Source organism: Dipteris shenzhenensis, chromosome 22, assembly GCF_047967505.1.
Source record: "Dipteris shenzhenensis isolate YYH24624 ecotype China chromosome 22, Dip_SZ_1.0, whole genome shotgun sequence".
Classification (NCBI taxonomy): Eukaryota; Viridiplantae; Streptophyta; class Polypodiopsida; order Gleicheniales; family Dipteridaceae; genus Dipteris; species Dipteris shenzhenensis.
Window position 1 is genome coordinate 47,716,647 of NC_141617.1, and position 72,089 is coordinate 47,788,735.

At 42.2% G+C, this 72,089-nt stretch overlaps 2 protein-coding genes across 3 annotated transcripts; both read right to left on the reverse strand.

Moving 5' to 3' along the window:
- Positions 1–4,241: 4,241 nt before the first annotated feature.
- On the reverse strand, positions 4,242–6,750 carry LOC147888205 (glycerol-3-phosphate acyltransferase RAM2-like). The gene is made up of 2 exons (XM_087393350.1): positions 5,614–6,750; positions 4,242–5,367 (listed from the first exon to the last, which is right to left on the reverse strand). The coding sequence occupies exons 1-2, from the start codon at positions 6,265–6,267 to the stop codon at positions 4,504–4,506; spliced, it is 1,518 nt and encodes a 505-aa protein (XP_087249476.1). The 5' UTR covers positions 6,268–6,750; the 3' UTR covers positions 4,242–4,503.
- Positions 6,751–35,031: 28,281 nt separating this feature from the next.
- Positions 35,032–60,033, reverse strand: LOC147888206 (uncharacterized). Of its 2 annotated transcripts, none has more exons than XM_087393879.1 (2): positions 59,947–60,033; positions 35,032–35,938 (listed from the first exon to the last, which is right to left on the reverse strand). In XM_087393879.1, the coding sequence occupies exon 2, from the start codon at positions 35,889–35,891 to the stop codon at positions 35,376–35,378; it is 516 nt and encodes a 171-aa protein (XP_087250005.1). In that variant the 5' UTR covers positions 35,892–35,938; positions 59,947–60,033; the 3' UTR covers positions 35,032–35,375. The 2 variants fall into 2 exon arrangements, with proteins under 2 accessions (XP_087250005.1, XP_087250004.1); XM_087393878.1 differs by lacking the exon at positions 59,947–60,033 and adding an exon at positions 36,091–36,884.
- Between the last annotated feature and the right edge of the window lie 12,056 nt (positions 60,034–72,089).

Consider the following 72,089-nt stretch of genomic DNA (forward strand, 5'->3'; position numbering starts at 1 on the left):
TGAAGACAAACACCATGAGCCGGGAAAGCTATGCAATCCTCCAAGCTGCTGAGAAGGGCATGAAGATTTCTTGGGCAAATCTGCTCCACTCTAGACTCATGACTAAGGTGTCCAAGAAGAACCTGAGCACCACCAACAAACATTCCAAGGTAGCTCCTTTTATTAATGCCCTGTTTGATTTTGCAAACAAGTCTACAATACGATTTCAGGAGATTAACATGCAATACTAAGAAGAGAGAACCAAGGCCAGTCAAGACCCACAGGACGATCCCAAAGGTAAAGTAAAAGCAGTACAAGAACTAATAGAGGCAAGGTACAACACAAAGGAGGCAAATCTATTGATATAATATGGGAATCCCCTAGCAGATACTTTGTGGGACACTCGTATTGGAGGAGCATAATTATTAGCTAGACCATTCGATGCTAAGAAGGCCAAACTGACAACATGAAACATACATGTCACCAAGCTCTCACATCAAAACAAAGACAGTGAAGATAACATTGAGATAACCATGCTCACACCACCAAAACATGGAGCAGAAAATCCAATAACATCGACCAAAGTGAAGCAAAGTACCACAACTGGTATATTGGGCAAAGTATCCATTTCAGAGATCGAGTATGCAATGAACATTCTGAAGTCATTCCATGATCAACAAGACAATGTACATCTCCACTTGATGAAACAAATTCAGGATCTACAAAAGGAAAGGGATATAGTCAAGCAAAAGCTCAACATGCAGAAGCAATTAGAGGAAAGCCAAGAGGAATTGGCCCTACTCAAAGAGGAATATGCAAAATACAAGGAATCTCAAGAACAACAAGTGTCCAAACTATTGGCTCAAGTGAAGATATAGACGGAATGTTTGCCAAGAATTACAAAATGGCTTGATGAAATGAAAGAAGAGTTCTTTTTTCAACTGCAAAGACTTGCAGCAAAAAATCAAAGAGAGGATCAGAGCCCTAGAAGGAGCAGAACAATCACTCAAAGAGATGGCTGAAGAGGTTGATGGCATATTCATGTCTTTTGTTAAAATTGTTGACCTAAAGATGCAACTGATAGAGACATCTCAAGCCCTATGGTCTAATGTGAAGAATAGGTTACTTGTGATTCCTAGAAGGCCATATGAGGCGTTTGCTTCAGCAACATATGCTTATGAAGTTATGGCCCAAGAAATGGAGAACATGCAAGACAAATTGAAGAAGACACCATAGCAGGATACCCCAATGCATGAACTTGAAATTGTACACACCCCACAAACAGAGTTCCTCAACTCTAAGGTCAACATTTTAGTCTATGCTACAGTAGAGGTAGAACTTGCAGAAGCACCCATGATTGGGGAAGAATGCACACAGCCAATTTTCAAAGGTAGGGAGAAACACAGTAGTGGAAAGGACCCAACTGCCACCACTAATACATGTGAATTCAATATGGCAGGGGCTCATTCCAAGTGGGTATCACTTCCTGATTTGTAGGTTTGCTTCCAATAGGCTGCTTTGGCATAATTGGATGATCATAAACGTGGTAATCTACTATGGAAATAGGCGGGGGTGTCAAGTTGCCTTTTTCCACGTCCCGCTCTCTCTCAAGTAAGCATCTATATGCACTATGATCATTCACAACATCATGATCTGTATACGACTGTCAACATTTCACACACTCTAGTATCATAGCTAGTGATACTTACATCTATGTTGCAATTCTTTGGCAACACGGTGATTATCTTCCCAACCATAAAATAAAAAAAATATTTTAGAGATTTGAAAGTATTTGGGCATATTATACATAGTCTGAAATAGCTATAAAATGGCTTTTGGTTCAGCATAATCAAGTCCTAACATATTGCAGGCCTTTTTACATATTGCAAAATAAGGCATGTAATATGAAATCAAAATTCCCATGCTCCAAATCGTTGTCGCATTACATTGGCATAGTTGTACTTAGATGCATCATGCATATTCCACTATCACTCATCTACAATTTTAGGCTCTTCACATGATATACTACTTTCTACCATGGGATGCACATCTACATGGGTAACACCTCATAGGACGGCAGTAACAAAATTGACGCCTAGTCCCTCACACCTTTGTATTTGTTTTTTCTCGTCACCCATCAGAATTTTCTCCTTAAGGCAGATCTTGTGAACACTCGGTTGCAAATGTTGCATCTGGATTTCTGACGATCTAACACTATAACAAAATCCTATGGCTTCGAAGGTTTTTCCCTCATCCTTGAGCCTCAATCTATGATTGTTGTTGATCTACCGTATTCTCTGCAAGGGCAAGAGATCCTTCGTGCATGGAGTTTTCCTCTCTCAGGCATGATTGTTGTCCATGTAAAAGAGAAACAATCTCATGTCATTAAAATGTGTTAGCAATTGCACTAGCTAGTATTCAAATGATAAATTGTAAACTAAGGGCTTTGCATTTATGCAATTTACATCTTAATGTCGGTAGACATCGGCTAGCTTAAGTGAGAGCATCATCGACACTATCTACACTTTTTAAAAGGATAAATGAAACTTACAAATTTGTATGGAAGCTTTTTTTATCCTTTTGGTTATCCCTTTTTGTTCTTATCAAGGCTCCAAGAAGTCCTAGAATTTCAAGAATACAAACTACACGATGAGGATGTAAAGTTAGTTATATCACGTGGTGAATTAATAATACCGTACGATATTTTGATTAATCTTGTATGATAATTAGAAATACCATATGATAATTAAAAATACCACACGATATTTTTCAAATTACCATGCAATATATGGATTTATCTTGCAATAACTCCATGCAATTGGTCCCTATTACAAATCGCTATAAGACAGATTTAAAATGGTTCTAGGTCGGGGAAAAAAATATTTTAAGCATTTAAACCATCGATTTAAAATGCTCGTTTTAAATCCTTTCCAATTCTCTGATTAGTGGTAGTTCGGTCATTGTAATGAGTCTTAGGTTTAAGTTTTTATGTCTTTGTAAGAGTTTTGGGTGGATTAAGTTTTTGGCCTTAACAAGAGGGGGTAGTAAATTATTGTCTTTTCACTTGTATGACATCAATTGTGATATTATTTAAATGAGGGTCTCTTTCTTTCATCTCTTCTCTCTCCTTAGTTTTCACTCATCTACCTTTCCGTATATTTATTCACCTTCACTTGCTTTTTGACCTTCTCTATAGTTAGGCTATCGTAACATTTTGCTTCCTTTAGGAAAAGGAAAATTAAGAATTATTTTATTTTTGATTAAATTCCTATGATTAGAATAAGTTGCACTTGCTACTTCTATTCCCTTGATATCCTCCATCTACCTATTTGTATCCCTTGAAATCCTCCATCTTTTTCTCCCCTCCTCTCTCTCTCTCTCTCTCTCTCTCTCTCTCTACGTGCCCACCATCTCAAGAAAGTCACATGAATAAGATTCATCTTGTTTCTCTTACACTTTGCATCTTTTGTTTCTCTTTTACATGTTATACGAAAATGTAATTATAATATTTGTTCGAGCTACTTTACAGTTTCTTTAAATGGGGACTTAGTGATTATGCGAGGAAGGCCTTGGTGGTGACTTTATCATAAATACATCTCAAAAAATATTGTTATAATATATGTTTGAGCTACTTTAGAGTTTCTTTAAATGGGGACTTAGTGATTGTGCCAGCAAGGCCGTACTGGTGGCTTTAACATAAAAATGTCTCAAAAAACACTACAATCAACAAATGTGCAAACCATGACGAAGTACTTTAGATTCAACTCACGATTCAAAGAACCAACAACTTTTGACTCTCATGTAGACCTAGTTCATGTATGGAGCAACCTTGCAAAGCTTTGCATTGTGGACAGACCATTACATTGCATACACACATAAGACACCTACAATAAAGTTCCAAAAGGGAGGGCCTTAGTGGGCTTCCCACCTTGTTTACACAACTCAAGAGAAAGGCATATGAATATTTTGCCGTGTACGAAGATTCTTTGCATGCAAAAGAACCTATTTCACGTAGTACCTAGGGGGAGCTTGAAGGAGCAACGTCTACTTACAGCAGCTAAATTAGCATCGCTGAAGTGGGACCTTAGGAAGAATGACAATTCGATTAAAGTTTCAACGTTAAAACCTTTTAAGGCTGCAATAAATGGAACGCTTGCTAAAAGCTGAAGGTGAACCGACAGAGCCTCAGCATGCAGAGTGCCACCCACCATGGCACGAAGAGCAAGTGGATAATTACGGTGCACCAATATGAATTTGAAGAACATAGAAGAATCGAGGAAGTACATTTAATCGGTAGCTTGAAGAACATAACCACGTGCAGCACTTCAGCTTGAAAATTGTAATTGTTCAGAGCTCGAAGAACGTAACTACTTCTTCGCAGTATGTCCCGTCCTGCTACAGAAATTTCTATATGCACGAATTCAAGAGACGGTGATTTCGGCTTCCCGCTCACGAACTACTTATTTGCTACAGATATAGGGTTCTGTCCTTGAGTAAAAGATGAATTTTGAGCTCCAGAGTTCACTACCGATCGTTTGGAGGCACCACCGATCCATCCCCTCCTGCCAGCATACGATATTTATCTTTGCGAGTGAAGCCGGTGCACTCGAATCCTAGCGTGGCTGCCAGCATCTTCTGAATGCAGTTCGCAACCTCTATGGGCGCCTTGCCCCCTGCGTGTGTCAGCTCTCGCGGGAGCTGGTCCAGAATGGTCACCTCGTACTGGGGGTGTGGATTCATCATGAAGAAGAAGGGATCCAGGGCCTTCAATCCTCTCACCGTGTTACCGTAGAACATGCCCATCTTTGGCAAGACTGCCACCGGCACGATCTTATCGGTTAGCTCTGCGAACAAGGCGCTGAACCGCAGGAGAACCGGCTCCCTGCAAGTGGTTCCCTCGGGGCAGATGGCCAGGCTGCCTTGCTCTAGCAATCGCTTGATGTTGGCAGCATCCATCTCGCGATTCCGAGTAAGACGAACTGTTCGGATAGGGGACAATATCTCCGTTAAGCGGCTCACGCTGTAGGTTACTGCCGTGAGGTTCCTGCCCAACGCAATCGAAAGGATGACAGGATCCAAACAGGTTCTATGACAGCACACGAACAGGAGTCCACCGCGTGCTTCATCCGGGGGTGGAATATTTCCTTTCACAGTGAGACCGATTCCCAGAAGCTTGTACACTATCGGGACATATTGCACAGGAGTGTTTACAGAAATTAAGACTCGGATGACAGACAAGATGAATCCAATTGGAATCCAAAGAAGTGTCAAAAGTGCAACTAAGGGCGTGGGGCGCTGCACGAGGCGCCCATCGTGGAAGACGACGGGTTTGAAGAGCTTGCGCATAGGAGCAGCCTCTACACTTCTATTTGATACTATGTAAGCTTCCTGCAATCACAAGCAAGAAGAGATCAGCAATCTTTCACAGTGCATTTTGCAGCATAGCTCAACTTCTTCATTAGGACGACAAGCGGTCCAACGCAATAAATTTGCTGCCTTGCGATCAATCAAGTCAAGATAAATGACGAATGGCCTATTAACTTCTGCAAACAATCGAAACAGGCCTATACTTAGATCAAATCAGCTCAACAGTCATGCAGCATTGCAGCCATTGAGCAGGAGCTTCTTGACTACCTCGCAAAGGCGTAAGAAGGGATAATCCGTCACTCGGTCCCCGAGACCGACTTCTGGTAGCTCATTACCAAACTCAGCTTTCACTGCATTCCTCTTGTGCCAACCCACCAACACTCCTGGGGACTTTAGCAGCCCCGTTGCCCTACCTTCCTTTGTCACATGTAATTCCGTGCCGAGTACCTTGTCCGCACCAAGATGGTTCGTGGCGAAGAATTCCACCATAATGCGAGGATTTGCGGTGACAACGCAGCGATTCCCGCACGAAGAGAACACCCTCCAGGATTCGGGATGAATATCCTCAGCGTAGAACTTAGGAAGAACTGCACGGGCCGTAGCTTCAATATCTCGGACTCTCAGACCAGCAAACGAGAGAAAGATTAGGATCTGGATGCCCGCAGCCTCCGACACAAAGTGATAGAGAATCCAGGCAAGGGGAGCAAAGAGCATGAGCACGACTGCCCGCAAGAGACTGCCTGCCTCCAGAGCTACAAGCATGAAGTAAGGAAACGAGCTTCTACCTCTAGTAAGAGTTCCATCTAAGTCGGCCACGATCGACTGCTTCTCGCGGCCACTAGAGGAACATTTCTCAACATACTCAAAGGGTGGCAGCTGGAAGCTGGCATCTGCACGAGCTTTTGCTTTTGCAGAGCCCATGTGGAAGAATGCAATGCTCGGACGAATTCGGGACCTTTGCAAGACGTTATCTGTATATCAACGTCTCAAAGGTTCTTAGTACTGGAGACAGCTATCAGATGATCAGGAAGAAGTAGAGAGAAGCTAGCTGAGTCAGAGAGAGTGTCCAACGAGAGGCGATTAACGGGAGGCGGTTATAGAGAGCAAGGGTAAGAATCATTCAAGCTTAACAGTCGCGATTCCGTTCTGAGATGCATGCAAGCATGCAGTCTAAGTCTAAACAAAGCAAAACCGAAAAAGAGGAAGGCAGCTGAGCAGCTGAGCACCAAATAGATGACTCAATGGAAGCAGGAAATGGCTGGGGAAGGGTTGAAGCGTTGGGACGAAGAGGTAATAAGTAAATGCAGTAGGATGGAGGAGAGGAAGGGGGTGGCGGAGGGAGACAGGGCAAAAAAACAAAGGGTGTAAGTAGGGTAGAGGGAGTTGCCAACTAGAAGACGGGCACATTTAATGGCGTGGAGGGCGGAGGCAGGGGACACGGTTTATATAAGCGGAGTATGGTGTGGACGTGTCCAATGTTGGTTGAGGCGTAGGTAAGGGCAGTTGAGGCGTAGCAGGCCTACTCCTTGAAAGATGGCCTTCCTAGCCCCCACCTCACCATTTCAACTCCGCTTAAATACTACTACATCTTCCCTGCTTCCCTTCAAGGAATAGGAGAAAACATTTTCCTTAAAAATATAACTAAAATGTCTTGAAATCTTCTAATTTTAAATTTAAAGGTTAATTTCCAAAGTTTGCCATTGAATTGACATTCTTAAAAATAAAAAATAAAAAGGCCGAGTTTATTGATAATAGAAAAAGTAGAGTACAAAAATGGGCCAGCTTATAGGGCAACACGCCCGCGGCCTACGCTGAGCTTCTCACTAAGTGCCTCTAGCTATCTCTACCAGCCACTCACCCACAAGGGGATCATGATTCAGGGACAAGGTGCTAACATCAATTAGTGATGTTCTAGTGATGTTTACTACCATGGAGTCTTTAATTCTCGTTGTGCCACGATCAAAGGCGAAGTAGTTCCTTACAGTGCTCCACGTAAGTACGACCAGCACACCTTCAGTGTGGACGTGAACCCATAAGAGTCCCCCGCCAGGGTTGCTTTCTAGTTACTCCCCATCTTAAACTTATGCATGAAGCAGCTTTTCCTGATTCCCGCCGCCACTTGCAACCAAGTTGATCTCGCCACTAGACAGCCCCAAAATAGTTGGATCACTGTTTCTGCTCCGCTTCCACAAAGCGGGCATGGGTGGCTAATATCCATGAGCCTGGCCAGCCCAGATCGGACTAGGACCAGGAAGCTTAGCTTCGATGTCCTGCATCCTTTCCAGATGTCTCACAGACGTGCCCTCCACCAGGCCGTCGAGCGACGCAGTCCGCAATTTTTGTTCAAGGCCGCTGAGTAGATCCCTCCTTCTATCAAACTGTTGTGGATTTTTCTTACAGAGAGCTTTCTTAGCTTCGTCCTTCTAAGGTGCCGCTACTGTGAGTCGAGGCCATTCGCCATCGCGACACTATTGATGGGCCACGAGTCCGGAAGCTGCTCCAAGGTGACACTTACCAAGGTTTCTTTCCTGGCATTCAAGGCGAACCTTGCACTTATGTCTTCCGGCGCCATCCACTCTCCTTTTCTGCCATTCCATATCCAGCCCCATGTCTTTAAACCTTTCCGGAAGTTGTTTCTTGCAGTAATCAAGTTTAGCCTAGCAAAAGGCGTCTCTCTCGTAGTAAGGGCTTTACCCCACTAGATGGACTCGTAGACGCTTCCATCACCCCTCAATCCAGGTCTTCCGCTCCACAAGATCTGTTGGATGCATAGTTTCCAAGCTCTACAGAGGCCTACTACCAAGTCCGGCGAACCTTTAATTTTTAGAGGAAATTTTGAAAAGAGCCTCTCATACCAATTCAGTGCGCTCCATGAGCCTACTCTGACTGCGCATCCTTGCTCTATGAACCACTTGACCAGTTGAATCCAAGGAGCGTTGTCCACGAACAATCTGGGTAGCCACTTATCAACCAGCGAGGCATTTTTTAGTTTGATATCCGGGAGCCCCAGGCCACCCTGTAGCTTAGGCAATTTCATGGCATCCCAGGGAATGTAGTGCATGTCTCTTGCCCTCCTCTTCAAACCACAAGAAAGCTCAAATTAGCTTCTCTATGAGCGCCCAATGGCTATTGTAGAAGTTCCAAAGGGATGCCAAATACGTGATGGACGCAGACAGGACATGCTTCAAAATCAAGAACCTGGCATTCCACCTCAGGCTATGCCCGCTCCATGCTTTGAGCTTGGATTTAATCTTTTTTGCAAACCACTAATATCTCTACTTCACCGAGATCCCGATCCCAATTCTCCTAAATATCTCACCACCTCCCCACAACAGATCCACATTATTGCAAGATCTTGGGGCTAACTTGGAAGAGGATCCGGTTTCGATCTAACCCGAAGCTTTTGTTCCAGCTACACTCAGACCCGGAGGCCAGGCAAAACATTTGCATCACTTGCATCAAAGCCTAAACACTTTGCTCATCTTCTTGAGACAACACCATAACATCATCTGCAAAAAGTTGCACGCACAGGCGTTCCCTGAAAGGCAGCGCCACACCTTTGAACTCACCCTCCGCTTGCGAATTCTTAAGCATCTGCATTAAAGGCACAGTATAGATTGCGAACAAAAGGGGAGCAATCGAGCGCCCTTGGCGGACCGATCTATTGAGTTCAAATCTTCCCACAATTCCTCCATTTATACATAAGATTGCAGCTGCAGTGCAAAATAGTGTAGACAGCATGTTTCCAAATCCCTCCCCAAATCCCAACTGGGAAAAGGCCCTCTCAATGAAGTCCCATCTCAATCGATCATACGGGGTCACACGCACCACTTCCTCTTCTGTCGCTTGTTCCTGCCCCTGAAGGAAGATGTCCATTTGCATCTCGCTGTAGGGAAGGCCCCGCTTCTAGAGATTTTTACGCACTTCCAAAGCTTGGGGTCCCCCCCTTCGACTCACTAAAGCTTGGCTTGGCGAGGGAAGGCCCCGCTTCTAGAGATTTTTACGCACTTCCAAAGCTTGGGGTCCCCCCCTTCGACTCACTAAAGCTTGGCTTGGCGAGGGTCTGCTTTGCCTTTTTTACCGACCAACGTCCACTAGCCATCATTTCGCTAGGGCATGCTCTTCCCTGACTTGTCACTATGCTCCTGTGCCTTTTGAGCTTCCATTCTCTACAAATCTGCAACCCATGTAGCTTTGGCTGGTACTTTGTTGGGGGAGGTCGAGGTTGTCTACGCCTCTTGGTTCCCTGTTGTTGGGGGCTCCATCGTCTTCCCTTCAGCTTGTGCTATAGCTGCAAGTCTGTTGTTCGCGACTCTCTTGGGGCAGTTGCAAACAAAGTGATTCATCGCATTGGCAGAGATAGGAGGAGTTCGGGAAGTGGCCGAATCGCACCTGTTGGGCGAAGGCCACGAGCTCCGGTGTGACAAAGTCTGGGATCTCTGTGCTCCAATCCCAAAGAATCCAAGCTTTCCGGGTTTCTATCGAGGAGGACGGAACCTGTGGAACCACCATAACCCTACCCAAAGAGGCTGCCAAGCTTTTCACCAAGTTTGCCAAGAGCACCGACAGGCCCAGGAACTCCACCCAAATGGGGCACTCATGGAAAAGGAACTCATCTATGCTGAAGGATGGGCTCCAAGGGATCACCAAAATAGTTGAACCTGCGAACTGGAAGGACTTGCCAACAATGTCGTTTCTTAGCTCCTCCGAGGCAAATCTAACTAGGAAGAAGCCTTTACCTAGAAATCTCATCAAGAAGCCGTCCATCGGGATCTCGCACTCGTACTGCAAACCCTCTAGCTCTAATGTGGTCGGGATCCTCCCAGTGAAGAATAAGTACACCCTCCCTTGGCTAGACGCGTGAGCTCTGGTTAAGGTCCTAGAGGTCTAACTTGCAAGCCACTAAATGTTTTTTTCCGGTCTCGAACCAGGCTTTCCTTTCCACCTCTTTAGCACGTCTTGCACCCTCGTCGGCTAGCAAGAGCTTCCGGGCCTCCTCATCCTCTAAGCTGGAGAATCCGCTGTTAATCCTTCTACCTGCATTTTTTGTGTAAGAAATTGTCTCCGCTCTGGTCTTGCAAGGTTTCACCGGGTCCCCTTTGTCTAACTGACCTCCGTCTCTTTAGTTGTCTGGGAGATCATGCCAACACGCACTCCATGTGCATGCAACGCACCTTCCAATATCCCTCCCTCACCTACCACCCCCGTCTTCCCTCCTGACGCCTCACTCATTGACGTCTCCTTGGAGACATTGTCACCCAGCTCATCCACCCTTGGGCATTTCAGATGCCCTTCATGGCTGATATGTTTGCCAGATATACACCCAACGTCTCCATTGAATTGACATTAAACCTCTCTTCTTTTCCCTGAATAACTCCCCCCCTTTTCCACACTAGTACTAGCCTTCAAAGCTGCCCCTCACACTTTGGAGGCTTCTTCTTCTTTTAGCACCCCTCAGTCTCCATGTTGGGTAACTTACACAACACTCAAAGACCCTCTCACAATTAGATTTCTTCTCTTTTTTGCACTTTCTTACACAACAATCAACCTCTCTCATAGTTCGTAGCTTTTGGCCTGCCCTTGCAGGGTAGGTCTAATTAGAGATGTGTGTTCCCAACCAAGGAGCTAAATTGGAAATTTCAATTTTAGAAATTCACTTCTTTTTTATTGGTCCAAGTTTCACTTGCTAAGTTCTTGCTCCATCTTATGCTCTCTCTCTCTCTCTCTCTCTCTCTCTCTCTCTCTCTCTCAATATCTTAATTAACATTCGTTATCCACAACATTTTTATAGAAAAAAGGAAAAGGTCTCTCTCTCTCTCTCTCTCTCTCTCTCTCTCTCTCTCACACACACACACACACACACACACTTTTTTTTTTTTGGGTAATTCACACACACACGCACGTGCCTGCGCGTGCGCGCACACACACACACACACACTATCAATGTTTTAATTGTCACTTGCCATCATATTGTTTTCACATAAAGAAGGAAAACACCCTCCACACTCACTTACTTTGTATAGGGTCACAACTATAAAGTGGAGGCCAAGGAAGGACATTATGATCACCTTGACCATAAATATGAGAATACCTTGAAACTACCAAACAAACTAAAGCTAATCATGAATAGATTATAATATCCACTTGATGCAAAAAGAGTTTGAAACTAGATTAGTTGTAACAAATTAATATATTTAACGAATGAATATATCTAGAGTTTGAAACTCGATTAGTTGTAACAAATGAATATAATTAAACCACTTAAGTTGAGGTTAGGGTTATAGTTTCAAACTATTTTTCATTTTCAAAACTCTTTGTGGTTAGTGCATTGTCCACAAGATATTACATAACGTTAAGATTAGTCCTAACACCTTCTCCCCTCAAGATCAACATCATGATGTAGGCCTTGCCTCAAGATGATGATTCTCTAGGTTCGGAAAATGACTGGCCATTACAAGATCAACATCATGAAGTAGTCCTTCCCTCAAGATGATGATCCTCAAGGTTTGAAAAATGACTAGCCTTTATATATACCACATGGTAAATGAATAAACATACCTTGTGGTAACTGAGTATATTGCATGGTATTTCAAGGTTAGCTCATGGTATGTGGGAAATATTGTGTGCTTTTATATTTCTTTAGCCAATTGCATCATTGGCTTTCTTATTCCTTTGTTTTTTAATTATGAAAGGCATAGGTTGAGGCCAAGTGTGTGGCTCAAAAATGTTGACATGATCCCATCTTGATTGACAAGTGTAGAAAGAGAGAGCATTGTATCCATAAGGACCATGCATGTGGCTCACAATTGCCAACCCAAACACCTATCTTGGTTAAGAAGTTTTGAGAAAAAGTGTGCATGAGTGTGTGCGTGTTAGTAGGGATTGGGTATGTGGCTTGCAATAGCTTACCTTTCCTTACCACACATCCTAATTGGCAAATGGAGAGAGAGAGAGAGAGAGAGAGAGAGAGAGAGAGAGAGAGAGAGAGAGAGAGAGAGAGAGAGAGAGAGAGAGAGAGAGAGAGAGGGGGGGGGGGGGGGATCAAAGCTCTTTGTGCGGCTCACATATGCTGGTCTAATCACCCCATTTTAACCATCAGTAATCTAATAGGTTATATACATAATAACACCACATATCGATGCTAGATGTGTGGCTCGCATATGCTAGTTTAATCACACCATTTGGACCATAATTAGTATAACACGTTATATATATAAGAACATCATAATTGAATATTTGCATATATTTCTGGTTTGTAACACTCTGGTAACAACCCTCCTAGCCAAACATGTGATTAGCAAAGGATTGCCAAGATCAACTTGGTCATATAACCCTAAGCCTTTCTCAATATTGAATCAAATATCCAATAGCATGTAGTTTTGTAAGATATAAAGTGACGCTAGTGTGTTTCTACTTTAGCATTGAACTTGTGTCTCTTGTATTCACACTGTAGTGGTTGATTGTTTATTGCATTTCTTAGACAATTTCAATTTCTTACACCATAATTATAGTGTGCTTTAGATAAGTCTTCAGTTTTTTCACCATGGCACCCATGAGATTGTTCCATGTAACAAAGCTTAGAGAAAATCTTTGGAATAATATGTCTAAAGTTCCAAATATATCTAGGAGTGAAAGTGTTTGAAGTGATAAATGTAGCCTATGTAGTTTTTTCTCACTTGTTTGGGAATGTCAATCAATGGGATATGTTGAATCAATATGAAACTATTACTTTGCCAATTGATGGAGTGGCAAGAGATTAACACGTGGCTATTACATTTGGAAGGAGATGAAAGTTCCATTCTTTTGAAAAAACACAAAAGAGAAGAGACCAACAGGAGCCATGAGATCTAGTGCCTCAAAACGTTTCATTATATGTCTAGTGATGCATAAGGTGATACAAAAAGAGCTTTGAAGAAGGGAAAGTAGAGCTATAGCTTTTTTTTTTAAGAAATGAAAATGCCATTACTAAACTCTTTAGTGACTCAGACACCATGGAAAATACCTCCCCAATGTAGGTTGCAATATAAAAACACAACGATGTCCCATTGGCTAGCCGCTCTATGGGGAATTAGGCTTGTACAAATTGCTAAACAAATAGTAACTCTATTGTTTTATAATGACATATTATATGACCACCAGTGAGATGAAGGAATGGGCCTAGCTCCCATATTCTGATAAAAGCCTCCCTCTTATGCCTAGCATGACGTGACTATCCGTGGAGTCTATCCCATCTACCTTTGAGAGTATGAGTGATATATGTAGCAACTCTAGTGGTTTATAATTCCATATTATATGACCAATAGTGAAATGAAGGATGTGTTCTAGATCCCATATACTAATAAAATCCCTCCTCTTATGCTAAGCATGATCCTGCTGTCCCTGGAGTCTATCCCATCTACCTCTGAGAGTATGAATTAACTAACTTGTACAAAGGGATAAATAAATAATGCCTCCAATGGTTTATAATGCCATATTATATGACTAGCAGTGAAATGAAGGAAGGGGCCTAGCTCCATATACTAATAAAAGCCTCCCTTTTATGCTCAATGCGATCCAACTATCCCTGGAGTTTATCACATCTACCTCTAAGAGTATGAATGATATCTAGCCAAATGTTGACAAGTCTCTTCAAGGCCATTGTGATCTGTGACTCTGTGGACTGCCTACATGTACATAGTTGTCCATATGCATTAGGAAATCGAGCTCGCTAATCAACTCTCATCTATGACAATGTCTAAGTGTGCACACTATCTCTGTGAGCTCCAGAGTATGCATGAAGGTCAACTCTTGCCCTACTCCCTTGAATGTCCTCGATCCCACAAGAAAGTCCTTTGTCTACAACCCAAGACATCGCTCCCCCATTCACCACCATCTCATCCTTAATCCCAACAAAGACTATCCTCAAATATCTCTTCCAGACCTACTATGCTAGCAGGTAAGCCCAAATGCAATGCCTCTAAGACTCGTCTACATCATGAGCATATAGCTAGAAAATGGCCAACCCAAGAAAAATGTCCACTACACCCTAGGGCCGTGTGTGCCAACAACCAAGGAAGTGGGAGTCCTTCCTTGGATTGTAGCTATCCTATAGAATGTGCCAAAAAAATCCTTAGAGACCACTGAGAGAGTCCTTGTTTATGCCAATGCTCTGCTACAGCTGGTGTGCCATCAATCCTCCCCGTGTAGATCCTCTTGCCTAATCTCTTTGAATAGTTGAGAAGAGGAATATGAGGGGCATTTTTAAATGAAAGCTCCTCTCAAAGACCACTCCCCTGGGTCCCACTAAAGCCTTTGCAAGGGTCTCCTTGCCAATACCCAAAACCTCCAAGTCTCCTTGACATGCCATCGATCATCATCTAGAACCTCTTGCCTAATCTATTTGAATAACTAAAAATAGGAATATGGGAGGCATCTTGAATGGAAGGCTCTCTCAAGAACCACTCTCCTAGGTCCCACTAAAGCCTTTGCAAGGGTGTCCTCTACCACACCCACAACCTCCAAGTCTCCTCCTTTGTTGTGAAAGGATTTGGATCAATGCACCACCTCCCTTGATATTAGTTACTATCTTGAACCACTAAGGTATACATCCTCCAAAGTCCTCGATTCTAACCTCTTGTCTCTACATCTTGCCATCATCTTACATTGCAATTTGTAAATGTGAATTTGAATTGACCTGAGATGCCCACCATCAAAAGCAAGATCTCGTGTTTGTAAAATACCCAAGGCATGATTATGAGTCGATGCAACATGTGACTCTTTAGCTGCTCTCCAATCTTTAGATATTGCACTCTCAACCTCCTCTATCATAATCTAGGATACTCTAGCTCCCTAAACTCTCCGTCTCTAAGACTATGAGGGAAACTCAATGGAAGAAAACCACTCTCCCACTATGTTGGCCATTATTCGAGTAAAACTTCACTAGGTGTTATGGAATTGTATTTTCAATATTTCTTGCTATGGAAATTATTTTATTTTAGTCAAGTGTGACTATGGCGAAGTATTCCATAAGAGTGCACCGGATGCGATGGGGGTCCTCGTGGATGCTTTGTGGGGTTTAGTTGGGGATGCCTAACTACCTGTGTTTTTGTCAGGCTAGATGGTTAGTATTGTGGATGATTCCATGTTAATACTAATGTCGCTAATTGGTCGCAAGGTGTGTATTTAGATGTCTGTATATCAAGCATACAATTGTGTTGGGATTAGTTGGTGTGATGACTCATCAATTGATTGTAACAACTAACACAATTGGCCGCTTGAGAGTACAGATGATGAGTTGGATAATGAGGAACGGAGATGGTGGAGGTGATTTAGATTGATGGAAGTATCTAATGGCTTTCAAAGGCCATGGAACATATTGTAAAGTAATGAATTTTAAGTCATGGGCTAATTTATTTTAATTAATTATGGATGATGGCATATTAAGCCTTGTGATATTTTAAGCTCATGAAGCTATGTTGAGAAATCCCACTAATTATGGACAAGGGATGATTTTGGATGTACTATTATTGTCTCTTTGCTTTTTTGGAATTACAATTATAAATATTATAGAGGGGAAGCAAGAGCCACCATCTAGGGGGGCAGATTGGACCCCATGCAGTGTCGCTCTATCTTCCTCTTCTCTCCCCCAATTGTTTCCTTGTTCTTGGTTTCTATGGTTTTGGTAGATCTTGAATTTGTGACCATGTTGATTTCAATTTTTTCGTAACAGTGGTATTAGGAGCCTCGCTACGCTCTAGCCTGTTGACTACGAGAGGCAAGCAATATGATTTTCTCCAATCTGATGACACAGTCGATCTCATAATGTTCTTCTTGATCATTTCAACTACTTGATTGCTAGATTTTCAGTTGGTATGAAAAAGTTATCAAAGATTCTTCGAAAAACAATGCTACAATTGCGACTGATGAAAACGACCCACGCTAGCTTGTTCAAAGGGTATGCACGGGTTCTTTTGAGTGGTTGGATCAACATATTCTGACTTCGGGTAAGAAATTTATGGTTGTTTCTTTTCACTGCCTATTGTGAATAAATTGGTAGAAGTAGTCTTTGGATAGGAAGATGAATAGCCATGACCAGAGATGACTGAACCTTGGGGCATGAGGACAGTAAAGATTCATATTCTTATAGAACTAATGATATTTAAAGTAATAGTAGCATCATGTGATTTCAAGAATGGAAGTCATATGAAAATCACAACACGGATGTTGCTCTCCTAAGCGAAAGACCATGGTTACTTAATTTGGATGAAAGCAATAGGACTAAATCAAGAATCGAGAGCTACATATGAAACAAGTACAAATAGATGCACTATATGCATGTTATTGCTTTGACAACAATCAGTAATTTCTCTTATCAGCTTAGTAGACACAATCAAGCATACAAGCGTTGTGAGGAGATGACCAAGGCATCTTTAGATAATCTTTTATCCTTCTTCTTTCTTTTTACTTAATTGCTTTTCTTAAGTTGCATATGATGAGGTCACTATGAACGAGAGGCTCTGCGAGGAATCTCTTTTGAACCACAAAGTTATCAGATGACGATTGAACGGGAAGCAAAAGAAAGTTGATTGGGGATCAACCAAGCAAGCAAAGATTTGAATCATATTAAAATAGCATGAAAAAGAGAATAAAACATGATAGCTTATATAAGATCTAGGATAATCTAGGTAAGCTAAGAGTTTTTTATGATTAAATAAGCATGATTATGTGCATTGATAAGGATGAGAAGATGTATATCATAAGAAATACAATTACTTAAAGGGCTTGTATCCTCATAGCTTGTTTGTGTAGATGCCAATCCTAGCTTGGTTGTAGATAACAAAATTATGATTGTGTGATACATATGGTATGCTTCGATAAAGTGTTCTCTTAAAGTGAACTAAATTAGAGAAAATTAAAGAGAAAAAAAAGCATATGACATTTTTTATAAGCAAGAGGGAAGGCATGATTGTTCATTGGTGGCAAGCTTTTTGCTCTAGTAGTCTCTTTCCGAAATTGTCTTTATAGATAATGAAAGACAGTTGGTATGTCACATAATATTTTCTATGTATTTTCTAGCTTAACGGAAGAAAATACATATTTTATCATTACTAGCTACAAAGTTAAATCGGAAACTTTGACATGTGTCTAGACAATGACGTACGTATACCCTTCTGTTGATCACAAAATAGTATGTGTCACCTATGCTACTCACATCAAACGAAAAAATAATTATGCTTTGTATTTGAATATCATACTAATATGGGATGGTATAGATATTGAGGAATATGACAAATATAATGCTTGAACCTGTAACAAAATAAAGTAAGAAATGAATTAATGTGGTATAGTACTTTCTCTTGGTACAAGATAAGAATTGGAATTTAGAGTTCAGCTAGGGTTTAAGATATATTGTCTAGGGTTTTCACAATTTGCAAGCTCGTTGTGATAGTAATGTGTAATGGACCTATATGGGCTCGTGAGTCATCCGGCTTCATGTGTGTGAGATTGAAAGAAAGATGTGAAGATAGAGGACTTAGTGAGAACAAGAGACGACAACTACAAGAGGCAAAAGAGACTCGAGGGCTCAGAAAGCTGAGCGAGACTAGAGTAAGTCTCATAGCATGTGATATATAGATCTGAAAGATACAAATGCCAAGAATTGATATGGGTGAGTCAGCACTTGCCGCTACCTCCTCTCCAAACAAATGACTAACTAGATATGGAGGATGTCATAAACGGTGCCTTGTTCACCATTGGAGAGGGTGACATGAACAGCCGACTACTTGAATTGTAGTTATTTTGCTTCAGGGTGGGTGGCAATGGGTGGCAAGTCATATGGTACTATAAGCCATGGCTTGGAGCCATACTTACCATCAGGAGATATCTTGCATTTGAAATGTCTCATCTATGAAATGATCTCCACTAAGATATGTACCTCATTGCACACAATGAAATAGATCAAACTTTTGAAGCACACAATTGTTGTTAGAGCTCCCTTAGCCACCTTGTAGAGATTCCAAGAAATCACATATTAGAGTCAGCCACCATTTGCAAAGACATGGATACATTCTTGTCCTAGTCATACCAATTACCATTACACTTATCCTTTAGGCAATGCTTGGGTCACATTCATAGCACCATATATGTTGGGGAGGCCCCACTTTACTTGGGAACCTTCAGTTGGAGTTCTTGGCCAATGCAAGAAATCATCTTGATGGCTCAATGGGGCTTCCATGAACTTATTAAAAACCTTTAAAATAGTGGACTTGCCTACCCAGTTTTTTTAATAAGTTTTGAATTGGCTAAATTCATTATATCTTGGCTAATGAGAGCTTAAGATCTCTTGAAGAAATTTTTGATCATGATGATACTTGATGAATATCCAAGAGATTACTCTTCACATCTCTACTTGTTGACTTCGAAAGTCGAATACACACTTGAGGTCAGTTGTTGCAATCCAAGCAAGAGGGATGTTATGGGATTGTATTTCTGGTATTTCTTGCTATGGAAATTATTTTATTTAGCCAAGTGTGACTATGGCAAAGTATTCCACAGGAATGCATCGGACGCAGTGGGGGTCCTAGTGGATGTGTGGGGTTTAGTTGGGGACGCCTAACTACTTGTGTTTTTGCGAGTCTAGATAATTAGTATTGTGGACGATTCCATGTTAATACTAATGTCGCTAGTGTTACTGGTGTTCTTGCAATTGGTCACAAGGTGTGTATTTTGATGTCTATATATCAAGCGTACAATTGTGTTGGGATTAGTTGGTGTGATGACTCATCAATTGATTGTAACCAAGTAACACAATTCGCGGCTTGAGAGTACAGATGATGAGTTGGATAATGAGGAACAGAGATGGTGAAGGTGATTTGGATTGATTGAAGTATCTAATTGCTTTCAAAGGCCATGGAACATATTGTAAAGTAATGAATTTTAAGACGTGGGCTAATTTATTTTAATTACCAAAGAGTCTCCCAAATCTAGCCAAATCTGATGGAATCTATAAAGGAGTAGCTCCTTCTAAGGCTCACTATTGCAAATCTCACCTATGAGCTTCTATCCATGTAAGTAGCCCTCCTCTTAGGAAACATCTACCTAATTTTAGGGCTCCCAAGGGCCTCTCCTTCCACTGCTCACTCCTAGGTAGCATGGGGGTAGCATGCCAAGACAATGAGCTTCACAATCACCTCTTCGCTCTAGCATTCTGGGTCTGCAATGCCTAGCCCTCTTTTGGACTATGGCTAAGTAATGACATCCCAAGACACTTTCACTCTATCCGAGTGGCCATCCCCCCTAGCTAGATGAGGTTCTTGATGAGTTCCTTCACTTGACCGATGCAAGATCTAGAAAGGCCCATCAATAGGTTATGTACCACATAGTGGCAAGAAAAACCTCGTTAGCAACCACTACTTTACCTTCCAAGGATATCTTGGCCGAGATACAATGCAAGAGATTCCTCTAAATGCTCAAAAGCGGTGGTTCCATTTGCTTCTTTAACACAATGTCCATCCATACATGACATCTTAGGTATCACTCTACAGTCCCACTAGGCATCTTGGTAAAATCTATGTGTGGTCCCTAGCTTCTTGGTCTCCCCCCTCACCATAACCAAGCCTTAGGCTTCCGTTATTATGGCTAACGTAACATTCCCTTCCCCTTAATAATGGTTACATCCTCAAAAACAAAATTGGGAAACCTCCTCTGGAGATTGCTTACCCTTTCCCATGTTGCACTCTCTTCAGATCTATCTTTCCACTTAACCAGACATTCTTGCCATATTGTATGTCGTGTTCTTTTTTCTTGTCTATGTAAAATTATATCCGGTTCATGTGGTAAAGAAATAGGTTCAATGAGTTCAACTATGACTTTATTTCCAATAAAATTTTCATCATCTCCTAACTTTCTTTTTAGCCTACTAACATGAAAAACTAGATGTACTCTAATCCCTCGAGTAAGGCTAATTTGTAAGAAAGTTCTCCAATTCTCTTAAGTATTGTAAATGGTCCACAATACCTAGGAGATATCTTTGGACATTTACCTATCTTTTGGGATTTTGAAGATTTAGGTACCTTGAGGTAGACATTCTCATTTACTTCAAAATCCAACCTTCTACAGTGGGGGTTTTCATAACTATCCTAAGCTCTTCTTATGATATCTTTAGCTAACTTAAGCATTTGATTCATATCTTGAAGAAAGTCTTGAGAAAACATGCGTGCCTCAGGATTTATGGAGCGCTCTAAGGTGGATGGAACCTATGTGGAAACATGATGAAGAGAGTGCTCATGACATGTACCTCAAGTCAATTAGGTTCCAAGATAGATTAGCTTAGACTCATAAACAAAATCTTGAGTGAATGTGAATTTCTCTCTGTATTCAGCAATACATGATAGGCCTCTTATATAGAGAGTGCCCTTTGAATAGTCAACACTTGTGGGATCCTCTGATCCACATCTCTCCTTGTAGATATCCTCAATCCACATCTCCACTTCATGTAGTCCACATCCTAGGGTGGCTACTTTAATACATTCCTTAGCACATACCTTAGCCTTTAATCTATGTGCTCATGGCACCATATCTCTCAACACCTCCCCTTGGTGCCATGATCCTTAGGCTACTGCAAGGTGGTCAGATGTGAGTTACAAATCCATCACCTCCCCTTAGTGCATGCATTGCTACTTAAGGTGGTCAAGTGTGGTTTACATGTCAATACCTCCCCTAGGTGCTTTCATAGCTACTCTCAGGTGGTCAGGCTTGTTTTACAAACGTGCTGCAAGGTTGTTTCTTCTCAATGCTTGATGTCGATGGCCTTCGCATCTTTGCTTGACATAGCTTGATGCATGATGCTTTGTTCATTTGTTGCAAAGGTCTTACCAATTGATTTCTTTCAATATTGGTAGTGTCTAATTGCTAACAATGATTCTAATCTGATAAACGCATAGAGCTTGAAAAGACGATTTCTTTTCATTTTTGGAGCATGTGCAAATTCCTCTTGGATTGAAAGTTACGCCTTGTCGAAGTTTCTATGAAGAAGAGGGGCCTTCATGATGTGGCACAGGGATTCACATGTAGAATTCAAATTGTGCTTAACAAGAGGCTGTGTGCTTAGAAGGCAACACTGACTGTGCATGCTGATGTGGCATAACTAACCTTAACTCTAACCACAGTGGGCTAAGCTAACCAGACCCTGATTGAGCCTTATCTGCCACTTGGCAAAAAACTGACCAAGATTTTACCTTACCTTACCTCAATGGGTTTAGCTGACTAACCCTAACTGCCATGTGGTTTTTCCATGTGGCCTAAGGTGATGAAGCATTGGTATGGGGAGGCCTACAGCACAACAGTGATGGCGCGGTGCTCTTCTCTGCAATGGAACACCGATGGCTCGCAGCTTCTAGTTTTCTAGATCTACCTTCTCTCCAAGCCCGTGAGTGTCACTGGAGTGGGTCGTGAGCGTTGGCTTTGGAGCAAGTTCGTGAAGAGCCAGGAACGAAGTGCTCTGGAGCTTATGTGTTGCAGAGGATGGTTGCTGCTTTCGTTTTTTATTTCCCGAAGCTGTATAGACCTGTTGGGTCATAGCTCTTGCACCTCTCCTTCAACTGTCGCCCAACGTGAAACAAGATCCAAGACTTCTTACGTGATCAATTGGGCTTGAAAGGCTTGTAGCTTCCATGCAGGCAAGGAGGATACGGGGTTGCATAGTCGTGCAAATGAAGCCGTGGGGCTTGGAGGCTGGAAGTCACCGCAATAGTTTTGGTTCTCGCGGGTCAGATGAGGAGGCTGCTAGGTCCTCAAGTGGAGGTGTCATAGGGTTGCACTATTAGCTATGGTCATTGTCGAGTCTTGGAGCCTTAGAGTGCCTTTGCTACAGAGCTGAAGTTCTGCTGTTGAAGGTCGTGGAGAGTCCGTCGGTTACTGATGGAGTTGAGGATGTTGGAGCCAAGTTTGATGCCTCGTGCTGGCTATAGAGGAAGTACTTATGCCTGGCTTCTCGAGACAGCTTGCAAAGATATGCTGGGCTAGCTGATGGTCTTATGGGTGGAGGCACAGTCTATGTGCTGTAGGAGCAACTAGGTAGCTCCGAGTGTCTGCAACGTCCTTGATGGAATCGATTGGAGCTAGTAGAGCGCGTTGTTCGGTTGAGGAGCCAAGAGATCCGTTGGCTGGCGCAAGGAGGATGAGGAGTGTCATGATAGTCCGAGTGCTGGACACCCGGGAATTATGAAGACGTATGCGCTTCTGAAAAGACAATTCTTTTGGCCTGGAATAGGTAAGGACTGTATTGAAGTGCCAAAAATGCCAAGTCAATAAGGTTGAACTCCTTAAGGTAGGAGGTCTCCTACACCCATTGGAGATTCCATCTGGCAAATGGGAAAGCATCTCCATAGATTTTATTATGGCATTATCTAGGACATAGAGGGGGCACAACTCTGTGTGGGTAATTGTTGATCGGTTGACCAAGATGGCTCATTTTATTCCTATTAGTGAAGATGTTAAAACTCTTGAATTAGCAAAACTATTTGTGGAGCATATATATAGGTTGTATGGACTATCAGCCATGGGATAGCAAATTTAACAGCCATTTTTGGAGGGCTGTGTTTATGACGTTGGAAATTGCGTTGAATGTGAGCACTGGGGATCATCCACAGATTGATGGTAAAACTGAAAGGGTCAATCAGATCATTGAGGATATGCTTCGAGCATATGTAAGTAAACGGCAAACTAATTGGGAACAATATTTGCCCATATTAGAATTTGCATGTAATAGTGTCAAACATTCCGCTCAATAGTATATTTTTTCCACATGAGTCATTTATCACCAACCTTTGGTGTGTCACCATTTCCATGTGACTACTCAATGAAAGTGTCTCGATTAGTTAAATCCGTCTTCACAACATTGCTTCCATATTTCAAAAAAGTGAGGATCAAACTCACACTTCCCTTTAAGGACTCTTGGAAATCATTTTGAAATTGAGTAAAACTCAATTTATGGCATTCGGTTAAGGGAGTCTGCTACCACATTAAACTTCCTCTTTCGATATGTTAGTTGTATATCAAATTCTTGCATTAATTCAGCCCATCTAGCTTTTCTACCTTTAAGCTCTGACTGATTACAAATCCACTTAATACTTTCTTGATCAAAGATAATCTCAAATTTGGCACCATACAAATAGTGCCTCTACTTCTTCAAAGCACCATACAAATAGTGCCACTAGTCGACCTTTTCGTAAAAGTACCGCCCCAACAACAAAATCACTAGCATCTGTCTCAACCACGAATGGTTCGCTGGGATCCACTACCTTTAAAACATGAGCTGCTGCTATAGCTACTTTTAAATTTTCAAAACTCCTCTTTTGAGGTTTATCCCATATGAAGGTCCTTCCCTTCCCCTTAATCTTGTCCGTCATCGGAACATCAATCTTAGCATAATCTTGGATGATAAAATCCAGACAAACCCAAGAACATCTACAATTCTTCTAGATTTGTATGATGTGGCCATTCTAATATGGCCTTTACTTTTTCAGGATCCATACGAATCCCTTCTTGGGATATTATATGTCCCAAGTATTTTACTTCTTTTGCAAAGAATTCACATTTGGATTCTTTAGGAAAAAGTGAGTTATCTCTAAGCAGCTCGAACACTTTTTGCAAATGTTCCAAATGCTTTTTCCTAGTTTTACCTATAGAAGGATATCATTAAAAAATACTACAAAAAATTTCCCTAAATATGTCCTTAAGACACTATTCATAAGTGTCATGAAAGTTGCTGGAGCATTTGTTAACCCAAATGGCATTACTTTAAATTGATAATGCCCATACCTAGTACAAAATGATGTCTTAGTCACATCCTCTTCTCTAATTCGTACTTGGTGATATCTTGACCTTAAATCAATTTTAGTAAAATATTTTGCCCCTTGCAATTGATCAAAGAGATCATCAATGCGAAGCATAGGATACTTATTTTTTATGGTTCTTTTATTTAATCTTGGTAATCTATGCATAAATGCATAGTACCATCCTTTTGCTTTACCAGTAAAATTGGTGCAGACCAAAGTGAGCTACTTGGTTGGATTTGGCCCTTTCTAAGGTATTCAGTTAATTGTCTTTTGACCTTAAGTTCCTCCGTTTGACTAAGCCTATATGGGGGTTTACAAATAGGGGTAGATCTAGGAATTAAGCCTATTTTATGATCTACTTCTCTCTCAATGGGTGAACCATCAGGCAAATCAAATGAAGAAACATCTTCAAATTCAACCATAAGATCATTGAAAGAAGATTTATACTTTTTAACATTATCAAAAACAAGATTACTTCTTTCTGATGCAGAAGACATAAAATCACCAATAAAAGTAAGTTCCCAAAAATATGCCTCGCATTCTTCTTGGTGTAGTAGTCATTCCAATTCCATCAAACAAATAAAAGGTGAGTTGGGCACATCATGGTCTCCTTGAATCTGGAAGACTCTACCATCTTTTTCAAACATAATGGAGTTATTACGATAACTCTATTGTAAGCTATACCCAAGACTATACAACCACTCTCAACCAAGCACAACATTTGTTTGATCAAGATACATAATTTGGAAATCCAAGGCATCCTGATAGCCTTGAATATCCACCTCTACACCATGTATCACTATATCGCAAATCTTTTTATAAACTCCTTATTTATGCAAAGCACAAGATGATTGCTCCAGCTTCAAGCAATCCTACAAGGCACAATTAAAAAATCAGTGATATGTAGAGAGAAGAAGAAAGACAGCCTTTTCAAGAGTAGAAATCAACAGTCACTTAAGATGTAAGATCTTACTTGGAGCAGTTTTGGGTGCAACGGGCTTGACTTACCCCCCAGACTCCTCTAAGCATTTGGAGATGGCCTGGATGGTTGCTAGCAAGGTCATTCAGTTCCTTGACACCTACGCAGCAGCAACTAGAAGCGGCGGTGGGCTTGGGAGACCCCTTTGTAAGGAAATCTGGGCAAGGGAACTGCATTTATATGGCCTGCCCTGGATGGTGGTGTTGTGTAGAAGAAAGCAAGGGACCCACGTTGTGCCCATCACGAGCAATAGGTCGAGAAACAAGGCCTGGTAGTAGCAAGCTCCAATACAAGCCATCTCTTACATTCTACACTCGTTGGAAAACTAGAAGCAGGAATCGATGTCCTCTGCATATAAAAGATCGAATACATTCCCTCTGCACGATAAATGTGAAGTGCAAAAGAGAGATCTCAATAAATACTAGGATCATAATCAACGCATAATGTACAAGAAGTTGCAAAATGCTGGTGGAAACTGGAATCTTGGACATGATCATGCTGAACCCTTGTCCTCGCTCTCGAATTCCTGTTGGCTTTGAACGTTCGGCGTTATGTACATCGGAAACAATCTTCCGATAGACCAACGACCAAAAGACACCACACATGCAAAATACAAAAATAAAATAATTTTCTCTTTCGTCCTCAAATGGCCCTGCCCCTTTGGGGGGCAAGCCAAAAATCTTCCGATGCGTTCGACGACCAAGATTTCAGCACTATCGATCCATCGATCAGTGTAAACTCAATCTCCTTTGTCGGATTCAAAGGGCTTCTAGATCAGACGGACGGTTAAAGCCTATCGGAAAAGGTAAGAATCAGTGTGCGTGAACGCATTTCTAGTTGACACGTACACATTCCACCACTTCGAAAAGGACCTGTGACGACATTTCCATTTGACAACTCGCCAATCTGACAGACCTGCACCGCCATGCCACGTCACACCTCGTCTCGCAGTCTGTCCACGATGCAAACTTTGCCGCGCGCCACACAGTGTATCGCAAACTGACCAACCTTGCGCCACGTAGTCTTCTGCTCCGGGAGGAGAGCCACGAACTTCCACTCGCAGTCTGTCCATGTAGACTGCCCGTCTACTGTCTGCCTCTGGTCACTGTTTACACTGTCAATCTCCCTCTGACGACTGCACTACAAACTCCAGTAGCCACGCGTGCCAAATCGCCACATCACTCGCACCCGCATCCGTAAGTGCCGTCCGCGCAGCCAAGATCCAAGACTCGCAGTCGCCGGACCCTCCCGGCGGCCCTTGAAGGCCAAGGCTCTTTAGCCTTTGCATTCTGTGGACGCTCGCGTGTAGACGGACACAAAGTAGAGGCGACCAGCCAGCAAAATTTGGCATTACCATCAATGGCGTAGCCGGCAGAATTGCTGTACCGCCTTTAGGGCACTTAGAGAAGAGGACGTCTTCGGTCCCAAAGGATGAATGGTTGGCTGACAGCGGCGCCACCGGCAGCGCTAATTATTTTAGTCAAGCTTGAACGCTGGAGGCTGGAAGCCTGCGCGCGGGACCTGTGTACCGGCGCGTGTTGGCCGGAAAAGCGAGACAGGCGACGGTGTAGAATGCAAAGGGTGAAAGGGAACTTCTCAAGGAACGCAGGACGACACAGGAGCGTTTGCCTTGACCCCTCGCTTGCGCGTGGCACGTTATTAAACCAAAGGCGCAAACTTCACAATCTAGTGAGTACCCCTCCCAGGCACCACATTTGAAAATGTGGGAGATGTACTAGATTTGACAATTGGCGTAGAGGACGAGGTGGCAAGCACCCATTGCACTCCATTACTCTTTCGCAATCAGCATTAATTTGCCTAAATAGATTGAAGAGCATACTTTCCTTTCACATTTTGGTGGGGCTTGTGATGAAAATCCTTGCATGCTTCATACCGATTTAACCAATCATTTTCAAAATGAAGGTTTTCCTTTATTTAATGTGAAGGTAGCACTCATGAGGTTGGTTGGATAGGCTCCAACCAACCTTTAATTCTACTTGCTGTACATTTTATACCTAGAGAATCTAGTTCTCACTCACCTCAAGGATGAAGGGGGCAAAATTGCACTTGTCCTCCATATCACCCTACCCCCCCTTGCTCACACATGCTTTATCTAGGCTCACACCATATTTCTCACACTATGACTATGTACATCCTTGACAACATGATGGCATTCCCTATGGACACATCATTAATCCTACCCAGCATGTGTCAGCTTCAAACTCACTATCACACTTTGCTTTCACCCACTAAGACATTAGCTAATGTATCTACCTAATGTGCAGACCTACAAATGAACTAGTGTATCTACCTTCTCTGTGACTAAAACTCTAATTCAACGACTACCCGACAAGGGGGATATATTATAATTGCATCATTATCAATTCAACCTTCATTCAACAATAGTTCTAGATATGTTTATAGCCTTATCTTTCATAGATTGCAACGTCTGAAATCATTGATTGATTGCCTCTCATACTTGCAAGGGTAGTTGAGCTACCATAGATCTAAAGTCAAGCTACAAAAGCAACCAGTTTCTCCAAATCGAGTGAAGCAAAAAAAAATTGAAATAGATCCGCATATTTTTTTGAGCCAATTCTAATCAAACTTACTATTTAGATGGGCCTCCTTGAACATTATTGAGGAAAGCGACAACTCTACTCTATTACAGATGATGGGTCACTTCCATTATGATATGTGGAGTCAAGTCTAGAAATTTTAACTATAAGCTTGATGGCGAAAGAAAAAACTTCAATCATGTCTATGGGCAAGATTTTCTACACTACCATGATACACAATATACAGGGAAATTTGGTTAAGCGTGTTCATGATACAAGAGGGATGGTGCAAGCAAGAAGGCATGGATCTCCCATTAATACATTGGAATAAATCCATTTGCTCTACCATTTATTCTAATGATTCATTTCATATTTATCTTTGAAAACTTAAAATACTTTGTGTCTGCTTCCTTATGCTTTCCCTGAAGACGTGCATGCATTTACACGTGCATCTTTTTTCAATTTTCAAAAGAATATTTGCTACAATCCTTGCACATGGGCCATCTATCTTTAAAGCTGCATACACATATAATCCTAGTTGTGTCCAAAACCTATGCACATGACATCGAATCAATGAGACCCATAGAAATATTGATACAATGCACAAATGTTAGAGTGTGGTAGCATGGTTAGCTGAGCATTGTGCCGCCTCCTTTTTCTCATAATTTATGTGTACACAAACTCAAGTTCTCATGTTTACACTTAAATGGGATCGTGAGAACGATCGAATGAAGTTTGTTCCTTGATTACTTTTTTTCGACCCTCTACCTTAAGTATATTTTAGAGACCTCTCTTTGTCAAATTATATATATATATATATATATATATATATATATATATATATAAATATAAATAAAATACTTCCTTCTCATCCCATAAAAACTGTTCAGTGTAGTATCCAATTTGTAATGAATGCTCCCTAACTTGAAATATACTTTACATGACTTGGTTTTGATAGTTTAGCGTAAGGCCCCTAGTGGCAACTTTCACGCAATGTTCATAGACACTCTCACCGGTACATGGGTAAGCCTCTTGCACAGAGCAGCAGGCTGCCTCCACACATGGATTTATCCACATCACACAATCGATGATACGGCAGTCATCCTTTGGATAAGATCCGTGATGAGTGGAAAGAGAACCTTCTTTGACCATTCATTGACACAAGATATGTACCAGTTTATGATGCAAACTCGAGCCTCATTGGTCTTGAGAGATCAAATACAGATGTTTCAAATATTAGCATGCATCAGCCCATAGTTTTGTATCATTTACATTTGATTATAAGTCCTCAACATGAGGTATATTCAAAGCCCTCAGCATGAGGCACATTTGATGGTAAGCCCTCAGCGCGAGGCAGTCCCATCACCATCAACACATACTAATTCTTATGATGCACAACCATCCTTTTCATGCATGGATCTGACTCCATCTATTATCACATCAGATACAGATATGCCACAAGAGTTAACCACAGTTATTCAGCAGCAGGTAAGACCTCGAGGCACTCATATCTTCTATAGCATGTAGAGATTTATGGTATAGCTTATTTAGCTCCTTAGGTGATTTCATTCTAGCATCCATCACTGATGCTTTCACCTCTGACACAGAGCATACCTTGGACATAGTTTCCACGAGCAATACAGATTAGCACATCAGTCTTCAGGACATTCCAGCATCGACTCAGTCATGCCGCATTGTCCTACCCTTGGATCCAATGATCATCACCTCTTTCGATCAGCAGATCATTCCTTAGCATGAGGATATTTATGCATCAATACAGTGGACATTATCAGGTTCAGCCACAGTACAACTTGGGGAGACTATGTGTTTCAGCATGCACTTATGGTTGTCGTATATAGTCCATACTTGATGCAGCTTAGTGGTTGGATCCAAGATTACAGATCAATCCCTACATCATCATTCGTCATCTCATATGCCTCAGGGACGTCTTATACATTTTCACAAGCTTCTAGGCCTTTATACTGTCAGCTCCTTCTTAATAAGCCTATGACAGATGCTACGTTCTATGCCGATGGATGTTTAGCCATGCACATAGTAGTAGATGACCTTCAACTCATGACAGCTGAGCATACAGGTTTGACAAACCACCATACCTTGTCAGTTGTATGGACCTCTTCATCAGCAGAGCAGTGTATCATACCTGCACCTCTGGCTCCAACTTTTATGCAACCTCTAGATCACTCTATCCACATTGATTATGTGGTCTTCTTTGACCCTACATCATTCGACATAGATAATAGTTATACTGCAGCATACATCCGCCATTATTGTCAGTTCTTTTGGGTCGGTGACACCCTTGTTTGTCACAACCTACCGGATCACATCTCCATCGCTATAACGACTAGCCTCACATCTAGAAGTCTCTCCTACAAAGCAGTTGCATCGTCCACGGTGACGTATGACATATTCACGCAGTAATCTTTTGATCGACTAGTCTTTGATCCAGGTGGACTTCACTTTTTGCATATTTCCTTCCTCTTCCCTTTGGCCTTTCTTCTAGGTTTTATTCCCAAAGGCGAAGGATGACCCACAACTTTGAATAATTAATAAGTTGCATAGGCTTCCGTTACGTAGTCACCGTGCTCACATACACACATACTACTCTGATTTCTCTTCAATTTTCTTTTTTAGTTTTGGATGCTATCATATGCACCAAACGAAACAAAAAAAGATCTTGTACATGCACCCTCTACTTACCCAATGCAATTTAAGAGGGGTGTTGAGGATGGTGTAAATTCCACCATCTTGATAGGGCATAGGGACAAAACCTGACACTAACCCTAAGGGGTACTCAAGTATATATTCATGTTCATGTTCAATACAACATAGTGTACATGTAGTTATATCGTGTGCACTCCTCTCTCTCTCTCTCTCTCTCTCTCTCCCTCTCTCACTTCCGCTATCAAAAATGATCATCTAGCTATGTGCTCAAAAGGATCACCTACCAATTGCATGTGCTCAATTGAAGGTCAACATACTGTTACAAGAATAAAGAAAAGAAGAAGAAAGGAGCTAAAAATGTCTTATGAATGTACAAAACCTAACAATGCCAAACCAAACCTACCAAAAGGTCTACACACAAATGAGGATGCAATCCTATGGATACAATTGAAAGTTTTAAACACATCTCTATAACAGGACAAAACTAGGATGTAAAATTCAAGAACATCTCTACCACTTGGACTCTTCACATACAACATTTCTACGTAAAAATGATGTAGAAACTATTCGATCTAATAAGTCCAAATTTTCCATGCTATCCATGATACATCTTTCCCATAACCAGAGGATCCCCCCATGACATATACAAGTAGGACAATCAAAATCACTCTCTTGTCAAAATCCCCAAAGGCCAACTCTTGACACGTTGAATAAAGGGAACAAAAAGGAGTCACCCACCCACAAAATTTAGAATAATTCAAGGATCAACAATGATTTCCAAGATCAAATACCTCATGAATGTATTGTAGGATGCTTGGTAACAATAACTGGCATAGCTTAAAAAAATAGGAGCAAGATTAAAAGAAAATTTACTTCAATAGAATAGTAAGATATAAGACTTAAGATAAGAGGTCATTAAACTCAAAAAAATGCTAGCAATTAACACCGGGCCCTATTAAAACTCTACGTCATTTGTCAAAATCCAAAATGAAGTGTCAACAATATCAAGCCAAGATCCACTTAACAATAAAGGTTAACAAGGACTCCAAAGGAAACCCCTCATTCAAATTGCAACCTGATAAAATGTCAAAATGGACCTATCAAAGAGAAAAGGAGCGATCATTCATTATAAACAAGTTTCCACTCCATATAATTGGATACGATTCAAACAACCAAGGAGACATCTATTTGATGCAAAAGAAAGATGTGTATTGTCTTGTACGCACTTGACATCAACACTTAGATAGAGGATTACGTTAGGTAGGGATCCCCAAAAGTTACATCAAGAAAATCAAGAATCCCCCAACCCCAACAAAACTTGCAATTGTTGATAGACTTTGTAATATACTAAAATTAATATGGGTACCTCAATGACAACAAGGAAAACCCATAAAGAGTGACTCTATGTCCACAAAAATGGGGCACACACCAAGCTGAGGTCATCAATTGCAATTGCACCTCAACAAAAGGGATTGCACCCCATCCTCAACAAAAGGGATTACACCCCATCCTAGTCACCAATGGAATACCTCTAACACATGACAATAATCAAGCCAAAGAGATCCGGATACAAAGACACATAATTAGCAAAGGCATGCATAATTAAAGGATGGAATACAATCCAAGTTCCAACCCACCACCATAAAAATGCACTATTCACAAATGCATGTCCTCATGCAAACTCAAGTGTCAACTCTCCACACTATTCCAGCTTGCGAAAACTCCTATCTACTCAAGTAAAAGTCTAGAAAAGATTTAGCAAAATCACGAAAGACCAACAAGAAAGAAGTTTCTCAATATAACCTACCCCAAATGATGATCCTAGTCTTTGAAATAAAAAAATGATAAAAAGAAACCATTTGGGGACCGTGCCATGAATAACAACATAATTTCATAACCATGGCACCAATCAATGAAATTGCAAACAAGGTCTTCTTGAATCCTACATCTGTAAGTATGCACACTTGGATAAATAGATTAGGTACACACACACACGCGCACGCGTGCATTTTTCCACTTTAGACATGATAAGTGTACCCCGTTGAATAGAGAAATGCACAAATATGTCAAGCACTCGATCTCAAAATCAAGGCAGAGTCCTTGGGTGAATTTATAATTGTATTCAATATCCACTTTAGGTAGCACAAGCCAACCAACCAAGCTCCCAGCATATACTATGGAAGAAGCAAGTACACTCAGCTCAAAAATAATCACATTTATAGTACCACCAAGTCACCCATATGCTCCAAATCTATAAAAGCAAGTCCTAATCCTCATCATTGACAGCCTCATCCTTGTTGATTAAAGACAAGGAAGGGACATTATTGTTATATTAAAGAAAGCTTAGTCTATGTAACAATACACAAGCGTCGATACTAAACTAAAATTCATTATAGCTTACTTTTAATAAAATATACTACAATCTATATTTATCATATATCTTTACTAATCCCAAACAAGTCACATATTAAAATTTTGATAATATGCTCACACAACAGATACTTGAAAGAAAACCTCCAAAACTAACCAATGTTTCTTATTGGTGGTTTCAACATAGACTTGTTACAAAATTTTGAAGCAAAACACCAACTATGCAAACTTATGGAACGATGCCATATGCACTTCACAAACTTAGGCCCAAAAAAGGATTACGAATCACAAATTTATGATATCTGAATAAATGCTCCTACACAAAATTGCTTTATGTGAAAACAATTGTTGCTTATTGCCTTGTTTATATAGCATATTTCTTATCTTCAAAAATTCATTCACAAAACATACTTTTTAACGATCAAGTATAAACAAATATGCATACAAAGAAAACTTTCTCAACTAGAATTGCAAATACATACAAAATTGTGAATTCACACATCTAGTTAACACTTGTAAAATTCAAACATGAATACATATATACATGAAAATTATTTCTTTCAACTAAAACATAATATATTAAAATTCACATACTTATCAAAATGGCATGTTGTATAGACCCAAACACCTTTTTGAAGGACATCCACAAACATGAATAATGATACTACAATAAAGCACATATACTTTTTGAGAAGAATCGAGATGGGGATAGATTATGTCGTAAATGCTTAAGTGTTTATCAAAATGATATATTATACAAATGCAGACGCTCTTTTTTCAAAACAAGACTATGTAATTTGGACTCTATTTATGAAAATGACCCTCCAAATCAATCTACACTATACCATTATAGGATTGTATACCTCTTACTATACAATTTTTTATCTTCGCGATATTATCTCACTTTCAAGTTTAAATAACAAATTGATCTCGTTCCAAACTCAAGTACATCATCTCTTGATAATTTAGTCAATACACATTAGGAATTTTCCTATATCACACCATAGGATTGTAATTTCTTACTATATTTGATATGTAAAGATCGATTGCACAAATTTAAGTTATATTTTATCTTGTGCAATGTTATAAAGTTGATTGCAATTAAGCCTGATGATGTAATAATTTCATATCTTTGTTTTAATTTCAATGCTCCCCTAGTTAAATAATAATAAAAACTCATTAATTGGTTCATGGTGTAGTGGGTATAAGGATTTAAGGGGTCTAAAGGTTGCCAATGTTTCTTGTGTTTATGCTTTCACATGTTTTTCCAAAGACTTTCTGAGTATTAGACAGAGATTCCTGAATCACGAGAAAACACTTTGTGCTACCTCTCTCCCCATTACATCATTCAGAGTTCTATTAAAGGATTTCAATTACATAATCTATTCAATTTTGCAATTATGGCATCTTTAAAGCATAAAGCTCATGTAGACGAGTATTGAGATACAACACATTCACAAAAGTTGTTGATTGGAAAACGACGAAGCAACTAAAGGAGCGTGGAGGGCCAAAGAAGGCCAAGGATAGGGAAGTTTTCTTCCAAGACTTTGAATTTCAAAAGTACATATGCTAAAAATAGTAATATTTGAAGTTGTATTTCTAGACTTACATCACGCAAATTTTCTTTTAAAAAATAGCTTGTCAATGCACTAAATGTAGGATTGTTCTAATCAATTCATAGACAACGGTAGTGTTGTCAAGCAGACAACCTACTTTAAGTACTCCACCTATTGTTTATTTTAAGAGGATTTAGTCCCCTATTGTTGTGGGTTGTCTAGGTTATAAACCCCTTCTCTGTCTTTACTATGACTTTGGTTTCTCTAGTTTTCCCAATTCTCTTTAGACTCTCCCCATCTCCCTCTCTCAAACGTTTCCTCATGTGTTCTTCTCCTCCTCACTGTGGCAAACTGCTCAAAACTAGTGCTCCCCCAAATTTTATAAATCTCCTAGACTGCTCCTTCACTCATCCTATCACCTTGGTATCTGCACTTTGTTCTCTCTCACCCTGATATCTGCACTTTAGCCCTCCCCCCCCCCCCCCCCCCCCCCCCCCTCTCTCTCTCTCTCTCACACACACACACACACACACACATTTCTGCTTCCCCTACGTCCTCTTCCTTTATCTTGTTGCTTCCTTTAGCCCCTCCATTACTACCTATTTGGACCATTTTATAGATGGCCTTCTCTCACAATTTTAAAGCCTTAGCAAAATCTTCAAAAGATTGCACTACACAAACTTGAATTTAGGTTGAAGTCTAGGTTTTCCACCTTTCGCAGATAAATGTTGACCATTATACAAAAAGCCTTCAACAAGCAGATTGCGCTACTAATCCAATATCTGCTTCTTTTTCTCATTGGCATCTGTATTTTGTAGTGCTTCATAATGTAAGATCACTTCATTTCTGTGATCCTCTACAACTCCACCTTACGGAGTTCGAAGGCTTGACAGCTGTTTGTTCGGCTCCTCTGCCATGATCAAACCATATTTACACTTAAATAGTATATTGAGAACAAGCTCAAGCTCCAAAGAGACCTCAACATCCTTTGTACATCATTTAAACAGGACACCACTGACTTTTGCTTTATGCATTCTTTCACACATGTCAGCAGCAGTCTGGGAAGTTGTCAGAGCTGTCTAGGAGGAGGCAGGTTGACAGGCTTCTTTGAATATGGCTGAACAGGTGGATATGGGTTGAAAGCCAAACCCTCCAGCACTAACAACTCATCTAAGAGAGCCATCTTTTCTGCTTCAAGCTCTTTAACCTCATCCTCCGTCTTTTCAAGCTCCTCCGCAATTCTAAAGCTTTCTTCCTCCAGGATCAAGTACTTGCGTTTTAGAGCCCTATACAGACTGTGGCTATCTCCTTCAGTGACAACCATCATATCTACCACTGGTCTTGCCGGTGGAGAAGCTGCTGATGATGAAATAATTCGTGTCTCCTCAAAAACATTTGCCTGCCTGGTCTCCCTTGCACCTTTCTTGGTTGTCTTTGCCACGTTCGAAATGAAAGCCTTTCCTGCTCGAGGTGTACTTCCAAGCACTGAGGGTGTCTTTGGTTGGAGCAATGCTACCTGATTTCTTTGTGGCTTTTTTTTTGGCTTATATGAAGAACGGTCAGATGCAACAGAGGGATCCTGCATTGTCAGATTGTATAAGGAAATGTCCTTTTGACTTCTTTGACAAATACCTGGACAGAATAGATACAAAGAGCAAGCAATTAGACTTCCCTGCAAACTCATAAATATATCTCAAACATGACAGGGTTTAAATGTATCTTTCTGCATTACGGAGTAAAATTTTGTAGCAATATTAAAAGCTTAGATTTCAAAAGTTATCTACCTGTAGGCCTGCAGGACTTTTTTCCTATTTTGCCACACAATTGACAGAACAGGCTTCTGTAAGACATTTCTTTTCTGATAGAGACGACCCAACATGAGAAACTTATAGGAAAATCAAGTGTTGAGTACTGAAAGGAGGTCCTCTGAGACGGTCATAAGATATGTGCATAAATGCAATGATGCCGTGTGATAAATGTGAGAATAAGACAATGAGCAATGCAAGGTCTAAAAATAATAGGGGATATAGCCTCTATGAAGGTTACTGCTGCTCTGTTAGCATTCCCAACTGATAGGTACCAATTTAATGACAGTTTCTCCTCAACAGCAAGACCCCAAATATCACCCAATAGCTCTCTGTTGTCTTCCCAGTAGTAGTTGTCAATCAATTGCACTAGGGCGGCATTCCCACCATCAGCTACAAATTGAATGACACTTGCTCCCTCTACCTCCTCAATAGCATGACCCCAAATATCAGCCAATATCTTTCTGTTGTCTTCCCACCAGCAGGATTGTCAATTGATTGCACAAATAAGACCTCCCTTGAGAACAAGCAATGAACTCATGGATGGAATGTGGCCTTTTATCATTGCATCCATCCACACTGATTGTGACCCCGAGCTTTTTCCGCACCTCAAGGAAGATAATGCTACATGGATATTTACCTTGTCATCCCCAAGTATCCAATTCTAGACATCTCAGAGCTCAAGGGAGTATAAGTGGGCCCAAAACGTGCTATCTGCCTCACGGCCTCTTCTAAAAAATCAGGAGCTCTCGCTAAAAGGTTGGAAAGGCAATCATAATAAACATCCTGGCAATAGCACCATCTACCTCATAAGATGCGATGCAGCAGCTAGGCCACCATGCCTTGCAAATGTAGGCGCATGAAGTCCTATATATGATCAAGCTGCCAAAATAGATGATAGAAGGGAGTGGATTTTAATCCATCATACTGAAAAGTAGCCTCTGCCTGCTTCCTAATCTGAGAATGAGGTAAGCATGATGAGGATCAATTGGTTCGAGTCTCGGATTCCTTGGGTGGAGCCTTCTAAGGGGAAGCGGACTAGGGTGGACAGGAAGAAGCCTAGCAAGAAGGTCGCAAAGAATTGAAGGCAGCGTGCCAGACTCAGATAGCAAGTAGTAGCTTCCCCACCTTAGAGGAAGCAACCAGATGGATACCCCTCGAGGTGTCCCCAGACTCTTGAGGGTGAGGTTTCTTCGATCTCCCAGCAGATCCATTGGTAGGCACGGAGTTCTTGCATCAGCGGCCACAACAGATGCTACTTTGCTAACATGTTTTTAGCATCTGATATCACACACCACCGTCGCCTCTTTCGAGGAGGGGCCCTGAGATTTGGTCCCCACAGTAGGCACGAGTGGAGGGGTCTGTATTTCTGTTTCTCAGGCAATGGCCCCCGATGTGTTTGACGAGGGTGAGCTTATCAAAGAATGCACCATTTGGATGGGGATTCCAAGATTGGAATCTTGAAACGTATATGTCTTGCTTGTAGAAAGCAGCGCCCTACTTTCTGGAGGGGGCTGACTGATAGCCTCCTAGACGTTGATTCTTGGTTTGTCAGATATGACTTCAACAACCTGGAGTTTGCGCAAGACAAATAGGGAAGAGCCTCCTTCTCGAAGATGCCCATGGCTGAGAGTAGTTGGGAGCAATTCATCCTCGTGATCAGCGGGCGTGACCCATGGAGAGAGACGGAGTTATCCAGACTTCCCAGTAGCCGTCTTTTCTCCTTCGGCCATCAATGGCATAATGGCTTGCTAGAGCATCTTGACAGGTTTTATGTGGGAGATTGGATGATGCACAAAGGGGGAGCCATAGGTATATTAGCAAGTACAACAATGCCAAACAAGTCCACAATTGTGCTTCACTTAGAGAAGCCTCTTCGTGCACTCCCAGGGGGTTCGTATTCCCAATGCTTTACTCCAGGAAGAGAAGATGCAGCAGGCAGTGCTTCAAATCTAGCAATGGCCAGAGAGTCCTCTCCAAGGCAGGTCGGCTACATGGGTGGCAAACACGATTCAGAGGAACAACAATGAGTTCAGTCCCCATTGCCCCACCAGCGGCACTCTCTGCAGGAGCGCGAGAGAGTACTGACATATGATTTGGCATCCATAGTGTCTCAAAGAGCCAAACCCAATCTCACAGTGGCTCATCGACTGTTACAAGAGTGCGAGGCTCGACCTCCAAGCCACGAAGCTCCAACGAGTTGACTTCTCTTATCACTCTTCCTAGGCTTGGTGTGTACTATAGCAAGGAGACAGGATGACCAGGTAGTTCTTTCAAACCACTGGACCACATTCAGCAAGGACTCAGCTCCAGTGATTAAGGGATATGAGCAGGTTAATGCATTCTGACCCACAAGAGATCCTAGAGATGACCACAAACTTCTCTCAGTGGTTTTAGTCCGAGAAGTCGTCTCCCTAGGTTATTGCAGCCCAAGAGGCAGTGTGGGCTCAAGTACCAATAGAGGTCCTTGAGAGCTTGAGCAGGCAATTAAAGGCAGCACTGATGAGGAGCTTTGGTAGGCCCTCGAAAGCCCTCCCGTCTTAGAATTGCCCTGGGAAGGATGGTATGGCTCCGTCCTTTAGGTGCTTCTAGGAGCACATCCTCACTTCCCTCCAATTGGCTTTTAGGAGATTTTTGACGCAGGTTCTCTTTCTCAGCCATTGAGTCGAGGCTGGATTTGTTTGCATCTGAAGGAAGGGGACAAGTCCGAACAGTGACATCCAACAATGGAGACCTATCACTCTGTTGGATACCGCTTACAAGATCTTTGTCAAGGCCTTGAGCTTGTGGTTGAGGCCTCACCTCGTTGATACCATCCACCACGACATGCAGACAGGTTTTGTTCAGGAACGTAGCATCTTAGACAATATCTTCACCTTTTGGAAGGCAATGTATTGGACACGGCATGAGTTTCAGCCTATCACGATCCTTCTTTTGGATTTCAAGAAGACTTATGATAGGGTAGAGTGGCCTTTTTTGGAAGGCACTATGCACAGGATGGGCTTTCCATATAGATGAATTCGAGGGGTCTAGGCTATGTATGCAAGGAGAGCCAGCCAGACACTCACAGGTCGTCACACGGGGCGCTTTGCACTTTCTTGCTCAGTTCATCAAGGCTGTCCCGCCCCCTTCCTCTTCCTCTTTATAGAAGTAGAGGCTTTGGGCTACTTTCTGCACTCCCAGGCAGTAGGCCTCACAAGGATGCAGCTCTCAAACTGCCAAGAGGAGGAGCTTTTGGATTAAGTGTTTTAGACGACACGGCGCTCTATGTGGAGGGCACCGAGGAGAGCTTAGAGTGTGTATGAGGAGCCCTAGCGACTTACTGTTTGGCCTCAGGGGCCAAGTTCAATTGGACCAAATCAATAGGCTTTCTCACAGCAACTAAGGACATCGTGGAGATCCACGATTCAGGGGCTATGCTTGGCTTTCGATGGATATCGAGGGGGTACACAACGAGATACTTAGGCTGTCAAGTGGGCATTCAGAGCAACAAATTGCCCAAGTACTAGAGAGTGCGAGACACAAGCTTCTGTATTGGAGCTCAGCCAAAATTTCTCTACAGTAGGCAGGGCCCTTGTGGTCAATTAGGTCCTCTTGGTGACCACGCATGGCACAAAGTCTCATGCTGAGGTTTTCACAAAGGTTGCATGGGTCGGCTCAGGCACCTAGTGCGTAATTTCTTGTGGGCACGTTTGGATGGTATGAGGAATAGTAGAGCTAGGGTTGCTTGGCAAACAACGATCCTATCACAGGCACAGGGAGGGCTAGGCACTATCAACCCCGAGATGCAAAGTGGAGCCCTTCTGGGCAAGCTAGTGGTACAAGGTCTCAACCCCAGACTTTGAGCCCTAGAAGCTCCGATGAGGGCTTCTCAAGAGCAAGCCCCACATAGAAGGACAGTGGCAGCAGTCTCACAGATGGATTTTCTCAAAGGCTCCCCTCACAGGAAGGGCCCCCCCTTGATGCGGAGCCTTCATAGGGTTTGGCAGCATTTGTCTAGCGGGCTCATTCGGGCCACCCGTCCTAGAGGAGTTCAAGAGGCAATCACTCATTTGGCACCCGAAGGTGCAAGATCAAGCGGGACTTATGCTGGAGCAGCAAACACACATTGGTTGGGCATAGTGGGACATTTGGCCACAACTAGGTCTTTTGGGACTTGGAGACGCCTTCCCACAGAGGTAGAGGGACGAGGGAAGGCACTTTCTCATCCAAGGGGGGAGGCACCCGGATGACGAAGATTGATGCCGCGATCCCCAAGGCATGGCGGGAGGTCCCTCGGCCCCGCTCCATTGGTGCAGATAGTTCTCAAGGATCGGGATGTCTCTCGGGATTCAATTTTTGCAGCAGTCCCTTGGCTCCTACCAGTGCAAACTCTACAAAGTAGGGCATGCGAGCCTTCTCCATCTAGAGATTGCAAGAGGCTTGCAGGCGGACGGGGTTTTGGATTTGCTCAAGTGGTAGAGGCTCAGAATGGTAGGCTGCTTGGGCAAGAACTGGACCATTGACCCACTTCCACGTTCGTCGGGGTAAGAAAAGGGCAAGGTGGCACCGTTGGTTATGGGAGAGACAACCTCTCAAAGAGATTTAGTGAGATCCAAAGGAGTGGTTTTAGCCAATTCGGATAGGGTGCTCGGACAGAGTAGAGAACGTGTCTTTTTTCTCTAGCACGACTCGGATTGGGCGGCGACTACAGCTAGATGCGTTAGCCTGGTCCCCCTCACAAGAGCATCATTGGTTGAGAAACATGTTCCCTTGGAGGTGATTTTCCCCTTTTAGTATCGACCAATTGCACACCCTGAAAGATATCGTATTTCTTCTGGATGATGGTGCAGGCAGGCCTTGTTAGAGTTAGCATCTCTCGATGTATGAGTGAAAGCTGCATTGTGGGTGTGCCTGCCAATGGAGAGGTATATACAAAGGTGGGGGGATGCCAAGCTATTCTCACCCGCCATGGTGGCGTCCTAGTCTGTGGCAATTTTCAGAGGGTGTGGGCCTATTTTCACCCGCCCCTACCCCACTTCGGAAGTGACACGTAGGAGCCATGCTGGTGCCTTAGACCCGCCTTGGTTGAGAGCCCAACCAGGTCGGGTTCCGCATGATCCTGGTCGTCCAAGTCACCTTGGCTGGATTGGCCAAGTTGGCTGAAAAGTGGGGGGGGGGGGGGGGGGGCTATAAATGGGGATCCTCCCCCCATTGTATTGGCATCTTGTATTGGAGGTTTTGCCTAGCTATAGAGAGTGTTTTTCTGAGTTCCTGTGCAGCATATCTGTCTCTTGTCTTTTGCATTTCTGAGTTTGTTGTGTGTGCTCTCCATTGCTGTCCACATTCCATTGACTCTCACATGGTATAAGAGTTGCAAGGCTCATAATATGAGACCTGGAGGGCGATTAGAGCTAGCAAACTATGCTAAGTATTTGTTGTTGCTCGGAGCTGTTTGAAGAGCGAAGCCGTGGAGTGTCATGGTGTGCAGCAGCAAGGGGCAACCTGTTCAAGGGAGTTTTCAGCTTGTAGATGAGTTTCAAGGCTTGGACACCAACAAGGACTGAAGGTGCTCAAGGCAGCAAAGCAGAAAAGCCTCTTCCTTGACCTTTTTCCATCCCCCCTTCTCACTTCTTCGCTCAAGTCCCCTTCTCTACTTTATTTCCCATCTAGCCTCCCTTTTTCAGATCTACTTCCTCTTCTTTTCAAAATGGCGACCTTGTTTGAGATGAGTGTACCCACCTTTCCAATGGACCGGCAATTGGATGGCAACAATCACGGCATGTGAAGAGTTATGATGGTGTTAATATTGCAGTCCTATGATCTTGCAGAATTCATTTTAGTGGGGATTCTGAGGCCAGACCCACTTGAAGCAAACCTAGGGACCCTGGAACAAAAGGATGCTGAAAATCTGGCTCAGCTTTGGGATTGGGTACGAGTACGTTCCTTTATTTTCTTGAATTGCACTCCTCACAACATCAATCATGTTGAGCACATTGTTGGCTCTTTCCTACGGCTTCCGTAGAAAGAGCAAGGTATTCTCAGTATGCAGGGTTCCGAGGCTTTTTGTCACCTATAGATATATAGGGGTTGTCGTTTGTAGTATACGTGTAGCTTAGGATCTTGAGTCGTGTTCCGGTAAGAGACGTGGACTTAAGTATGGTAAGCAAACATAGTGCACGCATGTGTAAAAGGAACGTGTATCATCATGGTTGAGGTAATGAAGACTTTCACCTTCATTGGGGGTTGCAGGGTTTAGGAGGAGTTTAAGGATTAGAAGGAGGTTTTAGAGTTTAGAAGGAGTTCCAAGGTTTAGAAAAAGGTTCCATGAAGGCTTTCACCTTTATTAGGGGTTGCAGGGTTTAGGAGGAGTTTAAGGGTTAGAAGGAGGTTCCAGAGTTTAGAAGGAGTTCCAGGGTTTAGCCGAGGTTCTAGGGTTTAGAAGAGGTTCCAAGGTTTAGAGTAGAGTACATGGTGGAGAACTCGTCTCCCTTGTAGATTAAGGATTGATGAACTAAGGGTTTAGGGGGAGCATAGGAGTGGGAGAGAAAGAAGGTGTAAGAGCATGGGAGAAAGAAGAGAGAGGAGGGAGGAGGAGGAGGAGGAGGAGGGAGGAGGAGGAGAAGAGAGGAGGAGGAGGAGGGAGGAGGAGAAGGGAGGAGGGAGGAGGAGAAGGGAGGAGGAGGAGGGAGGAGAAGAGGGAGAGAATAGGTTGCAAGGTTGGAGGAGAGGGAAGGAGGAGTTGCAAGGTTAGGACATGCTTTTGGACGTGGAGTGCAAGGAAGCATGGACACTTGAGACAATTGCTTGAAATACCAAAGTAAAACTCAACACAATGCCCCAAAGAGTGTGGGCTTTATTCCATTATGGGGTATTTATACAAGTTGGAGTGCTTCTCTCTCCGCATGTAGGAATTGTAAGATATTCTCTCTCTACATGTAGGAGTTGCATGTAGAACTCGCATGTAAGAGTTGCATGTAGAACTCACATGTAGGAGTTGCATGTAGGACTCGCATGTAAAACTCGCATGTAGGAGTGGCATGTAGGACTCGCATGTAGGACTCACATGTAGGACTCGCATGTAGAACTCGCATATAGGACTCGCATGTAGGACTTGCATATAGGAGTGGCATGTAGAACTCGCATGTAGGAGTTGCATGTAGGAATCGTATGTAGAACTTGCATGTTGGATTTCTAAGAGGGATTATTTCTAGCCTTATGCAAGTACAAGCGGAGCTTTGCTGCTACTCTACATACACATTCTGTTCTACCTAAGTCCATGTTGGCACAAAGACAACATACTCCCGGATCCATTTTATTACCCGTTCTCGGGTTATGTCTTATTTTGATTTCTGAGTTGGGATGCCATGTGCGTAACCCAGTGGCTGTTGAGCTTGTGGCATGCGAGTCGCTCCTGCTGTAATGCTTTTACACCATACAATTTATGGTCTATAGTCAGGAAGCTTATCTTCTCTTAAGGAGGGGTAGACGGCTGTGAATTTCAAAGGGGATCTCGTTGTTGAGGTTGCAGACTCTGCCATCGAATCTTCTTGGAAAAAGATTTGGCGGGAGTCTCGTTGTTGAGACTGGCATTTCTAGCTATCTTGCATACATGTTGGATGTGATTACACCCGTATCATTGAGCTTGTAGATAAGTTTATATGCAAGTCTGACATTTTTGCATATAGGAGACGGCTGTGATGTTTGGCAGGGGTCTCGTTACTGAGGCTGCAGACTCTTTTATCAATTCATCTTGAGTTTTGGCATAGCTTCTTGTGCTGCTTGTGAATTCATTGCATGTTTTGAGAGTATGGAATGAAAGTGTGTGATACTATTATTAATGCAATCTATTATGTGCCTATGCAAAATCGTGTGAGTGCACCTAATGTGTCTAACTATATGCTTATTTGTGGAATTTAATAGGGAAACTAAGACTCAATCATCCCTAATACGAAATTCATTAGGTCTTCCTAAATGTGCAAAAACGTGCATATGCCAGTGAGTGTGCGTGTAACAATCTAGTGCAAACTATATGTGTAAAAACGTGCATATGCTAGTGAGTGCTCGTGATACAATCTAATCCTAACTAAGGAAGACTTGGTTTTCCAAATCTTCGTTTTTGTCGGGGATGGCTTGCGTGTTGATGTAGTAGCGCTTCAGTCGGCTCCCGTTTATTATTGTGTTGAATTGGACTCCATCCAATGTTTCTAGCAGTACAACTCCGATGGGATTCATCTTTCGTACTCGGTATGGTCCTTGACCTAGATACTTCAGTTTCCCCTTGTGTACTTTCGCATTGTATAACAGGACTAAGTCGCCTTCCTTGATGTCTTTAGCTTTCATATTTCTGTCAAACCATGCCTTTCTTCTGCATTTTTCTGTTGCCATGGCATGGCAGGCAACTAGTCTTGTCTCTGTATGCTTCTCCAACTGATAGAGTCCTTTTTTCAAGGATTCATGGTCTCCTATGCGTTCCTGTACAGCTATGCATAGGCGTGATATTACAAATTCTAGTGGGACCACAGCTTCAAGGCCGTACATCAATTGAAAAGGTGTGTTCCCTGTACTGACCTTGAGTGTAGTTCTGTATGCCCATGAGGCTGCATTCAGTTTCTCTGCCCAATCAGAACGATGTGGTTCTACTATCTTGGTGAGGATAATGTATATTATTTTGTTGGTGAATTCGGCCTGTCTATTCCCTTGAGGGTAGTAAGGTGTGATTTTTCTATGGATTACCATAAAGCCAGATAGAGTTCTTGGATTACTTCATTGACAAAATGTGCGCCTCTATCCGACACAATTTCAATGGGACATCCGAATCGGGTGTTCACATTTTCGTATAAGAATCTTGCTGTGCTTCTAGCATCTGCCTTTCTAACTGCTTTAGCTTCAGCCCATTTTATAAAGTAATCAGTGGCCACAATCATGTAGCGTGCATGTGTTCCTTTTGCTGCTGGATATATGAGACCCACATAGTCAATCCCCCATTTTTCAAATGGTTTTTGTGCAATAACTATTGTTAGGGAATTGAAGTCTTTGTGTTGTGGTTTAGTAGTCCGTTGGCATACATCATAGCCTTTTACATATTCATAGGCATATGACCACAGTGTTGGCCACCAGTAGCCTGCGAGGAGAACTTTTCTTGCTGTGGCTTCCCCTTGGAAGTGTCCTCCTGCAATGCCTTCATGGACTTCACTCAGGATTGGCATGATCTCATGAGGCATTACACATCTTCTTAATATCTGATCCTTGTCCATCTTGTACAGTTGTCCTACAATGAGTTAATAGGGTGCAGCCTTTTCTAGCATCTACTGCTTTCATTTCAGGGGATGGTCTTCCTGCCATCAAGTAACCAATAATATCTCCACACCACTTCGGAACAACATCTATTTGAAATAGTGTGGCATCTACTAAGTCGTCTTCTACTCCAGTGGCTTCTTCTCCCGACTTGACACGAGATATGTGATCAGCAATGTAGTGTTGGGCACCTTTGCAGACCACTATTTTGAAGTTGAATTCTTGAAGCAAGAGGAGCCATCTAGTAGTTATTCTTCCTGTTGTACACGAACGGTTCACAAGATAAAGCAATGCTTGATGGTCGATGTAGAAGACAAAATCATTTGCCAGTAGATAGTGCCGAAATTTCTTTACACTATACACCATTGCTAGGGCTTCTCTTTCTGTGGTGGTATAGTTAATCTTTGCATCATTGAGTTGTCGACTGGCAAAGTAAAATGGGTAGTCTTTCTTATGTTCACCAGGTTGACAAAGCACACTCCCAATTGTATACTCGGATCCATCAGTATGAACATGAAAATCAATATCCCAATTGGGAGATATAAGGATGGGTGTTGTGATTAGGCGCCACTTTAAAAGCTCAAAGGCTTGGTCGCACTCTTCGGTCCATAAGAATTCCACTAATAATTTGTAAAGTGGTCTAGCTATCATGGCATACCGCAATATAAATCTTCTATAATAGCCGACATGTCCCATAAAGACATGTACACCTTTATAATTTGTAGGAGGAGGCAATTCCATGATGATTTTGATTTTGTCCATGTCAGTTGCAATCCCATGTTGAAAGACGATGTGTCCCAAAACAACTCTGTAGGTGACCATGAACTGGCATTTTGTTGGATTTAGGAAGATGCCATAATCCCTGCATTTGATTAGTACTGCTTCAAGACATTTGAAGTGGTCTTTTTTGTTTGAATGGATGCACAAATCATCCAAGAACACCTGTAAAAACTTATTCAAAAATGGCTTGAAAGCTGTGAACATGGCTCGCTGGAATGTGGCCGGGGCATTACAAAGGCCGAATAGCATGACTCTATATGCAAAAATATCCCATTCTGTAGCAAATGTTGTTTTTGATTGGTCTTTAGGAGCAATTTGCACTTGGTTATAGCCACTGAAGCCATCCAAGAAGCTATATATTTCAGAGCCTGCCACTTTTTCCAACATTGTTTCTGTTAAGGGTAGGGGATAGTGATCCCTAATTGTGGCAGCATTCACATTTTTTAAGTTTACGCATATTCTGAGCCTCTTGTTGCGTTTAGGCACAATGACAATGGGTGAAACCCAATCAATGTGCTCTATCTTGTAGATGAATCGGGCATCTAGGAGTTTTTTCAGCTTGTCATAAACCATGGTGCCATACTTAGGATTTGTGCGATAAGGTCCACATACCTTAGGGTGAGCACCTTCCCTTATAGGTATCATGTATACTGTCACGTCTGGTGAAATTCCTTTCATTTCTTTATATGACCATGCTAGGCAGTCACGGTATTCCATTAGAAGTGCTTTGAGTTTGGTTTCATCTTCTTGTCGAAGCTGTTTCCCAATGAACTTCCTCCCCTTCAAGGACGAGGTTTATTGTGCATGTTTTTGCCGGTCCCTCATAGATTGAAGTTTCTCCAATGCTATCGGTTTCTTGAACTTCAGATTCTCTTAGTGGTCTTGGCATTGCTATTGGCGCACTACCACTTGTGTAATTCTTGAAGTATTCCGACACTTCTCGAAGATTGGCCTCTGATGGTGTTGAACTAGCCTGACATGTGCCATGTGTATTGGGTGGCATAGTTGTATTTACCAATTTGTTAGGCTCTTTTTGACTTTCTTTTTCTGAAATCTCTTGATCGAGCTTCATCCGCACATGTGGCTTATATTTCCGAAACTTCTTAGTTGGAAACTGTGGGATAACTTTTCCACTGGTAAGGTGTTTCCAAGTAAGGGTTCATTGGTTGCGCATACTCCTTCCAGCCCCTCAGGGGACCATTCAAGAGGCGGTGGTTCTGATTTTGAGGGAGCTGGCTTTGCAAGGTACAATTCGACGATCCTTGTTTGGACTCATTCGAATTCATTGAAGTGTTCGGCCTTGGCTTTTCTACGACTTCCTCCTTCAGCTTTCTTGCAGGATCTTCTGCTGTTATTCAACTTTGGAGGTTCAACTTTTGGGAGTTCGACTGCCATTAGGGCATGCAGAATGGCTAAGTCATTATCAAAGATTTGATCTTCAATTTCAGCATTCTCAGCCTCTGTTTCAAGGTCCCAAGGAAAATCTGAGTCATCATTGGTATGGGTACCTTCTTCAAGTTCATTATTCCACTCGAGGTCAGCCATAAAGAATGGCATCTCTAGATCGATTGGTTCTTCATGTGTGAGTGAAGGATCTACCTGTAGCGCCTTAGCATCTATCTGTGAGAAGATGGGGTCTAATGAATGACAGTTGTCGATGGTTGTCAATGTTTGTATCCAGTTATTGACATTGCTTTGTGAATCGCCCGTTATGGCATATTGTTGCAAGGAAGCTGATTTGCTTGAGATTGTTGTTGAAGATGTGTCATCCAACGCTCTAGGCACAATTGGTTTTATAGTTCATGTCCCCACATTCACCCTGACTGCGGTGTCACGATTCTAGATTGTTAGTCTATCAGTTCCCCAGTCCTGGAGGACTGATGCTTCCCGTAACCAAGGACGTCCCAGTAAGATTTGATAGGATTTTTCGAAGAGATCCAAGATTGTGAATTGAGGGAAAAAATGGACTCCTGCAATCTTTATGGACACGCCATTTACTATTCCCAAGGGTTTAGCCCGTGAATCATCGGCAAGGCATATGTTGAAATTAGCCTTTTGCATTCGTGGGAGACCCCATTCTTCGTAGAGCTCCTTTGATAGGACATTTACACATGCTCCACCATCCACCATGGCTTGGGACTTCATTATATGCTATGTGGATCAAAGACACAGTAATGTTGTGTATGTTATCTCTCTCACCCATCCGCACAGGGATATCTTCGATGTCGTTCATAGGTGGAGGAGGATTTGCGAATTCAATCCATCCTTTAAAACTCTCCCAGAGATTGGGACCATTTTGTAGGAGGATTCCGATGGGAATTGACACAGGGCAACTCAGGATGCTAGAGAGGAAGGAATTCCAGGGTTAGAAGGAGTTCCAAGGTCTAGAAGGAGGTTCCAAGATTTCGAGTAGAGTACATGGTGGAGAACTCGTCTCCCTTGTAGATCATGGAGATTAAGGCTTGAGGAACTAAGGGTTTAGGGGGAGCGTAGGAGTGGGAGAGGAAGGTGTAAGAGCATGGGGGAAAGAAGAGAGAGGAGGGAGGAGGAGGAGGAGGAGGAGGAGGAGGAGGAAGAGGAAGGAGAAGGGAGGAGGAGAAGAAGGAGGAGGAGGAGAGAGGAGGAGAGAGAGAGGATGGGTTGCAAGGTTGGAGGAGAGGGGAGGAGGAGTTGCAAGGTTAGGACATGATTTTAGACGTGGAGTGCAAGGAAGCATGGACACTTGAGACAATTGCTTGGAATACCAAAGTAGAACTCAACACAATTCCCCCAAGATTGTGGGCTTCATTCCATTATGGGGTATTTATACAAGTTGGAGAGCTGTAAGATATTCTCTCTCTACATGTAGAAGTTGCATGTAGGAGTTGCATGTAGAACTCGCATGTAGGAGTTACATGTAGGAGTTGCATGTAGAACTCGCATGTAGACCTTGCATGTAGGAGTGGCATATAGGAGTTGCATGTAAGACTCGCATGTAGGACTCGCATGTAGAACTCGCATGTAGGAATCGTATGTAGAACTTGCATGTGAAACATGCAAGTTGAATTTCTAAGAGGGATTATTTCTAGCCTTATGCAAGTACAAGCGGAGCTTTGTCGCTACTCTATACACACATTCTGTTCTACCTAAGTCCATGTTGGCACAGAGACAACACACATGAATGTAGCCAAAGGGATTTGGGAGCACTTGGCGTCCATGTATACTAGAACTTCTCCAATGAAGAGTCTTTCTTGAGGTCCAAACAAGAGTGTTGGATCCCACAAAGTAATCTACCATGCGAGAACACATCAACAAGCTCTAGGAGCTTCAGTAAGAGATCCTTCAGGCAGGAAATGAGATTTCATCAGAAGACATGGCCATTACTTTGCTATCCCATCTCTCTTCCTAGTATTCCGTGTTTTATTCATCCTCGATCACCAGTGGAAGGATGAATATACTCATTTGGAAGGAGTTGGTGCCTATGGTACTAGACTAGGAAAAGCACTCTTAGAGCCCTTCACAAGGTGGGAGCTCAGAGGCTTTGGCAGCCCTGCAAAATAGAGGACAGAACCCAGGTAGAAGGACCTCTTATGACAAGAAGATAAATGCATAGAAGGAAGCACTGAAGGCACAACGTACCTGTAATCACTATGGGCAGAAAGGTCACTATTGGAGGAACTGCCCTCAGAGGACATCTAGCAAGGGCCCCGGTTCCTCGCCTACAGCTATTACTCCAGCTTTTGTTCATCGACTCTCTGAGAGAGGGGATTGCCCTTCATGTAGAAGATTCCAGGACATGGATTCTGGGTAGTGGATCCTCTCGAAACATATGCCCATCCCTAGCAAGATTCAGGAGAGCCTCTCAAAACATGTGCCCATCCATAGCAAGATACACCAAGGGTGACATTTGCATAGGAGACAGTTTGACCATCAAGATACGTGGTGAAGGCAATCCCGAGATTATGCCCGATGGCAGAGGGGGGAAGCACTCGTCTCAAGTATTGTTTGTTCCGTCTCTCAGGTTTAAAGGTTCATGAGTCATGCAAATTTGGCACAACAGTCTTGTTCGATGTAGGTTATGTGGAGGTCCAGCAGGGATAAAGCAACTGGCTAGGTAGTATGCACTGTATGGCGGATCATGGCATTTACAAGTCAACAATGCTCTCTTCTATCACTAGGACCCTTGTGGTGGCCTATGGCACTTCAGGTTTGGTCTCTTGAACATAGATGTGCTACATCGAGCTACTTAGTAGCAGATGGTTCTTGCGTTACTTGATGTGGGCAGCAAGCATGGGCACCGCAGTTCATGTTTATGAGGGAAGCGGCATCAAGAGGCCTTCCCGAAGCGGGCTACCAAGCAGGCTTCTAAATCCCTTGAGATGGTTCATATGAATCTCTGTGAACCTGTGATGATCCCGAGCCTTGGGGGTTCTTTGTACTTCACACTGGTAGTTGATGATTTCAGCATATTCAAGTGGATCTTCTTCTTGGCTCCAAAGGCCTTGGTATAATACCGGTTTCAAAGTGGTGCGCTCTCGTGGAGAATGAATCCGGGTTGACCATGAAAGCCCTTAGAGCTGATAAGGTTGGTGAGTTTTGTTCACAAGTATATGACGAGTTTTGTGTGCAGAGAAGGGCATCCAATGAGATTTTGCAAACACAGGTACTGCCTCTAAAGCAGGAGTAGCTGAGAGGAAGAACAGGATAGTAGTGGAGATGTCCCGGACTATGCTGGCGCATCAAGTCACCATTTTCTCTGGACATAAGCTCCAGCAACAGAAGTCCAGACTCCACATCCCCAACTGCTCACCAACGACAATTGTTCCTAAAATAACTCCTTTTAAAGCCTACTTTTGAAGGAAATCTGATGTCTCTCACTTCAGAGCCTTTGGAGAGCAAAATTCACCTGCTTCTTAGCATTCTGAGTGCTGGCCCTGGTTCTCCCCAATACAAGCTGATCTTTAGCATCTGCAAGTGTCAACCTAGCCCATCTAGGAACTGAATTCTCAGCTGTCCCGCTGCCCTCCCCATGAGATGGCTGCAAATCTAAAACATTCGAGGGAAAAGAACCCTCAACATGTGGCAACCCTGGTGTAAGTCTGAGAGGAAAGCAAACATCAACTGGAGAACCCAAGTCAACTGACTTACCAAAATCAGCATCATCCTCAAACTAAATGATGTCCAGAGGTGTATCATCATATGGAGGCAACTCCTCACTGATGGGCTGCATGCGATCATGCTCTGCAAACAAAACATCCCTGCTTATGATTACTTTCCTTGTGGTTGGATCATAAAGCCTAAAGCCTCGGCTTTCAGTGCTATACTCCACAAAGATGCATTTAATGCTTTTATCATCAAGCTTCGATCTATTTGCATCTGGAATCAAAGCATATGCAACACTCCCAAATACCTTGAAATGATTCACCTTGGACTTGTACCCATAAAATGCCTCAAAAGGCGTCAACCAATGCTTTCATAGGGCATTGATTCTGAATATATGTGGCTGTGACAATTTCTTCATCCCAAAATGCTTTTGACGTTTTCTTGAATTTCAGCAACACCGTGTCATCTCCATGAGAGTCATGTTCTTCCTCTCTGCAATTGGATTATGCTGAGGTGTGTGGCACACTCTTTTGTGGTGCTTGATGCCATGTTCCTTCAAGTAACCCTCAAATGCATATGAAGTATACTCTCCCTCATTATCCGAATTAAGTGTTCCAGAATTGGTTTGGTTCTTAGCCATAGCTTTGAACTCCTTAAACCAATTGAACACTTCAGATTTGCTTTTTATGAGAAAGAGCCAAGTGAACCTAGAGTAATCATCAATGAATGTGACAAAATACCGATACCCTCTATGGGTTTTGACATTCATTGGTCCACAAACATCACTATGCACAATTTGCAACACTCTTATTGAACCTAGACCATCCTTTTGGAATGGTAGGCGATGCAACTTTCCAAGAGCACATCCTTCATACACATCATGGGCTGGTTACTGTAATTTAGGCAAACCCTCAACCATATTATGATTAAACATGTATGCCAAAGCTATGTGATGTGCATGACCAAACCTGGCATGCCATAAATCACTCGGAGTAGCATAAGATACAGCCATAGCATGCTGAATATAGGGCTGAGCATCAAGCTTATAGAGCCCCTAGCTTGCCTCATAAGTTCCTGTAGCCACAATTTCATAACCTTTTTGTGGATCCTTGATCCTGCATTGATCATCCTAAAATTCCACGAGCATGTGCTGATCATGGGCAATGGATGAAACTGAAATAAGATTCTTCCTCAAGTCAAGAACATACCAGACATCACGGATAAATTATTTCTTTCCTGAATCCAAAAGGATGGGAGTGTGTCCCACTCCTGTGATGTCCTGGGATGCATCATTGGCACAATTAGCATGTCTGCCATAAACAGGTTTGATTTCCTGTAAGTCATGTGCTTTGATGCACCACTATCTAGATACTAAGTATCTATGGCAATGAAAGAAGAAGAAGAAGAAGCATGAGATGAAGCATGAGAGGCATCATATGCAACGGAACCCCCCATGGCACCAAAACTATCCTGGACTGCAGTAAATACAAAATCTCTTTCCTCTTCTGCAAAATTTGCATGGGATGGTGGAGCATTTCCACTCTCAGCTGGTGCAACATAATTGCTGCTTCTGTCTTGTCTCTTTTTCTCATTGGCAATCCTTTTCTGGCACTCTATAATGTAATGACCAAGTTTCTTGCAATAGTTGCATTTACCCTTCTTCACCTTTGCACCTTTGTCTGCATTCCCTACATTTATGTTTGCATTCCCCTCCTTCCTGAGTTGATAAGCATGGCTGGTCTTTTTCTGAAATTTACCCTTTCCATGAGTGGCAAGTGCTTGCTCACTCTAAATAGAGAAACGGGCTGAATTGGAAGTCCTCGTTTCTTCCTGTAAAAGCAAGCCAACTAATTCCACAAAAGTGAGTGGAGCAGCCCTGAGCATAATGGTCAGGGAAGTAACAAACGTATCATATGAGGGAGCCAAACTATTGAGGGTGATAGAGACCACTTTAATGTCTTCTGTATCCTCATCAATAGCTATGAGCTCATCCCGAATATCAGTAATCTTTGCAGAATGTGCTGAAATAGTCTAACCTTCCTACATGGACAAGTCATTAAGCTTATTGTGCAAGGCAATGCTTCTTGCTTCATTCTTGACATTCCACATACTTTTCAATCTATCCCAAGCTGCCTTTGAAGTCTTGCAAGACTTGATAGTGGACTTAATGTGTGTCTTCACAGACAAAGCAATCAAAGACAAAGCTTGGGCATCCCTGCAAACAAACCTCTTCTTATCTTCCTAGGCGGTTCCTTCCGGGATACAAAATGCAATCAAGCAATATATTTCTGCCCCAAAAGTAGTCCTCAATCACAGCCAAACACTAGCTCAAAATGCAATGCCAAACATGGCCCCAAAAACAGCCTGAAGCTCAGCCAAACATTGGCTCACAATGCAATAGCAATATCTCGCTCAATAGGCATCCAAAATTGCATATACCTTCAGCCAACACTGGGCCTCAAAATGCACAACACCTGAGCTGAAATAACCCCCAAATGCAAGACACCTGTGCAATGCCAATTGCAAGACACCTACACAATGCACTACAGGACACTTGTGCAATACAATTTGCAAAAGCCGGAGCTAAAGGTATGGGCTGGTACGGGATATGAGGCGAGGGCACTACCTACACTTATCAAGGGGGGCTTCATCGGGCCCCCAAGCTACACACAAATCCATCTCCCTCGCTCCCCAAGGATCTCGATTGGGCAATTCCATGTTTCTTTCCACCGATTATGTATTGAAACTCGACCGGCTAAGGGCATACCTGGAGAGAGCTACACCTGCATTCTATGCAATCTATGCACCTGCATTCTATACAATCTATAGAGTGACTCACGGTAAATATCTTGTGCACTGTGAAATTTGAGGCCCCCACCACCATCTTTTCAGAGATGGATTCGGACCCCTCTATAAGCCTTTTGGTTCACCCAAGCTGTCCGACTCACAGACCAATTGCTCAAAGCATAAAGACGAGATCAAAAGGCCAGCCAAACTCCACTCAGAGGGTGATCAATTATTTTTTTCAATCAAATAGCACGGACCCTTAGGGAGATGACGTAGCCAAGACTAGGAGTGAGAGACACGATAGACCCGTTAGCATGTATACGCACAATGAGGCTTGGGGATCTTCCTTGCATGTTTGTCGGACCAGAGACACAAGCGACGAGGGAGACAATGGCCCTTGTCCAATAGAGGGCTCCTACAAGGAGACCACAGCGGACCACGCAAGTTAATCCACATCAGTTTAATCCCTCCGCAACGCCAATCCCCACTAGAGCCTCTATCTACTAAGATCCTCCTATAGATTCTCAGGCGTCCAGCAATCGCATTGATACCTCAGGAGAGGGAAGAGTGATGGATAGAATGAAGGGCACAAGCGATCTGAGGGAGAAATGGCGAGCTGAGGAAGAAATGGGAGAAATGGCGGGCAAAAGGAAAAAAAAAATGGCAGGCACAATGGAGATGTAGGAGAGGAAGAATGACGGGCATAATACGGGCACCAACTTGCGGGCAACAGCTCTAAGAGAATGTCAAGCAGAAGGAGCAAATGGCGGGCTGGAGCAGAGGTCAACGATGAAGAGGATGGACAGCTCCACGTTGAGCTGGCTACATCATGCTTGGGCTGTCAAATCATTGAGCTCCAGAACAAAATTCGTGCGCAGAAACAAATTTCGTCACTTCTTGCAAAGGCTGTAACCTCTCAAAGAAAACTCAAATTGCAATGATGTAAAAATGAAATTTGTAGTACTCAAGGTCCTCTACAACTTTGCTGAAGACACAAAGTCGTGATTCTACTTCTAGATCTGGATAGAAGCGTCACATCGTCCGCAGGTCACAGAAAGATGTAGCTAAAGGAAGGAGAAGAGAGGTGGCAGATCATGGCGTGGAGAAGAGAGCTCTAGATAGAATTGGAGAAGCCATTCCTCCAAGGGGATGAGGGAGAGAGGCTTCAATGTCCTCAATCTCTTACCTCAACCTCTTGGAAGATAGTCTAGCTCCGATACCATATGAAGATGCAAGACATGGAATGGAATGGAAAGGAAAATCAAGACTAGGAAAGCATAATGGAAATGAAATAATGCGAGAAAGAAATATACAACTAAGCAAAGTACTTACATGATCAAGAAAGGCATGAGGCTTGAAGAAAATGACAATGAAAGTACAATGCCTTTATAGGATAGGCACACACACTCTAAGTGTCAAATGTATATGGTGATAAGTCCCATAGTGACACATGGCACTCTAGGATATAAAGTTGTATAGTACTACTCTAGAACACACTAAAAGTCACTGGAATTGACTCCATTTCCTAACAGCCCACACCTGACCTCTTGCACATACCACGACCCACCTCTTGTACTCTTTTCACTAAGGGGGGCATCAAAGATGGGGTATGAAGCTTCATGATGGCCGAGTGAAGGATCATGAGGGATTATGCACCGAGTTTGTTGCATACAAGATTGATATCCTAGCCCCTATCCTGGCAAAGCTATTTAATGAAGCAGTTTGTCTTGGCTTCCCACACACTTGGACCCTTAACACTATCACACCTATCCACAAGGCAAGTGATCCCATGGATCCAAGTAACTACAGGAACATTATGATCGGGCATGTCATGTCCAAGATATATGCTTATGATGATGTGTGTGGGACATTGATACTTCTTGGCATATGAAGGATGCCTCTGATCATGATCATAATGCATTGGTCTTTGACAAATATAGTATGAGGTTCGTGGTTAGTTAGTGCTAATGATGTTCATGGGATTCTTGATTTTTTAGGTTCCCGCTTATCTTCTCCCATCTTTGTGACACTCAAGCTCTTCTTGGTGGCTTGAATTCCTTCTCTCAAGTGACCCTTGTAAGTTTGGCCCCCTCTCACATAGTTGAGCCCCTCCCTCCCCCCTCTCTCTCTCTCTCTCTCTCCTGTCACCCCTTACATCTCCCCCTCCCTTATGTCACTCCCTCACCTTACATCCTAGATATGGATGTCGGTTGCTATGCAGAGATGCAAGGACTCAGAGCAGATGGGCAGGCAGGCTTTCGACGTGACCACGGGACCATGGATCATATCCTCACACTCAGGAGTGTCATAGAGGAGGCCAGGGCACGAAGACAAAGGGTATATTGCTGCTTTGTGGATTTCCGCAAAGCCTTTGACACAATACCTCGAGCATGCCTCATCAGGAGGTTACAGGAACTATGGTATGGGCCAGAGATAGTTTGGGCTATTATGGCTCTTTACGAGAGGGTTTCTGGCAGGGTTTGAACAGGGGGCGGATGGACAAATGAGATCTTGAGCACCATTGGGGTCAAATAAGGTTGTCCACTCTCATCAACCTTGTTTGGCCTCTACATAGACGAGCTTGAGTCTTTTATGAGGACACTGGGAGGTGTTGGTTGTTCTCTTGCCGATTACTTGCTCCAGATCCTTTTGTACCCTGATGATGTGGTGCTATTATCCTCGTCCGCTGAGGGGCTCCACAGACATCTAGATGTACTGATGGTTTCTTGCGACTCTCATGACTTGAAGATCAACCTAGGTAAAAGCAAGGTTATGATCTTGAACACCTCCAGAGCAGCCGCACACAAAGAGTAATTTACTTTTGACGGGGCACCAGTTGAGATCGTTTCATCATACACATACTTGGGGGTTCTGATTTCAGGACCTATCTTCATGATGAGACTGGCGATGCAGGCCCGCCTGAGTAGAGGTTACGCTTCCCTGGCCCGCGACTGGAGAGACAAAGCTTCCACTCACACTTTCACTACCCACAGACCAAGGTTCTCCTTTTCAACTTCTTGGTCCGACCTGCAGGCATGTGCAGTAGCAATTGTTGGGGGACCAAACCTCTCCGACACAGAGTGGACTCGAGTGGAGAGATTACAGGTTCTCCTGCTCTCACAAATGATATGCAGCAAGCCATAAGTCTCTCATCAGATCATCTAGGCTGAGTTCGAAGCATCTCCTCTCTAGTTAGATGCGACATTCCAGACTATCACTTATCCATACCGAGTGTGTGCATACGGCTCATGTACCACAGGGCAACGCAGGCTACCTTGGTTGGCACTAGCATCTTCTATGGCACTAGCAGCTCAGGGTGATCAGAGATGTTGGTACGCACGCACATGCGGGTGGTTTAAGAGATTGGGTTTTCATATAGACAGGCTGCCACCCTTCCAGTACAGCATTGATGCTCCATTTGTTCCATTCCAGGGATGAATTCAACCAAATCATCCGGGAGGATCTTCTACAACTACACACATTCAGGACCTAGCTAGCACAAGCAAAGCTCCCTGTGAAGCTCAGTTTCTATAAAGACCACTGCTTGCACATTTCAACAGAGGGTTTCATCATCCCACCAGGGTAACCCAGATCTACCTACCACATTCACTCTGGATTGCCCTTGGACAGATATGTGTCATCGCACCAACTCCGTATCGAGAGCAGGCGTGCAGAGGGGATACCCAGGGATAGTCGCATCTGCACATTGTGTGAGCGTCATGAGGTGGATTCATCAAAGGAGCACTTTCTTTTCCGTTGCTCAGTCTACTACGAGATTCGTGGACAATACCACTGTCTTTTCAGAGACAAATTCGACGGCCTCTCCAGACTCCTCATATACCCAGACCGACTCCCACGAGGGCAAGAGGCCTTGGCCCAACTAGAGAGGCAGTGCTTCCAGGCGCACCTTCGGAATCCACCGATGAAGAGCTCACTCTTCGACATTCTAGTGGGGCTACCATGTATGCAACACCCTTTTGGGGGAGTGGTCTCTCGACAACAAAGTGGAAAATATTTGAGAGGCTACAGGTGACTATGGGGTCTAGGATGATTCGGAGAAAGCCCTCAGTCCCCCATCAACTCATACAAGCAAAGTTCACCATTACACCTCTCGAGGTTGATGCCATTTTTCAGACAATGACATTCCTTCACAGAGTTTGGGCCTTACCCACTAGAGACTACCGAAGCCGCGGCACTAGAGTCATCCAGACAGCTAGTAGAAAGTGGAATTGATACAGTATGGTATGGTCCAGCTTGGGCACCCGGAATCTCTAGGAACTACTGGGAAAGAATACAAACTTTGCATACACATTTTCTCATAAGGGAGTTAGGGGTTAAGGCATAGACACCTCACCCCATCCTACTTGCTGAGACAGGTATGATACCTCTAGAAGGGAAGGCATTATGGCTTAACTCAACAAAGTTTGAGAAGATGGACGCCAATAGGATACCACACAAGGCAATGGAAGCTATGCATATCATGGGATGGCATAGAGAGGGAATGAAATGGATGGAATCATGGGGCATAACAGCCACTGATAAACCAGAAGATGCATGTGAAATTAGGGGCATAATGACACAAAAAATGCTACAGAAATTATGGCATAATCCGGGGACAAAAATGTACTTCTACAAACGAAATTCACCCAACGGACAGCTACGAAATGCAAAAATACCTCGAGGAAAGAATATCAATGTCCAAAAGGCATCTAATCTGCAAAATTAGAACCAGTTCACATGATCTAGAGGTGAAGAGGGGAAGGTAGGCAAGACCTAGAATCCCAGAGAGGAAAGAACCTGCAAAATCTGCCATGTAATCTGCAAAATTGAACCAGTTTACATGATCTAAAGGTGGAGAGGAGCAGGTGGACAAGACCTAGAATCCCAGAGAGGAAAGAACCTGCAAAATCTACTACTTAGGGGAGGTAGAAGGTGAACAATATGTACTCCTAAGATGTACAGCCTACACACACATCAGAGAAGGATATAGGGAGAGTGGGTAAATGTACTTGTCTGAGGACTGGCAGTGGGTGACAAGCCCGATGGCTGATGCTGAAGCCTTAATTACCAAGATGGGTATTAATCTGACCTGGAGAGTGGGTAAATCCGATGTACCAAAAAGGCCAATGGTGGTCAGGTTCCGGACTGAAGCGGACGGATCTACCTTCACACGCATCAGGTGAATACTAAAGGGGACTAGGACATACCTGGATGATGACCTCACGCTCTTGCAGCAAGAGCATAGAAGGGAGGTGATGATCCGAGTGATGGTAGCGTGATAGGAACCGGAAGAGACAGGCTTTCCTCAGGATGTGGTGATTTGCTCTTTCTCAAGAGGGGACCCCACTATTGCATGGGGGCATCTTTTCAGAGGGGAAGCCACCCATCCTTATCATGGACCTAGCTATTTGGCACACGTATGCCACATCCCTCTATGACACCCCATCCCATGCACCACCTGATATGTGATCCCTCCCATGCCTACCATATTCGCCTAATTTACAACATGGAATGTGTGGGCTGCATTGAGCCCAGGACCACGAGGGAATACGGAAAACGCACTTTGCACATGGAGAGGAAGTCTTGGCCCTGATCCTAGCCTTGCCAACACTGCTAGCTCTTAGCATAACACACTTAATAAACTTGGTGATGTTAGTAGTCTAACCTCAACCCCTTTCCCTCAGGCATAACAAACATCTCTCTCTCTCTCTCTATATATATATATGTGTGTGTGTGTGTGTGTTGGGGGGGGGGGGGGGGGGGGGGAGGGGCGTGGGGGCCAGGGTGGTGTGTCTTCACCCTCTCCTCGATGCCTAGATTCGAAAATTCATATCATAAAAAATTCCCATTAATTGAAACACGAATTGCATGCATATGCGGAAAGCCCATCCTTTTAATTTGGAGATTTACCTCTGCAGGTTCTCACTTGGCAATGTACTGAAACTCTGCCAACATTTTCTTCGAATTCTCAAAGCATCCTAAAGCCTCCGAAGTCACTCCTGCTCATGTGCCTGCTTAATGTCAGCTCCGTCATCACGTTCCCTACAGCACCCAAGATCTATTTTCTACAAAAGAGCTTGATCTGACCAACGGAGCCTCCTCAGCCTTCCCACCTTCTATTACTCCCTCTTCTTCCCAAACACTCTCTCTTCCTCTTCCCTCTCAAATGGAACCCGATCCTTCTTTCAACCCCAAGTAAGCCCTCCTATTCTGATATTGCAGCTTCATCCCCCCTCCCGTACATCTCCTCAAAGACGCCCTCACCCTATGGAAAGATATATCTGCAACACAAAAAGCTTGTAAGCATGGCAGACCCACAAGAGCACATCTACTATTTGCAACAGGAAATACGTGAGCTCAAGCTTAGAATTGTAGCTCTAGAAAGGAAAAACAATGATATGGAAGGGAAAGGCAAGCAGGAAATTATTCAAGAAGTGTTGCACAAACGCACTTCATCTCCACCAACACCTCAGCTGAAGGAAATGATCACAACTCAAGTAAGTTCTATCAAGCAGGAAATGCCTGCAAATGTCAATAACAAAGTCAATAAAGCTGAGTAATACATGGAGGTTAAAGAGCAGCAAAGTAGAGTACAAAATAAGATGATACTGCGCATCGGGAGGTTGCAAGATGGATGCATTGGAGCGGGGAGGGGGGTCTTATAGAAGACAGGATATTATGCCTCAAGAAAGAAAAATCACAAATCGATTGGGATGAAGACGACATAAGCGATGTTACTAAAAAAGGAACACAAGTGCAGGTACACTTCAATGAGAGCGCAGCAAGAGTCAAGATTCTCAGAAAAACACGCAAGCTAAAGGGTACAAGAATTTGGATATCTGAGGAGCTCACTCCAACCCAGCTCAAACAAAGACACGTCGAACTCACATAAGTGAAGGAAGCATGCAAGGAAAGTAAATAGGCAGTCTACTGGGATGGACAGGCTTTGATTTGAGATTTCAAAGACTCTCAGTCTTAAACTGATGTTATCCAAGCCATTTTTCTAAGATACTATTAGTATTTAGTCATGCATCTAAATAATTGGGGCTGAGCTGCCTTGAGCACTCCCTCGGCTCTCCGGGTATCCAAATTTTTTGTTGTACTTTGTCCCATAGACCCGTGAGGTCTTCCGAGGACATCTCTCTCTCTCTCTCTCTCTCTCTCTCTCTCCGATACCTCCATGACAATGGGTCAAATGGCCTAGAATCATTAATACTAAGGCATTTTGTGCACAGTTCCGTTGACAAGAATGAGATCTAGGACGAGTTTTGGGATCCTGTTTGAGTGGATGCATGGCTGCACTTTCAGGATGCACATGGATCAAATGGTATGTCACTGATATATCAGCTTGAATCCTTTAGATGCCCCATCTACAGCATGATTGAGGTACCAGCAGGGCTGTTCTTGGCACAATTCATCCCACATATAGACCACCAAATCTAAAGGTGGTAGCCTATATAAGTGGGAGCTCCATCTCATTCTTCAACAAAAGAGTTGGACTTTGGAACAGCCAAGCAGTACTTCAGTTGGAGCCTTAAAGCTAGGAGATGGGAGCCCTCAAGCAGAAGACCTTGCCCACCTAGCTGGTCGCCTATCTCTGGTCTCGCTCTCTCTCTCTCTCTCTCTCTGCTCACACTTTCGCACGTGCACAACTCTCACAGAATCAATTCATGCAAACAAGACTTGAGTTAGTAAAAGCTACTGCCATATATGCACTGGAAAATAAGAGTCTAACCCCAGTGATGTGCCATGCCTTGTTCTTTGGTACATTCTCAATTCAGTTCATGCAATCAAGTCTTGCGTTGGGTACTAAAAGCTACTTGCATACATGAAAAAATAAGAGTCCTTAAATATCGTACAAGACTGTAGCTTCGGCCAGCTGTAGACAATTAGATCCAATTCAAAAGAAGCGATTTATTTCACTGATATAAGTTTTCAGCAAGGGTATAGAATGAAGCATCTCAACCTAAACTACCATGGACAGTTTGCACCAAGTTTAGGCAGACTACATTACAATCATTGCACAGAGAATTTTCAGATTTGTAGTAATGCCTTCGAATAATTTTCTGTCCGGTCAACAATGACATCAGACCCATCCACAATTCTCTCTTTCAGCAAATTTGTTAAGTCTGGCTCACTGTTTCTTCAGTCCATGCAGCAGACTCTTCACTGATTTGATTCTTTTCAGTCAGTAGCACCACCGAAGCATGAGACAAACAATCAGTGTTTCACTTGATCCAGCTCCAGAAAAGGTGATCAAGTGCCTACGAAGAATAAGATCCACAAAAATCATTGAGTTTAAGGCTATTAAGAGGTATTGTGGCAGAAATTTGAATCGCATGTGCTTAGCAGCACAGCAGTTCCCAACAAGCTATCTTAAATGCCTGAGAAATTACCATATGTCCACGGTTGAGACCAAACCTAGAATGGGTGGGTCTAGGAGCATCCTTGTACTAGCTTAGTCAACTTTCAAGACCGACAGGATAATTAATGTTTGGTTATAACTGCCTAAGTTTTGGCACCTTAGATTCTACCAGGTAAGACACCCTCGATTCCAAAGACAATGATCTTTGATGGTAACAATTACCACATCTGGAAATGCAAAGTCAGTTAGAAGTTGCAGATCCTTACGTGGGTTTCTTTTCACAATCAACTGATGAATAGGATTGTTAATTACATGTATTGGCAGTTAGGGAGAGTTGTTTCCCTAGAGAAATGTTCAAGAGAGCTACGTTCTAGATGCCTAGGTTAGAATGATCTCATGAGCGGCGCTTCAATACAAGGCCACTCTCTAGATGAGGGACAGGTTTTTCCTAGGTTAGATCCCTAGCTCGACAATACCCCAGGCTCCGGGAAGATCTGAATGTACTAATCCTATGGCTAAGAGATGATTACTAGTTCCCTCCTTCTTGATGCTGGTTAAAAAAGATCTCCTCCTCCAAAGCAATCCCATTATTGTAAAAGGTAGTACTGCTTAATCCAGTTCAATCAAGAATCTAAACTCCTTACATTAATTTTCAACACTCAGAATCTAGGCATTCACATAACAACAAATATTACAATAAATGCATGCATCAACTAGCATCCAAGCGCACACATGAACACACATAAGAGAGGCTTGAAGATGGATCAGTTCCTCTCCCCTAACCCTGAGATAAAGAATTTCTCAAGGAGAAATAGGACTTGACTAGTCTAGACAATCCTATGCTTTCAACATGAGACAAACATAGTACATTTAAACGAAGAAGAAAGTAGATAGCTACAGGTACATGCTATCTTTGTCAAGATGTAGGCCACCTATGATTCCAAAGAAAGATAATATGCTCCATATGCTTTCATACGTCCACACACCACACATGAGCATGCATTTACACCGAGGTCAACATAATGAGCATATAACGAACTCTAGAAGGCTAGCATATAAAGAGAAGAGTCTCCCTATCCAAGCTACACCTGCTTATGCATGATTATTTCAATTGATCTCTTGCTTTAAGTAGAAAAGCTTAACCGCTAAAGAGAAGAATGCATTACTTACAAGTAACTTGTTTAACGTCATTCCATTATGAAATGATGGCCAAAATTAATCTAGTGGCTCTCAATGCAACCACATCTAACCTCTGATTAACGCTGTAGGTCTTACAGAAAAGCAGCCTCTGCAGTGTCTTGAGATTTGACGATTATCTTTACATTGAAAATAGGAACTTTACGGCCGTGCGTGAAAAAATATATATATAGGTTGACACAACAGCGTTTTCTCAATGCCTGTCTGGTTTAGGGGTGAGAATCTCTCAAGTTCTTGATTTGGGCAACGCTGACTATGTAGGAAATTGGCTAGTTTCCGCATAGTCGTGAAAGCGCTGGAGCGACAAGAAATTGACAACACGATCGCGATCAGTCACCTTTTTGGCGTGGTTTTTTGTGGCTTGGGTTGGGAAAGGGTGGGTTTGTGTGTTGTTGGTCAATTGGACCAGGTTAGTGGGACTAGGCGGGTTAGGTTGTGGTTAGTGACCTAGTTAGTGGTTAGGGTTAGGTTCGGTGTAGCTAATTTCGTGGTTTATTGTTTCAATGAGCTGATTTTGGCTCTCTGTTAGGTGGTGGCGCTCTTCTCTGCAGGCGTCGCTTCTCTGTCTCTTCTGAGCGTCGCTTCTCTCTTGGTGTCACTTCTCCGTCGCTTCTCTGTATGTTCCGTTCTGTTTTGGCCACGCTGTCCCTTCTGGTCTGTCTATCACCTCGTTCCGTTCGCGGAACACAGCTCTCTGGTGCTATGGAAGGGTTGGCGATGTGTCGCTCTGGTTTGTGGTCGGTCGGTTTTCTGGGAGGCGGGTTTTGCTTCTGCAGTCGGTCGTGCGATTCGTTCACTTGCATATGCGGGTTGAAAGGGTCGAAGCACACAGCCAAAGAAACCATGTGGAATTGGACATGCAACACATTGTTGTTGCATGTCGGTTACGAAGTTAAAAGGGCCTTCCTGATGTGTTGTTGTGTAATGTGTGGAGAATGAGGAGAGTCGGTTGCATGAGTGCGGGTGACTGGAGTCGGTTGCAAAACATCGTAGAAGGTGGATTGTTTTAGTAGATGTAGTTTTTGGATTTTGGTCATGAGGGGTCGCGCTTATACAAGGATGCACAGTGGTAGTCTAACGGTATAACTACTACTCGTATCACTACGCTTCTGTGCTCGGAGTCTGCAGTCTTTCGATTTCGTGTGTGAGGATTCGAAAAATCTGAAGTTTGAAAGCAAGTTCTTTGCTTGTGATGGCAAGTGTTAGTGAAGTAGACATGTCAGACTGCGTCGAAGGTATTTTGTCTTACTGTCACTTTTTTCGTGATCTTTTACTTTTCATATTTCGTTTGTTATTCTGGTTTGTTTTACATACATATTGCACTCAAACGTACCACTTCCGTCTGTATATCCGCGCAAAATGAAGCATGACATTGTCTTTTACTCTATTTTGGCGGCTTCTCTGTTTTATGCATTGATGTGCAGCAAAAACAAATATAACATTCTCCAAGTGGATTGATAATATTGGAATAGATATCTATTATCAACATATGTACTAGCAATACGATTGCAAATAGGTAAGCCAACACTATTCTTGAAAAGACAACCAAAAGATATTTTCACAAACGCTTTTAATCCAAAAATGAGTTTTTTATGGCAGTCGAATATGGACATATAGTACATTATGGATCCATATTGAGCCACGACATATTGCACCTCATACATTACAAAAATGGATGATACAATAATAAAAAGTCTTCAACACACAATTAAATGTTGCATACAACAACAGTATTGCATACGGTAGGCTACGAAAAATGGGAAATATATTTTTACACGCACAATAAATGAGTGCACAACTAGCATCTTTCATTACTCTATCTTTACCCTTACATAGGACAACAAGGAGCTTCTACTTTATAAACACAAACAAACAAGAAAACAGAGCACTCATCCTCAAGCAAAAAAAACAACTGCAACATCTCCCCAATGATTCCACCAACATAACCTGTGACACTATCATCACTAAATACACAAAAAGGAAAAACATGGATGACATTTGCTTCGCAACATTTGTAGCAGAATATAACTATGGCAACGGCATCATTAAAAAAAGATGCAAACCAAGAATTATAAGATTCGTGAAATTCAATATCATCAAGGATCTAGAGAATTACTATCGAGAACAAGTACTATTATACTATCCTTTCAAAGGCGATAAGAATCATAAAGTACTAATACATTTTTCTTTGCAAACAAGCCTATAATGCTGGCTATGACATTATACTATGAAATAAGTCTTTGTACACAAAAAATATTAATGATGATAAATAACTAGAAAAATCAAACATCCCATAAACGAATAACTGTGACACTGATAATGTTAATAACAATGATATCAAACAAAATAATTTCCTCACGTATGATATTACATTTGACATGCGAAGTATGGGGGGGAGAAATCAAGCCGACAATTTTATTATTCCAGTCAAAAAACAAATTCTTATGCATAAAGATGAGTACTTCAAAATGATTGGAACTTTGAACAGTGAACAAAGGCAACTATTTGATGATATTATGATACAAACTATACTTCATGTACAAGTTTTTTAGCATTGCCTTCCAGGCAACCCTCTAGTTACATTTTTGTTAAAGAGTATCCCACACACTTTGTTCCCAAGTGGCCCCCTTCTATTTTGGTTCTCTCTCTCACACACACACACTCACTCATACACACTTTCTTTGTTAGTTAGTTGAAAACAAGTATAATCATATTTGGTACAAACCAAAAAACACTCATAATGATGATTATGTGAATGTTTTCAAGATCTCTATCTTAATATACAATGAGAAAGTATGCATGAAGAGTACATTGGTTACGTAGAGAACATGTTGGTTGAGGTATGGGCTTCCTTTGATCAGGTGTTGTATTTTATTTTACTTAAAAATGTTGACGTTCTCTTAAGAAATAAGTACGAGTACTATGACATCATTGTGTTCGAGGTGAATTTATTTTTTGATATGACTTATTTAAAGTTAAGTAGTAATGGTTAAAGTTTAAGGGTGGTTGGTTGGAGGAGGTATGAATAAAATTTTATATGATGCAAACAGTGTTTATGACTATTAAGTAACAACATAGGTTTATTGAAATGTAGGCTGGGGTTATGCGCATATATAGGTTATAGAGTGGTCTAACCAATATGCACATGTTGTTCGGCAATGATTATTTATGTTTGGTATGTTAGTCCAAATGTGATCTAGTTGTGTTCCATATATTGTTGGAATGTGATTGAATTGTAGTGTGTAATTGAAACTGTTCATAACTTCTTGTAATATGCGTGACTCTTTTGTTTGTTGTAGCATGTCAATGTTGAAGTCTCCTATTAGTATAACGTCACTTTTTTCAAAAGTAGATGGTAGTAGATCTTGCAATAATTGAAAGAAGTACCTGTACTTGTTGGATGGTGGTCTATATGTGTTAGAAATTACATATGTTTTGTGTTTTGCCCTTATGTGAGTTGTCGTAATTTCTATTCCATAGTGCATAACTTTTTCTATTTCTCAATGGTAATGTTGTTTTGTATTAGGATGTAGGTAGAATGATTGTTAATGCATTGGAAATTTCTTGGAAGATGTGGATCACAATGTTCACTTTTGGTCTCTTGGAAGCAAATGATGTCAGAGTTTATAAGTGTTTCTGTGGCTTGTATCTCTTCTTTATATTTTGTAATAATCTAGTGAGGTTAAAGATTACATGAGTATAGTAGTATCTTTGTTTTGTTGAATTTTACTATTCAAGGTTTGCCATTTTGATTGAGTTGTCAATCTTTCCATTTCTTGATGAACGTCTCTATCTAGAAGGAAGTGTTGTTGTTGGAGTGGTTGAAGTAAGTAAAGGTTTTCAATCTTCTTTACATGTGACAGTGATGTACATACAAGGCCATGTGTGCAAATTCCTATTGGTAAGAAAGCTAGCTTGTCCATGGTAAGACCTTGTGCTCTACGAATCATTCTAGTTGCAGTCAGTTGGATTGGGAATTGTTGTCAAGTAAGGATGCTTATTTTAGAGGGGCCGATTTGTACTTCTCTTGCAATTCGAAATATTGGTATCCATTTGTGGTCGATGGTTGTTGTATATGCATGTAAGTTGTTATGTCTTGTTTCATTTCCTATTTGTGGGTTCTGAAATTCAACCCATACAATGTCATTGTTTTCATATGTGGACATACCCCTAAAAACACTGTCAACACTATTTACTAATCCATCTTGTTGATGTTTCCTAAACATAGTTCAACTAGCATTCCTTCTTTAAGTTGTTTCATTGTTCTTAGTCTAGCCGTTGCTTTAGTGTCAATTACTTTGATGTTGTATTCTTCACCTATTGCTGTATTAAATGCTTTATTGTTACGTTTGCTCATTTTAAGGTTGGTATAGTAAAGGTGACGGGAAGTATGATGTTGAGGCGGTTCATGGAAGAAAGTTTGGTTGATGCATTGTATTTTTTTAGAAGTGTGTGTGCACTTTATGAAAGAGTTGAGAACTTATATGAATTGGTTGTTGTTTTGTGGCATTGTTTTTTCAAGTTCGTAACATCGAGGACCGGGGTTTTGTTAACCCTTATATGTTTGCTATAGCATTTGTAATATGTCTTGACAAAGTGAGGGATCAAGGAGGATCAAAGTACCACAAGAGAGACATAGGGTAGCAAACACTCAATCTATTGCAATGTGTGTACTTAACAATACATGATAGGCTTCTTATATAGAGAGAGCCTTTAGAAAAGTCAAACCATGTGGGATCCTCTCATCCACATCTGTCCTTGTGGATATCCTCAATCCACATCTCCACATCATGTAGTCCACATCCTAGGGTGGCTACTTTGATTCTTTCCTATACCATACCTTAGCCTCTAATTATGTGCTCATGGCAGCACAACTCTCAACACCTCCCCTTGGTGCCATGATACTTTGGCTACTGCAAGGTGGTCAGATGTGAGTTACAAATCCATCACCTCCCATTAGTGCATGCATTGCTACTTAAGGTGGCCAAGTGTGGTTTTTACATGTCAATACCTCCCCTGGGTGCTTTCATTGCTACTCTCAGGTGTCAGGCTTGTTTTTTGGCAAGGGTTTTTGTTTCTCGATACATTCCATTGATGTCACCATTTGGCTCATGGCTTGATGATGATGCTGTGTAGTTGACCTGTTGGTTCTTGAATCTGCAATCTTCTTCCTTGTGTCCCAGCTTCTTGCAATGGTGACACTTCGGTATGTTCTTCTGTCTACAGTCACTTTGATAGTGACCCATCCTTTCGCAATGGGAGCACTTCGTTGATGTTTTACTGAATAGTGCTTGTTCTTCATTATAGCTGTTGCATGTAGATGTTGATGTCGATGTCGATGTCGATGCCTTCAACTCTCTTTCTTTTTCAAGAAGAGAGGATACACATTCCTCAAACTTTGGATCTGGCAAATTCTTCAAAGTGGTTGTCAGTGCACTGTACTCTGCAGGCATGCTTTTAAGGAGAATTGCAAGTGCATCTTTCTCTCTTACTTTTGCATTTATGCCCTCTAGTTGGGTCATAATTCTTTTGATTTTGTTGACAAATTGTGCCATGGATTCATTGAAGCCCATGTGCATACCATAGAATTCAATCTTAAGATGGATTTCTTGGTTTTTGGCTTTTGCACCAAACACTGTGTTCAACTCATCCCATGCATCCTTGGCATGATCCTTGGAGTCTATATGATGAATTATGTTTGGACCCAAGTGCAAACCAATGAGTGATAGTGCCGCTTCATCTTTTTCCTTCCAGGCATCATTTTGTACAATGGGTATTTCTTCTTTTACAGTCTTCCAAAGCTTTTGATGCATCAAGAGATACCTCATTTGTGTAGACCACGTGTGGAATCCTTCCCCAGTGAACTTCTCAATAGTTGGGGTGTGTATTGCCATTGCAAAGGTCTTACCAGTTGAAGATACTTTCAAATTTGGCAGTGTCTAATTGCTAACAATGATTTTGATTTGACAAGCGTGTAGAGCTCGAAAAGACGATCATTTTTTCTTTTTGAGCGTGTCCAAATTCTTCCTGGATTACAAGTTATGCCTTGTTGAAGTTTTTGTGAAGAAGAGGACCTTTGCTAATGTGGCACAGGGATTTACATACAGAATTCCATACTGTGCTTAGCAAGGGTTACTGTGTGCTTAGGTGGCATGATGATGTGGCATTAACTGAACCATAAGCCTTAACCATGGTTTGACTTTACAACAGTTAGTTTGACCAAATGATTTGCCACGTGGCAAATGATTAACCAATCCCAAACCCATGGTTAACTAACCTAACCTGGGTAAGATTCTATCTTGCCATGTGTCCTTACCAAAGGTTGCCATGTGTCTTTGTTGAGAACCTTGGAGGAATTGAAGCATAATCATGCACATGTAGACAGATAAGAAGATGCATATGCTCGTAGAGAGATGTAGACAATCATGCAAAGTTAGACACAAATGAAGGAGACCTTGATGCAAACGGAGGCCTAGATATTTCATTTTTCTTTTCCATTCACTTGAGGGGGAATGAGATATACCAAGTTCATGAAAAAATTCTTGATTCTAATGCACCTGCATTGAAGACAATGATAGATCAAAGATAAACACTAAGCTAATCATAAAGTTGATCATTCATGCAAGACTAGATCCTGGATAGAATAGAATGCATTGCATACTTGTACAAATTATGGCATCTAATTGGCGACTCACCTCCAACTTGAAACATTGGTGAATTACAGTCACTTTCATACTCTATTACTCATAATACATTCCGTCTTAAGGGGGAGCATTGGAATGTAATACAAAAGTCTTATTCACACCACACACACACTCAAGAGGTGATATGAATTAGCACACCTCTCAGAGAAACCAACAAGATGAACACTATCTCACAATGTAATGATTAATCAATCAATATTCCTCTGATTAACCACTTTTTTCACTTTCTCTAAATACGATTTGCATAACGGAAGAATATCAGATGGAGTGCATGAGCAAGCTTCAACGTCATTGCCAATTTTGAGAAAATGTTGCTTGATGCGAGTAGAACCATCCGTGAACTTGTATCAACAATATTTACACTGCATGAAAGAGACCGAGGCATGCACTTTTATAGTTAGAGTATCTTCTGATGTTTGTCTATGCTGTAAAGCAGATTGCACATCCACAATTTCTATCTTAATGTTATGCAATTGTATGAGTTCTCTTTCACATGGATAAAAGTTACTGTGTTCGCTATATAGCACTAAATCGGTTATGGTCTATTAATAGATCATCTATATGGCACCAAAATAGCTAGTATATCTTCTACATAACATTGAATCGATTATTGTCACTACCATATAGGACAAAATTGGTTACTATTTGTCAATAGATCAGCTAGATAGCAACAAATCAGTTAGTATATGTGCTATATAGCAACACACTTTCAATTCCGAATGGGACTATCCTCACTTCACTTTCAATAGCTCAGCTAAAAATCAATTGTTGTTTGCTGGATGCTTTCACAAAACAAAACTTGGCATGCATATCAATAAGATCCTTGGGCTTGATAAGCCCTTCATCTCAATTTATTGAGAAAGCTCCTTGAAGGCAAAAATTTGCTTGCTAGTTGCAAAAATGTGTGTACATTTTCTCTTAATCACCAAGGGTATGTCATTGATTTTCAACTTGAAAAAAGCATTTAGGTCTACTGCCACATAGATTATGCTTTGCCAGCAATGCTACTATTACTTTAAACTACAAGGCATTCCTCTTCGACATCATATAGTTTGTTTTGGGTTTTTGAAATATACTTCTAAGTAGGATTTTGAAATATAATTCTATGTAGGATTTTCTTTTCAAAATGTGAATAGCACTTTAAGGATCATCAGTTTTTTAGATCATGTGTTGTAGCATGAATTTCTGGAATCTCAAACATACAAATGCTTTGCAGGCACATTATGAAAAGAGGGAACTCATTTTGAGGCCTTATAAGAAATTCAAAATTTCTTCTCGTTTTTTTCCTCCAAAATATGCAAAAATGGATTTGCATTAGATGCTCCTATAACATTCTCTCTTTAAGGTAGATTTCACCCCATTCTTGACTTGTGTCAGTGATACATCCTATGTCATGACCCCATAATTAACCTTTACGTATCGTTTTTTTTCAAAATTTTGAAGCAGCTATGTGAAGGACTAACATGGACTTATCATAGTAAGTCCATTGCTAATAGATTTTGTTATAAAATATTCATATGAGGGTGGTGAATCAATGGGTCAATATTGCTTTAAAAAATGGCAACATGCGACTACGCCACTAAAGAGCACTCCAACAAGAAGAGTGCTCTCTCCTCTCCTCCTCTCTCCTCTCTTGCTCTCTCATCTCCTCCTCTCTCCTCTTCTTAGCTACTCTCTCCTCTTTAGCTCTACTCACCTCATCTCTTCTCCTCCTTCTACTCTTCTCTTCTCTCATCAACTCATTCTCAGCCTGTGTCTCCACATCATTCATCTACCTAGCTTTTTGA

Bases quoted from the DNA above. Each gene is read 5' to 3' on its own strand.
- LOC147888205 (XM_087393350.1), bottom strand. From the start codon at position 6,267: ATGGGCTCTGCAAAAGCAAAAGCTCGTGCAGATGCCAGCTTCCAGCTG. The intron at 5,368-5,613 runs GTAGTCAAGAAG...TTGTGATTGCAG, and splicing joins CCTTCTTACGCCTTTGCGAG to GAAGCTTACATAGTATCAAA.
- LOC147888206 (XM_087393878.1), bottom strand. From the start codon at position 36,157: ATGTCTTACAGAAGCCTGTTCTGTCAATTGTGTGGCAAAATAGGAAAA. The intron at 35,939-36,090 runs GTAGATAACTTT...TATTCTGTCCAG, and splicing joins AAAGTCCTGCAGGCCTACAG to GTATTTGTCAAAGAAGTCAA.